This window comes from Oncorhynchus kisutch, unplaced genomic scaffold (genome assembly GCF_002021735.2).
Source record: "Oncorhynchus kisutch isolate 150728-3 unplaced genomic scaffold, Okis_V2 scaffold3610, whole genome shotgun sequence".
Lineage (NCBI taxonomy): Eukaryota > Metazoa > Chordata > Actinopteri > Salmoniformes > Salmonidae > Oncorhynchus > Oncorhynchus kisutch.
The window spans coordinates 364,120-425,000 of NW_022265555.1; the positions used below are offsets into that span (position 1 = coordinate 364,120).

Sequence of the window (60,881 nt, forward strand, 5' to 3'; positions counted from 1 at the left end):
CCTCCACACTTAATGCTAAGCCAAAAATCCCTACTTTCAATGGTTCCTAAGAGCAAAGCAAGAAACAGGCCTTGGCCCAAATTGCGTTCCTGCTTCAGTGGGGTAAATGTGTGTGTGATCATCAGTAGCAAATGATGTACTATCCCCTGTCCAAAAGCATGATTTATGACCTATGACTTAATGTGTACTTCACTGATTCAACTGCACCCAACTCCTTTCTCACTCACCCTGAAACCACAAATGGATCTGCCAAAAGACAAAGGTCCACTTTCTCACTCCTACTTAAACCAGGATCTTCTTTACCATGACCAACGATGCCAAGCTCAGGTTCCAAGCTTTTCACCACACCTTCCATCTCACTTAACTCGCCCTCATTCACTTCCATTTCCCCTCCAAAACTCATTCAAATCCAACCTCTGCTTTCCTCATTCTCTTCAACATCTTCTTCCTCTCTTTCCACCTCAATTCCTCCTCAGAAATCCAAGTGTCTGTGTCCCTGTCCTAATATTCCTGTTCTTGTTCCATGATTCCTCCTACGACCTCCTGCATACATGTCTCTCACGCCTTCTTTCCTCTCCGATCAATTCATTCGGTTGGCTAACAACAAATCTAGTCCCAGATATTCTAATCTGACACCTTATTTGTCCAATCATGTGTCAGTCTGTATTTTAGATGTTCTTTTAGAGATAAGGCTTAGACCTTGTAATGTTATGTGTGTGTAAATGACCTTCATCACTCTTTACTCAGGCACAAGTGTGATACCCTCATGGATATGGATAGCATTGGTGAGTAAGTTCTATGTTAGAGCTCAGAGGGTCACGTTCAGTAAAGGGCTCTATTCTGTTTAATCTCTTGTTGTGCATTGTGCCCTAGCCCTAGTCATGTATTACCATATCTACATATATGTTCTAGTTCTGTGGTCCATGCTCTATGTTCTAATGTTCTAGTGTTCTATTTCTATATTATGTGTTCTTCCTCATTATTCTGTGTGTTACCTGTGTTCCAAACCTCATTTTGTGTGTCTTCTTTCCAGAGGGGTTGAATGAAGTGCGTCCTGCTGTGTATCGCACTGCAATGAAGCTCCGCTCCTTACAGAAACTCTGCCATAGTGAGTGTGTGTGTGTGTGTGTGTTTAAATGAAATGCTTCTTAGGTGTGTGTAATCTGTTACAGTGTATGTTTGTAATGCTCTGAATGTGTGTTACAGTGCATGTTGTGACACTGCGGGAGCTCATCCCAGCCCTGTGCTCTCTGGGTGGAGCCCGGGACACTGGGGCGGGGCTTAGTGAACAGGAAGTGAGACAGTGCATAAACAGGATGTTCCAAAGCGTGTCACAGGAAGTACCTGGGCAGGTGTCGGCAGAGGCGCCAGAACAGACTTGCAGACTGCTGTACAGACTGTTTGACCGGTGAGGACACACAACTGTTCAAACACACACTACTGTTCAAACACACACTTCGTCTGTAAACTAAAGGGTGTATGTCTTTCCCAGGGGACAGACTGGCGCTGTCTGTCGCAGGTCAGTTGAAGCCGCTCTCATCTCTCTCTCAGCAGACACACTCTCAGCCAAACATAAAGGTAAGTAACACACACACACACACACACACACACACACACACACACACACACACACACACACATGATATACACTCTGTGTTCATTCCCTGTGTGTGTTGCAGCTCTGGTTCGTCTGGCAGAGAGGTGCAGTGGGAGAGAGAGCGGCACGGTGAGCAGGAGTGGTCTCAGAGTCGTACTGCAAGACCTCAGCCAGGTTAGACACACACACACACACACACACACACACACACACACACACACACAGACACACACACACAGACACACACACACACACACACACACACACACACAGACACACACACACACACACACACACACACAGACACACACACACACACAGACACACACACACACACAGACACACACACAGACACACACACACACACACACACACACACACACACACACACACACACAGACATACACACACAGACACACACACAGACACACACACACACACACACAGACACACACACACACACACACACACACACACACACACACACCTGAGTACTACCTCACATGATTATCAAATCAAATTTTACTCGTCACATGCGGCGAATACAACAAACCTTACAGTGAAATGCTTTACTTACGAGCTCCTTACCAACAATGCAGTTTCCAAAAAATACAGATAAGAATGAGTAATTAAAGAGCAGCAGTAAAATAACAATAGCGAGACTATATACAGGGTGGTACCGATACAGAGTCAATGTGCCGGGGCACCCGTTAGTTGAGGTAGTATGTACATGTAGGTAGAGTTATTAAAGTGACTATGCATAGATGACAACAGAGAGTAGCAGTGGTGTAAAGAAGAGGGGGGGGGGGGGGTACTGCCAATATTCTGGGTAGCCATTTGACCAGATGTCTAGCCTATGTGTGTGTGTGTGTCTGTAGGTGCCAGCTGTAGTGCAGGAGAACCATGTGTTTGGCTCAGCTGAGACAGCCGTTCGTTCCTGCTTCAGTGGGGTAAGTGTGTGTGTGTATCTGTAGGTGCCGGCTGTAGTGCAAGAGAACCATGTGTTTGGCTCAGCTGAGACAGCTGTTCGTTCCTGCTTCAGTGGGGTAAGTGTGTGTGTGATCGTCAGTTGGTCATGGGGTTTGGAGGAGTTGGTTATGGGGTTGGGGTGTTGGTCATACAGTTAGGGGGGAGTTGGTTATGGCTATGGGTTTAAGTCCGTCAAGATCCCTAGATCTGTAACTAAATGAGTTAATAAATGACAGAAGACATTCTTTAGAGGTCACTACAGGTGTTAGTAGAACAAGGTCAATGTCAAGAGAACAAGGTTAGGAGAACAGGGACAGGAGAACAGGGTCAGGAGAACAGGGTTAGGATTAGGAGAACAGGGTTAGGGCTAGGAGAACATGGTCGGGAGAACAGGGACAGGAGAACAGGGTTAGGGTTAGGGTTAGGAGAACAGGGACAGGAGAACAGTGTCCAGAGAATAGGATTAAGAGAACAGGGTTAGGGCTAGGATAACATGGTCAGGAGAACAGGGTTAGGGCTAGGATAACATGGTCAGGAGAACAGGGTTAGGGCTAGGATAACATGGTCAGGAGAACAGGGTTAATAGAACAGGGTTAGGGTTAGGAGAACATGGTCAGGAGAACAGGGTTAAGAGAACAGGGTTAGGGTTAGGAGAACAGGGACAGGAGAACATGGTTAGGGTCAGGAGAACAGGGACAGAAGAACATGGTTAGGGTCAGGAGAACATGGTCAGGAGAACAGGGTTAAGAGAACAGGGTTAGGGTTAGGAGAACATGGTCAGGAGAACAGGGTTAAGAGAACAGGGTTAGGGTTAGGAGAACAGGGACAGGAGAACATGGTTAGGGTCAGGAGAACAGGGACAGAAGAACATGGTTAGGGTCAGGAGAACAGGGTCAGGAGAACAGGGTTAGGAAAACAGGGTCAGGAGAATAGGGTTGGGGTCAGGAGAACAGGGTTAGGGTCAGGAGAACAGGGTTAGGAGAACAGGTGTAGGAAAACAGGGTCAGGAGAACAGGGTTAGGAGAACAGGTGTAGGAAAACAGGGTCAGGAAAACAGGGTTAGGGTCAGGAGATTTGGGTTAGGGTCAGGAGAATAGGGTTAGGAAACAGGGTCAGGAGAACAGGGTTAGGGTCGGGAGAACAGGGTTAGGGTCAGGAGAACAAGGTTAGGGTCAGGAGAACGGGGTTAGGAAAACAGGGTCGGGAGAATAGGGTTAGGGTCAGGAGAACAGGGGTAGGAAAACAGGGTCAGGAGACAGGGTCAGGAGAACAGGGTTAGGGTCAGGAGAACAGGGTTAGGGTCAGGAGAACAGGTTTAGGTTCAAGAGAAGAGGGTTAGGAAAACAGGGTCGGGAGAATAGGGTTAGGGTCAGGAGAACATGGTCAGGAGAACAGGGGTAGGAAAACAGGGTCAGGAGAACAGGGTTAGGGTCAGGAGAACAAGGTTAGGGTCAGGAGAACATGGTTAGGAAACAGGGTCAGGAGAACAGGGTTATGGTCAGGGGAACAGGGTTAGGAAAACAGGGTCGGGAGAATAGGGTTAGGGTCAGGAGAACAGGGTCAGCAGAACAGGGGTAGGAAAACAGGGTAAGGGTCAGGAGAACAGGATAAGGGTCAGGAGAACAAGGTTATGGTTAGGAAACAGGGTCAGGAGAACAGGGTAAGGGTCAGGAGAACAAGGTTAGGGTCAGGAGAACATGGTTAGGGTCAGGAGAACATGGTTAGGAAACAGGGTCAGGAGAACAGGTTTAGGGTCAGGAGAACAGGGTAAGGGTCAGGAGAACAAGGTTAGGGTCAGGAGAATAGGGTTAGGGTCAGGAGAACAGGATAAGGGTCAGGAGAACAAGGTTAGGGTCAGGAGAACATGGTTAGGAAACAGGGTCAGGAGAACAGGTTTAGGGTCAGGAGAACAGGGTAAGGGTCAGGAGAACAAGGTTAGGGTCAGGAAAACAGGGTTAGGGTCAGGGGAATAGGGTTAGGGTCAGGAGAATAGGGTTAGGGTCAGGAGAACAGGGTTAGGGTCAGGAGAACAGGGGCAGGAGAACAGGTTTAGGGTCAGGAGAATAGGGTTAGGGTCAGGAGAACAGGGTTAGGGTCAGGAGAACAGGGTTAGGGTCAGGAGAACAGGGTTAGGGTCAGGAGAACAGGGTTGGGAGAATAGGTTGAGGGTCAGGAGAACAGGGTTAGAGTCAGGAAAACAGGGTTAGGGTCAGGAGAATAGGGTCAGGAGACAGGGTCAGGAGAACAGGGTTAGGGTCAGGAGAACAGGGTTAGGGTCAGGAGAACAGGTTTAGGGTCAAGAGAAGAGGGTTAGGAAAACAGGGTCGGGAGAATAGGGTTAGGGTCAGGAGAACATGGTCAGGAGAACAGCGGTAGGAAAACAGGGTCAGGAGAACAGGGTTAGGATCAGGAGAACAAGGTTAGGGTCAGGAGAACATGGTTAGGAAACAGGGTCAGGAGAACAGGGTTATGGTCAGGGGAACAGGGTTAGGAAAACAGGGTCGGGAGAATAGGGTTAGGGTCAGGAGAACAGGGTCAGCAGAACAGGGGTAGGAAAACAGGGTAAGGGTCAGGAGAACAGGATAAGGGTCAGGAGAACAAGGTTAGGGTCAGGAGAACATGGTTAGGAAACAGGGTCAGGAGAACAGGGTTAGGGTCGGGAGAACAGGGTTAGGGTCAGGAGAACAAGGTTAGGGTCAGGAGAACGGGGTTAGGAAAACAGGGTCGGGAGAATAGGGTTAGGGTCAGGAGAACAGGGGTAGGAAAACAGGGTCAGGAGACAGGGTCAGGAGAACAGGGTTAGGGTCAGGAGAACAGGGTTAGGGTCAGGAGAACAGGTTTAGGTTCAAGAGAAGAGGGTTAGGAAAACAGGGTCGGGAGAATAGGGTTAGGGTCAGGAGAATAGGGTTAGGGTCAGGAGAACAGGATAAGGGTCAGGAGAACAAGGTTAGGGTCAGGAGAACATGGTTAGGAAACAGGGTCAGGAGAACAGGTTTAGGGTCAGGAGAACAGGGTAAGGGTCAGGAGAACAAGGTTAGGGTCAGGAAAACAGGGTTAGGGTCAGGGGAATAGGGTTAGGGTCAGGAGAATAGGGTTAGGGTCAGGAGAACAGGGTTAGGGTCAGGAGAACAGGGGCAGGAGAACAGGTTTAGGGTCAGGAGAATAGGGTTAGGGTCAGGAGAACAGGGTTAGGGTCAGGAGAACAGGGTTAGGGTCAGGAGAACAGGGTTAGGGTCAGGAGAACAGGGTTGGGAGAATAGGTTGAGGGTCAGGAGAACAGGGTTAGAGTCAGGAAAACAGGGTTAGGGTCAGGAGAATAGGGTCAGGAGACAGGGTCAGGAGAACAGGGTTAGGGTCAGGAGAACAGGGTTAGGGTCAGGAGAACAGGTTTAGGGTCAAGAGAAGAGGGTTAGGAAAACAGGGTCGGGAGAATAGGGTTAGGGTCAGGAGAACATGGTCAGGAGAACAGCGGTAGGAAAACAGGGTCAGGAGAACAGGGTTAGGATCAGGAGAACAAGGTTAGGGTCAGGAGAACATGGTTAGGAAACAGGGTCAGGAGAACAGGGTTATGGTCAGGGGAACAGGGTTAGGAAAACAGGGTCGGGAGAATAGGGTTAGGGTCAGGAGAACAGGGTCAGCAGAACAGGGGTAGGAAAACAGGGTAAGGGTCAGGAGAACAGGATAAGGGTCAGGAGAACAAGGTTAGGGTCAGGAGAACATGGTTAGGAAACAGGGTCAGGAGAACAGGTTTAGGGTCAGGAGAACAGGGTAAGGGTCAGGAGAACAAGGTTAGGGTCAGGAAAACAGGGTTAGGGTCAGGAGAATAGGGTTAGGGTCAGGAGAACAGGATAAGGGTCAGAAGAACAAGGTTAGGGTCAGGAGAACATGGTTAGGAAACAGGGTCAGGAGAACAGGTTTAGGGTCAGGAGAACAGGGTAAGGGTCAGGAGAACAAGGTTAGGGTCAGGAAAACAGGGTTAGGGTCAGGGGAATAGGGTTAGGGTCAGGAGAATAGGGTTAGGGTCAGGAGAATAGGGTTAGGAAACAGGGTCAGGAGAACAGGGTTAGGGTCGGGAGAACAGGGTTAGGGTCAGGAGAACAAGGTTAGGGTCAGGAGAACGGGGTTAGGAAAACAGGGTCGGGAGAATAGGGTTAGGGTCAGGAGAACAGGGGTAGGAAAACAGGGTCAGGAGACAGGGTCAGGAGAACAGGGTTAGGTTCAGGAGAACAGGGTTAGGGTCAGGAGAACAGGTTTAGGGTCAAGAGAAGAGGGTTAGGAAAACAGGGTCGGGAGAATAGGGTTAGGGTCAGGAGAACATGGTCAGGAGAACAGGGGTAGGAAAACAGGGTCAGGAGAACAGGGTTAGGGTCAGGAGAACAAGGTTAGGGTCAGGAGAACATGGTTAGGAAACAGGGTCAGGAGAACAGGGTTATGGTCAGGGGAACAGGGTTAGGAAAACAGGGTCGGGAGAATAGGGTTAGGGTCAGGAGAACAGGGTCAGCAGAACAGGGGTAGGAAAACAGGGTAAGGGTCAGGAGAACAGGATAAGGGTCAGGAGAACAAGGTTAGGGTCAGGAGAACATGGTTAGGAAACAGGGTCAGGAGAACAGGGTAAGGGTCAGGAGAACAAGGTTAGGGTCAGGAAAACAGGGTTAGGGTCAGGAGAATAGGGTTAGGGTCAGGAGAACAGGATAAGGGTCAGGAGAACAAGGTTAGGGTCAGGAGAACATGGTTAGGAAACAGGGTCAGGAGAACAGGTTTAGGGTCAGGAGAACAGGGTAAGGGTCAGGAGAACAAGGTTAGGGTCAGGAAAACAGGGTTAGGGTCAGGGGAATAGGGTTAGGGTCAGGAGAATAGGGTTAGGGTCAGGAGAACAGGGTTAGGGTCAGGAGAACAGGGGCAGGAGAACAGGTTTAGGGTCAGGAGAATAGGGTTAGGGTCAGGAGAACAGGGTTAGGGTCAGGAGAACAGGGTTAGGGTCAGGAGAACAGGGTTAGGGTCAGGAGAACAGGGTTGGGAGAATAGGTTGAGGGTCAGGAGAACAGGGTTAGAGTCAGGAAAACAGGGTTAGGGTCAGGAGAATAGGGTCAGGAGACAGGGTCAGGAGAACAGGGTTAGGGTCAGGAGAACAGGTTTAGGGTCAAGAGAAGAGGGTTAGGAAAACAGGGTCGGGAGAATAGGGTTAGGGTCAGGAGAACATGGTCAGGAGAACAGCGGTAGGAAAACAGGGTCAGGAGAACATGGTTAGGAAACAGGGTCAGGAGAACAGGGTAAGGGTCAGGAGAACAAGGTTAGGGTCAGGAAAACAGGGTTAGGGTCAGGAGAATAGGGTTAGGGTCAGGAGAACAGGATAAGGGTCAGGAGAACAAGGTTAGGGTCAGGAGAACAAGGTTAGGGTCAGGAGAACATGGTTAGGAAACAGGGTCAGGAGAACAGGTTTAGGGTCAGGAGAACAGGGTAAGGGTCAGGAGAACAAGGTTAGGGTCAGGAAAACAGGGTTAGGGTCAGGGGAATAGGGTTAGGGTCAGGAGAATAGGGTTAGGGTCAGGAGAACAGGGTTAGGGTCAGGACAACAGGGGCAGGAGAACAGGTTTAGGGTCAGGAGAATAGGGTTAGGGTCAGGAGAACAGGGTTAGGGTCAGGAGAACAGGGTTAGGGTCAGGAGAACAGGGTTAGGGTCAGGAGAACAGGGTTGGGAGAATAGGTTGAGGGTCAGGAGAACAGGGTTAGAGTCAGGAAAACAGGGTTAGGGTCAGGAGAATAGGGTCAGGAGACAGGGTCAGGAGAACAGGGTTAGGGTCAGGAGAACAGGGTTAGGGTCAGGAGAACAGGTTTAGGGTCAAGAGAAGAGGGTTAGGAAAACAGGGTCGGGAGAATAGGGTTAGGGTCAGGAGAACATGGTCAGGAGAACAGCGGTAGGAAAACAGGGTCAGGAGAACAGGGTTAGGATCAGGAGAACAAGGTTAGGGTCAGGAGAACATGGTTAGGAAACAGGGTCAGGAGAACAGGGTTATGGTCAGGGGAACAGGGTTAGGAAAACAGGGTCGGGAGAATAGGGTTAGGGTCAGGAGAACAGGGTCAGCAGAACAGGGGTAGGAAAACAGGGTAAGGGTCAGGAGAACAGGATAAGGGTCAGGAGAACAAGGTTAGGGTCAGGAGAACACGGTTAGGAAACAGGGTCAGGAGAACAGGTTTAGGGTCAGGAGAACAGGGTAAGGGTCAGGAGAACAAGGTTAGGGTCAGGAAAACAGGGTTAGGGTCAGGAGAATAGGGTTAGGGTCAGGAGAACAGGATAAGGGTCAGAAGAACAAGGTTAGGGTCAGGAGAACATGGTTAGGAAACAGGGTCAGGAGAACAGGTTTAGGGTCAGGAGAACAGGGTAAGGGTCAGGAGAACAAGGTTAGGGTCAGGAAAACAGGGTTAGGGTCAGGGGAATAGGGTTAGGGTCAGGAGAATAGGGTTAGGGTCAGGAGAACAGGGTTAGGGTCAGGAGAACAGGGGCAGGAGAACAGGTTTAGGGTCAGGAGAATAGGGTTAGGGTCAGGAGAACAAGGTTAGAGTCAGGAAAACAGGGTTAGGGTCAGGAGAATAGGGTTAGGAAACAGGGTCAGGAGAACAGGGTTAGGGTCAGGAGAACAGGGTTAGGGTCAGGAGAATAGGGTTAGGGTCAGGAGAACAGGGTTAGGGTCAGGAGAACAGGGTTGGAAGAATAGATTGAGGGTCAGGAGACCAGGGTCAGGAGAACAGGGGTAGGAAAACAGGGTCAGGAGAACAGGGTAAGGGTCAGGAGAACAGGGTTAGGGTCAGGAGAATAGGGTTAGGGTCAGGAGAACAGGGTTAGGGTCAGGAGAATAGGGTTAGGGTCAGGAGAACAAGGTTAGAGTCAGGAAAACAGGGTTAAGGTCAGGAGAACAGGGTTAGGGTCAGGAGAATAGGGTTAGGGTCAGGAGAACAGGGTTAGGGTCAGGAGAATAGGGTTAGGGTCAGGAGAACAGGGTCAGGAGAACAGGGTTAGGGTCAGGAGAACAGGGTTAGGGTCAGGAGAACAGGGTCAGGAGAACAGGGTTAGGAGAACAGGGTTAGGGTCAGGAGAACAGGGTTAGGGTCAGGAGAACAGGGTTAGGAGAACAGGGTTAGGGTCAGGAGAACAGGGTTAGGAGAACAGGGTTAGGGTCAGGAGAACAGGGTTAGGGTCAGGAGAACAGGGTTAGGGTCAGGAGAACAGGGTTAGGAGAACAGGGTTAGCGTCAGGAGAACAGGGTTAGGGTCAGGAGAACAGGGTTAGGGTCAGGAGAACAGGGTTAGGGTCAGGAGAACAGGGTTAGGAGAATACATTCTTCTTTTCATTTTCCATTATTTTTGATAGTACTCATTTACTCATTTACTGTAATTACTGTAATCACATGTAGATGATGGGCGTTTATGTAAATAATCAGCAGTTAGATAGATACTGAAAGTGTTTGTGTGTGTGTGTAGGTGCTGAGTGCGTGTGTTTGTGAGGAGCATGTCCTCTCATGGCTGCAGTGTGAGCCCTGTCTGTTGCTGTGGCTCCCCACCCTGTACCGCCTGTCAGTCAGCGAGAATGTCACACACTCCGTACGCTGCCACACCTGCAAGGCCTACCCCATCACTGGACTTAGGTGGGTGTCTGTGCCCCATATGTTGCTGCATGATGTGTGTGTGTGTCTGTGTAATGTGTGCGTGTCTGAGACTCTCTCTCTCTGTGTTGTAGGTATCGCTGTATGAAGTGTGTGTGTGTCTGTGTGTCTGAGACTCTCTCTCTGTGTTGTAGGTATCGCTGTATGAAGTGTGTGTGTGTGTCTGAAAATCTCTCTCTGTGTTGTAGGTATCGCTGTATGAAGTGTGTCTGTGTGTCTGAGACTCTCTCTCTGTGTTGTAGGTATCGCTGTATGAAGTGTGTGTGTGTGTCTGAGACTCTCTCTCTGTGTTGTAGGTATCGCTGTATGAAGTGTGTGTGTGTGTGTCTGAGATTCTCTCTCTCTGTGTTGTAGGTATCGCTGTATGAAGTGTGTGTGTGTCTCAGACTCTCTCTCTGTGTTGTAGGTATCGCTGTATGAAGTGTGTGTGTGTCTCAGACTCTCTCTGTGTTGTAGGTATCGCTGTATGAAGTGTGTGTGTCTGAGACTCTCTCTCTGTGTTGTAGGTATCGCTGTATGAAGTGTGTGTGTCTGAGACTCTCTCTCTGTGTTGTAGGTATCGCTGTATGAAGTGTGTGAACCTTCATCTGTGCCAAACCTGCTTCCTGACAGAGAGACACACAAAAAAACACAAGAGCTCCCACCCAGTGCTGGAGCACTGCACTCAGGTATAGGTACACACACACACACACACACACACACACACACACACACACACACACACACACACTGGTGATTGACTGTTGTGTTTCGTCTCCAGCCATCCTGGAAAGAATCCCTAGCCTCATTAGCATACAGCGCCCGCCAAGCCTTATTACCACGGCGATACACACACAGGGAGGCAGAGAGGAGGTGCCTAATCAGGGCGGAGTCACGAGGGGAGCCGCAGACCAGGTAGACCAATCAGAGATGGACCTGTGTGTATACCAAAAGGGAAGAACTTTTGTTTTAGTTTTAAAAGAGTAATACATGTTTCCATTGTATTTTCTGTGTTTACAGCTTCACCACCCCTGACCCTTCACCTCAGTCTGCCGCTGAGGACAGAGCCCCTCCCACTAATCCTCCCCAACTGCTGGCCACACCCCCAGCTGTTCGGCCCAGGAAGGCATCTAAAGCCCTGCAAACTGAGGAAGAGCAGGAGGAAGCACAGCCACAGGTGACCTTTCACCTCTACCCTTCTCACCTCACCTCTCAGCCCAGTGGATTTTTAGTACGGTTCAGACTTATGCTAAATGAATCTTCAGAAGATTATTGATGCTCTCCACTAGATCCTCTATTGATTCATGTCTGTTGTTTCTGTCCCCAGAGGAGAGACTCTGTCCTCATTAAGGACATCAAGGACCTGCAGAGGGACAAATGGTGAGCCTCAATCACTGTAGCACTCTAACCTCCTAACCTAGCGCCTAACCTATAGTCTGGGTGATGCTCATTACACGTGTGTGTCAGGCTGCTGGAGAGGGAGCTGCAGGTGTGGAGGGTAACGGTTCAGTCGGAGCAGGGCTCGCTGGAGTACCGCTGCTCTGAGATGGAGGCCAACATGGAGACTCTGAGACAACACAACCTCAGACTGCAGGACATGATGTCACAGGTAGACACACACACACAGACTGCAGGACATGATGTCACAGGTAGACACACACACACAGACTGCAGGACATGATGTCACAGGTAGACACACACACACACACAGACTGCAGGACATGATCTCACAGGTAGACACACACACACACACAAACTCAGGTTGCAGGATATGCTCACAGGTAGACACACACACACACTTCAGACTACAGGCCTGACTCGCTGTGCTAAAATGTCCCTCTTCCTTTCAACAGGCTCTTAGCATGTCAGGGACACATGCTGACATCATGCCTCATGCTAATGTCATCCCACATGCTAAATACAGGCCAGAGAGAGACATAGCCTGTCCTGTAGAGTCCCAGAGCTCTGCATCTTCCTCTGGATCCAGAGAAAGAGAAGAGGAGGAGGAGAGGGAGGAGAGGGAAGAGGAGGATGAATGTTGTACAGCAAAGATGCAGAGGAATGAGATGAAGACAGAAGAACAGAGAGGTGATGATGAAGAGGAGCAGACTGAGACTGACTCAGTCACAGAGACTCATACTCCCACAATTACCTCTAACCCACAGCCCTGTGATGGGCAGGTCACTGGGCCAATGAAAGACCAGAGTGTCTCTGAAGAGGAGTATTCTGGGATGTGTAGTTTAGCGGAGGAGGAGCGACTGTGTGAGCTGGTGCAACGACTAATAAGTGAGCTGTCGCTACACACTTACACACATACAGGTGAGTTTAGGGATGAGCTCTCTCTAGTTCTACACACTACTACACTTATGTGTGTGTAGTTGTGTGTGTGTATTAAGGTATGAGTATGTTTCTCCAGACTGCAGACGGGAGTTGGAGTTGTTGGAGGCTGCAGAGGAAGTGGGGGACTCGGTGTGTAATCTTGTCTATGCAGTGAACACACACTCCGTCCCAAACGAACACACTTCATGCCCCATCCTCCTACACAACCACAGGCCAGAATATGTATCCAGAAGGCTTCTCTAGACTTTGTCGCCTGATGATGTGAGTTATTGTGTACTTTCCTGATATTTGTATGTAGCACAGTTGTACTGAAATGATTCTGCTCTTTCATTAGAGAAACCTATGACAAAATGTTTTAATTCATGTACATTATTTATTAAATAAACAAGCTTTTGACAAAATCCTTATAAACGTAAAAAAATATCCTGATTGTAAAAAATAAAACTGAGAGCACAACAACCACCACGTCAAAACAGACAGCTTGACAAACATCCTGCTAACTATTCTGCTGCTGGTTTCTGTGCAAAACATGACCGTATGAGAGAAGGATGGGAAGCAGAGGAGAGAGGAAGAGGCAATCTCTCCTCCACTTCTCTACATTCTCTCTCTCACCCCGTCTCTTCAGAGAGCCAGGGTACATCTCAATAGATGCTCCTCGTCTCCTCTCCTTCATCTGCACTGAGAGCAGGACAGGAGAAAGCAATGTGGAAACAGTCAACGTTTCAGGTAGAATTGTAATGAAGTGGAGCAGAAAAAGCTCTAATCATGTGAAGTAGTAACATTTGTATTTGCTACATTATGAACATTCACCCTGCTAAACACGCCCATTTTATTTCATGTCAGTGTATCTGGAGGAAAGGAGACAAGGAAAGGAAGCCCCTGTAGACTGTTGAGATGCATCCCGTCATCTCCTCACGCTCCTCCTCAGTGTTCGGGTGGGCAGTGGAGCAGGGGTGTGTCGGGGGGATGACCGGCGGCTTGGTGTTCTGATGGCCTGTTTCAGAGGGGTCGAAGTGACCCCCCTGGCTGGGCTTTTGGGCCTTGGGAGTTTCTTACTCTCTGCGACCCGTCTTGAGGACCCTTTCCTGGACCGGACTGTGGGAGAGAGGTCCTGGGGTGGTGGGGGTTTAGGTGGAGGGCTGATTTGAGGTGGTCGCCCCCTTTTGGAGCTGCGTCTTGCTGGTTGCCGTTCTCCCCTACCCCCTCTTGTCCAAGGCCTGTACGGAGGAGAGTGGTCTTTCTCAGGAGTTAGAGGTCGGTCCGTCTTTAACTTCCGTTCTCCTCCTCTCCGCCTCCGCTGCCGGGTCACTTCTGGGTTAGAGTTTGTGTCGGGAGAGAGCGTGCTCAGTAGAAATCGGCTGCTATTGGACAGAGAGGAGCGGCTGAAGGGCGTAGTCACAGATGACCCTGCCTCCGATGAACCCTGACCTTCAGCTCCAAATGACCCCCCTGCCTCTAAGAGTGACCCCGACGCCACACTGTCCCCGCTACGACCCCTCCTCCTACCCCCCGACCCGTCTCTCCCTCCCTCTCCCCCCTGTCTCTCTGTATTGATGTCTGGACTCAGGCTCCTGAACAGTTGTCTGACCACGTGGGACTGGGGGGGTCTGGGGAGGCCAGAGGAGGAGGGGGTGAGATTCAAGCCCTTGGGGGGGGTCTTCAGAATGCGGTGTGTGGCAGGGTCATAGTACCTCAGAGGAACCCTTTTGTATTTGACCTTGGCCCCCACGTCGCCTTCACACCCGTCACATGACCTTTTCCTGCCGCGGTTGCCCCTGGCGATAGGTCTGAGGCGGGGCTTGGGGTCAAAGGGAGGAGTTTCGGGGGAGGAGAGGACATAGATCAGGGTGGTTTTGGGCTGCAGGGGGGTCATGATGCGGGAGTAGGAGACAGGCAGGCGGAGAGAGCACAGCCTTGTCTTCATCTCTGGGGTCTTCTCCTGGTCAACGCCGGGGTCCTGACAGGGCAGCGTTAGGATGTCCGGGGATGTGCCCGTCTGGTCCAGTGTTCTCTGTCGGATGGTGGGGATGATGGCTGCTGTAGTCTGTGTCCCGTGACTCACTTTGACCACCTGACACCTGGACGCCAGGCGATAACTCCTACTAACTTTCCTCCGCCTAAACACCTCCCTCCCCCTCCTGTGGCATTCTGGGTCGTCATCTTCATTGTCATGGTCACCAAGGGGAACCCACCCCCCGTCTTCCAACCCCTCCTTCTGGCCACGCTCCATATCTCTGCTGCTCCGCTTCCCATGCCTGTGAATGACATCAGAAATATCAACATGAGGAGAGAATAGTAGCCGTTTGGTGGATTTCAATGATGTAGAAATACTCCTGATGAGGCAGGTCAAAATCTGGTCTGTGCGTACCTGGCGAGGGATTCGCTTTTGAAGTAGCAGATGAACCTTCCTTGTCGGAACTCTCGGACCATGTTCTCCACCTTCTGCTCGTCCTCCAGCAGCACCTGGGTCCACGTCTTCCCCAGGAAGGACACAGGGATGTGGGGGAGTGCAGGGAGAATCTCCTCCACTGTTTGTTCCATTTCTCCCTCTGTCTCCCCCATCCCTGCCTCCCCCGCTGTCCTAGTCTCAGGTTTGAGGGCAGAATCCAGCTGGCTGGTGTACATCTGGTCCTCCATGTTCACCTGTACCTCCATGAGACAGGCCAGGGCTCTGCCCTCCCGCTCCCCTCCACCCTGCCTTAAGCCCACGACCACAGGGATGTCCTTCCTCCGCTCCTGCCCCCTCCCAATAGCCACCTGCACAGGGGTATCCCAGTCCTCATCCGATCCCACTCCCAGTGAGCCAGGGAGGCTAAGGTGGAAGCTGTCCGTATCCCCCCTTGCCTCTCCTCTCTCCCCCCCTGTCCATATGTTGTGGTTCCCCTGGTGGTGTTGTGTGGGACTGCGGCCGTAGCAGTGTCTCTGGATCACCTCCTCTATCGTGTCCCCCTCGGGGTCGGAGTGGTCACTGGAGAACGCCTGCTCCTTCTGGGTCTCCCTCCGCCTCCATGGGGGCACCCCCGCCCACGCGGCCCAGCCAGTGTTTACCGTCCGGGGCTTGGGGTCTGGGGTCCGGTCCCTCGGCCTATAGGGAGGCTGGTTCTCTGGTGTTTCCTGGGTTATCTGGTCCGTTGGGGTAGCACACAACTGTGGAGAAGCGGGGGAGCAGGGAGGATGGATGGAGGAAGAGGAGTTGCTCCCTCTCTCTCTCCGCCGGTTGGTCTTCCTGTGTGCTTTCCGGTGGAGCGGAGGAGGGGTTTGCTTCTGGCTACAAGGTCTCGTGGGGTGTGTTGGTAAGTGGTCCGGGGAAGGTGTGTGTGAGTGAGTCCCTTCCTCAGAACTTGGTCTTATATCCTGGTCTGGAGCAGTTGGGGTTAACCTCTCTGACCCCACATTTCCCCCTCTACCTTCTTCTGGTTGGCTGGTCCTTGTTTCCGAGGCAACATCCGCTTCCTGTACGTAAACGAGCTGACAGGAAGAGTCGTCAGAGCTGGGCATGTGCTCTCGGGTTCCGAACGACGCCCCGTCATCGTTGCTGGCGCAGAGATCCAATAGCTCCTCCCTGGGAACCAGCGGGCTGCTCAGAGATGGCAGGTCAGCGTGGGTGGGGCTTAAGACACACAGAAAGGTAAATCAGAGGAAGGAGACTCGGGCTGACAGAAATAATACTGACAGGGATAGATAGTTGAGGGTGATGTTAACGGATTGTGTGTGTGTGTGTTACCGAGGGTCGTTGTAGCGGTGCGGGTGATGCTGGATGACGTCAGATAAGAATCTCTCCATCAGGCTTCCAGAGGGGACGTAGGTGCGAGTGCTATGAACCACCTCCCTGTGTCTGGGGCTTAGGATGTGCTGCTCCACGTTGTTGTAGAGTATCTGGCAGCAGCTGCAGTAGCCCTGTCTGGGGGGAGGAACTCTGGACGGCCCGGGCTGCTCCTCCTCCCTCTCCCCCCTTGAGAAGACGCAGAACACGACATGTAACACAACACAACTGATGTGGACACAACCAAAACACGACAAATAAACCCTGTGGGTGTTTGTTGACTCACCTGCTAACAGTGTCCATCTCCTTCTGTGGATCTGTCTGACCCTGCTCTGCATCTGTCAGACAAACAGACAGAACATAACTTTGTGTATCAGAGATAAGGACGTTCACTCCAAAGCTAGCTTGAAATATCGCAAATGGTGCTATCGAATTGGATCATTTTCTATACGTTGTAAAGCAGGCGGGCGGTCACGTGTGTTAGAGGACCCTGGCTCAAACCCAGTCAGAGGCAAGTTCATAGAGGCAGCGCTATATGCAACGCTAGCACACTGACGCCGTTTACGCTCAGACAATGCAAACTTATATGCACGCTCACAAGCATTTCGCTACACCCACAATAACATCTGCTAAACATGGATATTTTACAAATAAAATGTAATTAGAGTTGGCTAGTAGTACTTTCTGTCCTCTTACCTTGAGCAGAGGGGGCAGACTGCTCGTCAGCAGGCATTTGGTGTTCTACATCTGAAAAGACACACAAAGAGGATACGAAAATATAAAAGTGTATCCTGTACATAAAAGTTGTGTGGCTTGTTATGAAACAAATCATATCCAAAACACCAGAAACCAACTCACTGGCTGGGGGAAGAGTCAGGGAAGGGGGAAGAGTCAGGGAAGCTTCAGTCTCAGGCTGGCCAATCACATTATGTCAGATCAGTCTCCCATCTCCAAGGGCAACCTGATTCTGGACCAACTACTGAAGTAGTGACACATGACAATTAAAAAATGCGGCATTTCAGAGGTTATTTGCTTTTCCAGCATTGCCATAAGGATACAACAAAAGTTATCTGGCTAGTTTACAATTCCAATGTTATTGCTTAGTCCTACTGAGATCTGTATCTTGCATGTATGCTCTTTATTCCACGGCGCGCGGGGTTCCATTGGAAATCTGCAGATCGCGCGAGTGAATCGGCTAGACAGCAAGCTCCGCCGTGATTGGTTGGAACGAGGACACGCTGGGCACAGAAAGCCAACTTGGCCTTCTGCTCTGTCCTCGATTAGCTTTCTCAAAAGAAATCACAATTTCGCTTCTACAGCAAGGAGCTAGCTGGATGACTGCAATCTGCAGCACTGCTGATATGCATAATTAATGAACACAACATAGCTTTGGGTATCTAGCAAGTAACGTAGTTTTAAAACAGTTGGGAAATAGCTGATGTCGTATGCTAGCTAGTAGTAGCAGCCTCACTGACGTTAGCTAGCCATGCTTGCACGGTGAGATTCCGGGACTAAAAACACGCTAGAGCAATATAATACAGCAGAGACCCGTTGTAAATTTTAACGAGTTTAGTTTCCATATCCACACAAACATTCCTTCCCGCCGTTCCACCTGTTTTGTTATTCCATTCGGCATCCGTATTTTGCTCTTCTCTTCCCGGAGAAGTGACGTTACCCGGCTTAGCGGACACGAACTCCTACCGGTACCAGAGATTTACGGAAGAGGAAGCAAGACACCCATCTCGCAAATATTTGCTGGGTCATATAACGTTAATCAATGAACTAAGCCGACCAGACAGATGTCGCATTGCTCTATAGGAGAAACCCCCTAAATTGCTAAGTATTTTGCAACACCCCGGAATTGTGGCCATTTTTCTTCAATGTAAACGGCTTTAGCTAGAGATCTTTATTCAGACATTGAACTATGCTGTGGCAATAAAGGGAAGTGACTCTGCTGAGTCTCGCGTACCTCGGGTCCCCAGGTTAACTTTGCGATAATTGTCTTCCAAGGGCCAATTGAATTTAAGGGTAATTCTTATTTTTGAAATTAATCTGAGCTATGCCCTTATTCTGTTGAAACATTTCAGAATGACAGCTTTAAAGCTGCCATGTAACTTTTTTGGAGACCCGACCAAATGCATAGAACTCGGTCGTCCAGGCATCCCTATGGGAAGAAATGACAAACGTGTTTGAATAGCCGAATATAAGGTCTGAGATCTTATACTTTTGTCAGATGGCAGTCAACTTCTCCTTTATGAAGACTGTGCTCATTACATAATGTTTACTGATGATACCTAGAACAAGACATATGCCTGTGTTTACTTGGGTGTTTCACCCAAAACCAGAAACTCTCAATGGAAGATTTCCACCAACCATTTCTATGCATCCTCTAAGTTGTAACATTACCATAAACAGCTGGAAATACAATGCGTTTTACTACATTTCAGAACATGCAATTAATCTCTACACAACCCATTTTAGAAACCAGGAAATGGCAGTGATATCAGCACATTTAGGACCCTCAGAGAATGCAATTCACCAGCCGAGTTTAGCCAAAATACCCAAGTCTTTACTCAAAAGCTACACAAACCAGGCAGAACCACTTGTCAGAATGTAAAAAAACTAACATTTTCCATCTGAAGTGCTTTTTATTACAACTCCAAAGTGCTCAGTGTCTTTGTTGGTAAGTGTTTTAGATCTTGTTGAAGGCAGCCACATCCATAGACTGGACGTAGTCCTCAAAGGCTGTAATCTGTTCCTCCAGCTGGTCTGTTCCCACCTTGTCGTCCTCTACCACACACCCGATCTGCAGCTTCTTGATGCCATAGCCCACTGGTACCAGCTTGGCTGAAGGGGGAGAAGGGAACAGATGTCAACACAAGTTTTGGTGGAGACATTCAAACAAGAGCAGAGCCCATGACAGATTGAGCAAGAGCTACAGAAGTGTTTGAGACCAAGCATCCCTGCCTTCCGTGGAGTGCAGACAGACCGGGACAGTAAGAAACATTTGTGTGCAGGGGGCAGCACTGAACCAGCTGCATTGTAACTTAACCTGCATCAGTCAATAGTAGCACTGGTAACTGTTGCACTGTCCTCAGGTTGTTCCCAGTGAATGGCTGGAATGAAACCATAGCAGGTCCATTCCAGCCTTTACCATGCGCTGTCATCCTTTCACCAGCCACCACTGTAGTGCACTCTTCCTGCACTTACACTGTCCCCAAAGCAGGCCGTCCATTGAGATGCTGCGAACACACTCCTCCAGCTTGGCCATGTCCGTCTCATCATCCCACGGTTTCACATCAAGCAGGATCGATGACTTGGCGATGAGTGTGGGCTCTGTGGTGGTGAGATGTGCACAGAAAGGACAGACATACTGACTGTGAGTGTCAACCCCTCAAAACAACCAAGCAAACAATGACCTTATATTGTCTGGCAGTACTCAGATTATAAAAAGGTGTCCATCACGAATCAGCCGAAAGATGGTGTTAGAATCATCATAGAATAGCCAGCTTTGTGCATGTGGGCAATGTTCCGTCCTTCACAGCGTCGCAGGACATGCACATGTTGTGACTTTTCTAGTCTACATTACACAAGGCGTGCAATGTTAGCTGTGCATGACGTACTCTTTGACTTCTTGGCGGCATAAGCTGCGATTCTCTCCTCCTTCAGCCTTTCTGCCTCTGCGTCCTCCTGCAGGAGTGAGAGAGCAAAGGTTAGTGGGGTCAGCTATGCTTGAGATGGATTTCCAACAGCCAACCATGTTCAATTCTACAAATACATTGCCTGTCTGCCCCCCCCCCCTTCATTTTTTTTGTATGTCAGCTCACTGAAGACTCCATATAAGACAGTCATTGCCGTAGAACATTTGGGGCCAACATGGATAGCTCTGCGTCTGACATCTCAGATAATTTGAAACAGCTCACCCGCTGAGGATTAATAAAGTTGAATTGAATTCAAAACAGGAAGCAGTCACCTCGTCGTCAGAGCCAAACAGGTCCATGTCATCATCGTCATCCTTTGAGTCTGTAGCTGTGTTGTCCGCCACCCCGGAAGGACCATACTGGCCCAGGGGCTTCTTTACACCTGGCAAACTGCAGTGAGGGGAGGGAGATGAGAAGGGGAAGACAGAAGTAAAGGACAACGGGCAGGGAAGAACAGTGAGTAGAGAAAGGGTAAAGAGGGCGAGGAGGTCAGAAAGGGCAAGTTAAACAGATGTCCCAATTCGTGTATACACCAATCTTATTTTCGTCCATGATCCAGACTCATCAGTACTAAAAGTTTGTGCATCAGACAATCAGGCGAAAGATGGTGTGAAATCATCATGCAAATCCTAGATCAGTAGCAACGGGTAACAAGTAATTAACTGGCAATTATAGTGCACAACTCACCTGCCCTTCTGGTTCTGGAATGACTTGATGTGGTTGTACCAGCGAAGAGCATGGCACTGGACTGTTGAGGGGGCTGAGGGGATTGCATCGAACACAGCCACGTCGGCCTGGGAGGGCACCCACCTGCACAGGGAGGAAAGTTAAACATAGAATGTGGACAATTGGATCCTAGATCTGTGCCTACAGCACATTGCAGATATAAAAGTGTAGCGGAGACTCCCGTGATTTCATTTCATACTTGATAACCATCACGCAAGTCGCAGAATACTACCTGAGCATTCTGGACCTTCCAAGTAAACCAAATACGCCCCCCCCCGGTTCAGTACCCGTATTTCACTCAAGGTGTAGTTGAGTTACCTAGCCATTTTAGTTAAATATTCGACTTCCCCTCCAATCTAGCACCTTCATGTGCAGCCGTCCACGTCCTTCAAACTAAGTTAGCAGGTAACCTCACGGAAGAGCATGTAACACCATTACCTACTATGGGTGTCCACAAAAGCTAGCCTCTGGTTTGGCGTCTACTTTAGGACGACACGAGTACAATAACTGATTTCAGAATCATATCCGTAAAATAATTTGCACGAAGTTCAGACCGCTAAGGTTAGGGAGAAGGTCGCTAACATAGCGAACTTGCCAACTGCGACGCCATTGTCGCGGTTGGCTGGCTAGCTTGGTCGATACATACAACAAAAATGGGTACAAATGCCTACCAACCCCTCGATGTAGCTCTTGTCGGCTAAAAAGTCGTTGAGGACCTTGAGGCCGCCAGGGGTTTTCAGGTCGCCAAAGCCCATTGTTCAAGATGCGTCTGAGACGAGACAATACGTGCAGTGCAGGAAGAGCGAAGGAACGAGGAAGGAACACGAGGAGGATTTTATACCAGTGACGGCGACCCGTGCGACTCCACCTCCCTGTTCTCTAATTTGAATGTTATTTTCTTCCATTCTAAAAACAATGTTACTTTCACCAAACTGCAGCTATACAATTAGAGATTCTATTATTATTTTGATCGTTTCACGTTTATACAGAAGTCTCACAAAATGCAGCATATAATCAGCATTCATCACTCTCGTAACAATAATGTTATAATACGATGCAAATAAAAAATCTGGCTTGCTAATGTATTTCAATATATATATATATATATATTAAACATCAAAGTGGCTATTTAAACAGTAAAAGCACACAAATCACGAACATTTAGGAAAGCATTTCAACCGGAAGTACTAACGTTTTACGGGGTGAAAGGGCATATTATAACTCAACAACGTTAAATATCTTTATGGTTATAATAGTTTTGAACATATGAATATGTTTTATTATTATGTAAATACATGTAACTTAATTTTAAATTAAGAAGTATGGGCAAAATTAGCTATTTCTTCCTTTAATATATCGTGGTGAATCGTTCATTTTCGTTGTTGTGACGGAGATTCCCAGTAGGATTGCTAGCTAGTACATACATAAATCGCTGTTCTGGTCAAGAAGGCCAAATAGCGACAAGGTAAGAATAAAATACCAATACTTCATTCCTATGTGACCATGCCGATTGTATAGTTTACAATCTTTGGATTTAGTAACAGCCAGCCGCTGAAAAATCAGTGCGATGTCCGGTGTCCTTGACTTGTAGTTAGCTAACATTGAACGCTTTAACTTGCTAACCTAGAAAGCATTCAACACCAACTCGAGTGGGGAGAAAACGTCAACAGCTGTACCAGGGCTAACTTCAGAGATAGGGGAGACCGTTAGATGTAACTTAACTGACGTGGACATGGATTCACTCTTATGTTGACTGTGTGTGTGACAACTTCTAGCAAGGCTGTCCGATTTTGTTGTAACATCTTGAGTTTACATCTCGTTACGCATTTGCCACTTGCCATAGATCACCGGTAGTGGTGCACATATATGATCATAATTAATCAAACTAATGTAATTTGTTATGACATATGCAACCCATACAGTGAATTACTCTTAGATAAGATAGCTACAAGTATTAGCTATAGCCACAGTAGCCAGTTAGAGATGTTTGACTTCTGCGCTCTCTCTTTCTAGCGTCATGTTGCGTTTGCCATCCGTTAGCCGCGCGCTAGCAGGGGCAGCCAAGGGCAGCCTGGCCCCCTCCAACAATGGTAAAGATCGTGTGTGCACCCTCAAGCTACTTGGATACATTCATGTGTTTTGAAGAGAACACTCACAATTTCTCTCTAGGGTTTCTGGTTGCTTTGAAGTGTAATCTCTATCTGTGTTTGCAGTGCGTACCTCAGCGAGAGCTGCCAGTAACATGGTGGAGGTGTTTGTTGATGGGAAACCAGTGGAGGTGCTGCCTGGAACCACCGTGCTGCAGGTAACCTTTGACCTCACCCTGACCCCAATCACCCTGTAGGGTTAAATTCTAGGCCTGGTGACTAATTGGGGTTGTGTGTTTTATCGTGACTGACTCATTGTATCCGTGTGTGTTTAGGCCTGTGAGAAGATGGGGGTGCAGATTCCTCGGTTCTGCTACCATGAGCGCCTGTCCGTGGCTGGGAACTGCAGAATGTGTCTGGTGGAGATTGAGAAAGCCCCAAAGCTGGCGGCCGCGTGCGCCATGCCAGTGATGAAAGGCTGGAACATCCTAACCAACTCAGAGAAGACCCGCAAGGCCAGAGAGGGAGTGATGGAGTTCCTGCTGGCTAACCACCCTCTGGACTGCCCCATCTGTGACCAGGGAGGAGAGTGTGACCTTCAGGTAAAAACACACTCTGGATGTGTAAATGGACACACACACACTGACTGTTGTGTTTTTGGGTTTGGTTTGTGTCTCAGGACCAGTCCATGCAGTTTGGTTCAGACCGCAGTCGTTTCTCTGAGGACAAGCGGGCTGTGGAGGATAAGAACATTGGACCACTCATCAAAACAATCATGACCCGCTGCATCCAGTGCACACGCTGCATCCGGTGAGTACTATGCTCAGTATGTCCTTCTCAGCCACCATACTCCTCACTCTCTCTCTCACTCCCTTCGCTTGGTTAAAAAAAATCTCTATATATATACACTACCATTCAATGGAATATCTACATAGGCGTAGAGGCCCATTATCAGCAACCATCACTCCTGTGTTCCAATGGCATGTTGTGTTAGCTAATCCAAGTTTATCATTTTAAAGGCTAATTGATCATTAGAAAACCCTTTTTCAATTACGTTTGCACAGCTGAAAACTGTTGTGCTGATTAAGGAAGCAATAAAACTGGCCATCTTTAGACTAGTTGAGTATCTGGAGCATCATCATTTGTGGGTTTGATTACAGGCCAGTTTCTAGCATGGAATAGCCTTAATTTCTCAGAACAAGAATAGACTGCCGAGTTTAAGAAATTCCTTGTTTCTGGCCATTTTGAGCCTGTAATCGAACCCACAAATGCTGATGCTCCAGATACTCAACTAGTCTAAAGATATAATTGCATAATTGCAAAAGCATTTTCTAATGATCAATTAGCCATTTAAAATGATAAACTTGGGATTAGCTAACAGAATGTGCCATTAGAACACAGGAGTGATGGTTGCTGATAATGGGCGTCTGTACGCCTATGTAGATATTCCATTAAAAAAAATCTGCCGTTTCCAGCTACAATAGTAATTTACAAGATTAACAACGTCTGATCAATTTGATGTTATTTTAATGGACCATTTTAATTTTTCCAAATCAAGGACATTTCTAAGTGACCCCTTTAGAACAGTAGTGTATATTTAACTTTTATTTAACTAAGGAACTCAATTAAGAAACAAATCTTATTTACAATGACGGCCTATCCCGGCCAAACCAGGACGATGCTGGGCCTATTGTGCGCCGCCCTATGGGACTCCCAATCACAGCCGGGTGTGATACAGCCTGGATTTGAACCAGGGACTGTAGTGATGCCTCTTGCACTGAGATGCAGTGTCTTAGACCGCTGTGCCACACGGGAGCCCTAGTATGTCCTTCTCAGCCACCGTACTCCTATCTCCACTCTGTATACATTCTAATGCTAGGCCTTTGTGCCCAAATGCCAGTTTTGCCTGTGAGATTGCAGGCCATGGGGTGGTATTGACCAGTTGATTTGATTGTTTTTTTTCTCCCTGTGCCAGTTTTGCCAGTGAGATTGCAGGTGTAGAGGACCTGGGTACCACAGGCAGAGGGAACAACATGCAGGTGGGAACGTACGTGGAGAAGATGTTCATGTCCGAGATGTCAGGAAACGTCATCGACATCTGTCCTGTAGGAGCCCTCACTTCCAAACCATACGCCTTCACCTCACGACCCTGGGAGACCAGGTAAGTGTGTGTTTGTAAAAAAGGACGATGGAACTACACTCTAGATCTAGTATATAGACATGATAGAGGTGGAGGCAGTACCATTGTTGGGTGTGTAACCTTGCTGTGTGTTTGCAGGAAGACTGAGTCTATAGATGTGTTGGATGCAGTAGGCAGTAACATCATTGTGAGTACGCGTGGTGGAGAGGTGATGAGGGTTCTGCCCCGCCTGAACGAAGACATCAACGAGGAGTGGATCTCAGACAAGACCAGGTGAGACATAGAACTTGCCCACACCTGGCCCTAACCACACCCCTTACCTGTCTATCACCCTGCAAACAGCTGGGACTTCAATCAGAATATATAATGTGTGTGTGTGTGTGTAGGTTTGCGTATGACGGTCTGAAGCGCCAGAGGCTGACCCAGCCTATGGTGAAGGACGCGTCAGGACAGCTGGTCCCCACATCCTGGGAAGACGTACTCACACGTGTGGCCGGAGCAGTAAGTCTCTGTGTAGTGTCTGTCGCTGATGTCACTCAACAGACATGTTGGACACTGTAGGCAATGACATTGTTTTCTGTCAGTCTGAAGATCTGAAGTGGTGTCTAATCTTTATGTCTGTATAAAGAGTTAGTATATACAGTGCATTCCAAAAGTATTCAGACCCCTTGACTTTTCCCACATTTTGTTGCGTTACAGCCTTATTCTAAAGGTGATTAAATCGTTTTTCCCCCCTCAATCTACACACAATACCCCATAATGACAAAGCAAAAACCGTTTTTTTAAGAAATGTTTGCAAATGTATTAAAAATTAACATATCACATTTACATAAGTATTCAGACCCTTTACTCAGTACATTGTTGAAGCACCTATTGGAAGCGATTACAGCCTTGAGTCTTCTTGGGTGTGACGCTACAAGCTTGGCGCACCTGTATTTGGGGAGTTTTTCCCCTTCTCTGCAGATCCTCTCAAGCTCTGTCAGGTTGGAAGGGGAGCGTCACTGCACAGCTATTTTCAGGTCTCTTCAGAGATGTTTGATCTGGTTCAATTCCGGGCTCTGGCTGGGCCACTCAATGACATTGAGACTTGTCCCGAAGCCACTCCTGCGTTGTCTTGGCTGTGTGCTTAGGGTTGTTGTCCTGTTGGGAGGTGAACCTTCGCCCCAGTCTGAGAACCTGCTCCAGAGTGCTCAGGACTTCATCAAAGATCTCTCAGTACTTTGCTCCGTTCATCTCCATCCAGGCCAAAGTGTTCAATCGTGGTTTCATCAGACCTGAGAATCCTGTTTCTCATGGTCTTAGAGTCATTTAGGTGCCTTTTGACAAACTCCAAGCAGGTTGTCATGTGCCATTTACTGAGGAGTGGCTTCCGTCTGGCCACTCTACCATAAATACCTGATTGGCGGAGTGCTGCAGAGATGGTTGTACTTCTGGATGTTTCTCCCATCTCCACAGAGGAACTCTGGAGCTCTGTCAGAGTGACCATCGGGTTCTTTGCCACCTCCCTGACTAAGGCCCTTCTCCCCCGATTGCTCAGTTTGGCCGGGCGGCCAGATCTAGGATGAGTCTTAGTGGTTCTAAACTTCCTCCATTTAATAATGACGAAGGCCACTGTGCTCTTGGGGAACTTCAATGCTGCAGAATTTTTGGGGTACCCTTCCCCAGATCTGTGCCTCGACACAATCCTGTCTCAGAGCTCTTTGGACAATTCCTTCAACCACATGGCTTGATTTTTGCTCTGACATGCACTGTCAACTGTGGGACCTTATATAGACAGGTGTGTGCCTTTCCAAATCATGTCCAATCATTTGAATTGACCACAGGTGGACTCCAAGTTGTACAAACATCTTAAGGATGATCAATGGAAACAGGATGCACCTGTGCTCAATTTAGAGTCTCATAGCAAAGGTTCTGAATACTTATGTAAATATTGTATTTCTGTTTTGGAAAATACATTTGATAACATTTCTATAAACCTGTTTTCACTTTGTCATTGTGGGGTATTGTGATGTCAAAATGGGCATTGTGTGTAGCTTGAGGAAATACATTAATTTAATACATTTTAAAATGAGTCTGTAACGTAACAAAATGAAGGGGTCTGAATACTTTCCTGAATGCACTGTATGTATGTTTAGGTATCGTGTGTGTGTATAGTTGCAGGGAGCCCAGGGCAGTGACGTGGCAGCCATAGCTGGAGGCATGGTGGATGCAGAGGCTCTGGTGTCTCTGAAGGACCTGCTCAACAGACTGAACAGTGACAACCTCTGTACCGAGGAGGTCTTCCCTGATGCTGGGGCTGGGTGAGTCGGGGTGGGGGTCTTCCCTGATACTGGGGCTGGGTGAGACAGGGTGGAGGTCTTCCCTGATGCTGGGTGAGTCAGGGTGGGGGTCTTCCCTGATGCTAGGGCTGGGTGAGTCAGGGTGGGAGTCTTTCCTGATGCTGTGGCTGTGTGAGTCAGGGTGGGAGTCTTCCTTGATGCTGTGGCTGGGTGAGTCAGGGTTGGAGGTCTTCCTTGATGCTGGGGCTGGGTGAGTCAGGGTGGAGGTCTTCCCTGATGCTGGGACTGGGTGAGTCAGGGTGGGAGTCTTCCCTGCCACTGGGGCTGGTTAAATCAGGGAGGGGGAGGTAGGAAAGGGTGGGGGAGCATGCTGAGTCAGTGGGGAGGGAGGGGAAGAATAAGGGTGTGGGAGTAAGGGGTGAGTAGTGGGGAAGGAGTTAGTGGGAGTGAGTGTTGTGTCATGGTTAGATTATGGTTGGTTATGGTATAGTAATAATAGTTTGTATTATGGTAAGTAATAGGTTGTATTATGGTTAGTAAAAGGTTGGCTCATGGTTAGTAAAAGGTTGTATTGTGGTTTGTGTAGCTCTGACCTGCGTTCCAACTACCTGCTGAACTCTGGGATCAGTGGCATTGAGGAAGCTGACCTGCTGTTACTTATAGGAACCAACCCTCGTTACGAGGCCCCACTCTTCAATGCACGCGTCCGCAAGAGGTACACACACACACACACACACACACACACACACACACACACACACACACACACACACACACACACACACACACACCTACACACACACACACACCTACACACCTACACACACACACACACCTACACACACACACACACCTAAACACACACACACACACCTAAACACACACACACACACACACACACCTAAACACACACACACACCTAAACACACACACACACCTAAACTCACACACACACACGCACACGCACAAACACATCTACACTCACTCACACACACACACACACACCAACCCTCGCTACGAGACCCCACTCTTCAATGCACGCGTCCGCAAGAGGTACACACACACACCTAAACTCACTCACACACACATCTAAACATGGGCCACACACACACACACACACCTAAACATGGGCTACACACACACACACACACACCTAAACATGGGCTACACACACACACACACACACACACCTAAACATGGGCTACACACACACACACACACACACACCTAAACATGGGCTACACACACACACACACCTAAACATGGGCTACACACACACACACACACCTAAACATGGGCTACACACACACACACACACCTAAACATGGGCTACACACACACACACACACCTAAACATGGGCTACACACACACACACACACCTAAACATGGGCTACACACACACACACACACCTAAACATGGGCTACACACACACACACACACACACCTAAACATGGGCTACACACACACACACACACACCTAAACATGGGCCACACACACCTAAACATGGGCTACACACACACACCTAAACATGGGCTACACACACACACCTAAACATGGGCTACACACACACACACACACACACACACCTAAACATGGGCTACACACACACACACACACACCTAAACATGGGCTACACACACACACACACACACACCTAAACATGGGCTACACACACACACACACACACACCTAAACATGGGCTACACACACACACACACACCTAAACATGGGCTACACACACACACACACACCTAAACATGGGCTACACACACACACACACACCTAAACATGGGCTACACACACACACACCTAAACATGGGCTACACACACACACACACACACACCTAAACATGGGCTACACACACACACACACACACCTAAACATGGGCCACACACACCTAAACATGGGCTACACACACACACCTAAACATGGGCTACACACACACACACACACACACACACCTAAACATGGGCTACACACACACACACACACACCTAAACATGGGCTACACACACACACACCTAAACATGGGCGACACACACACACACACACACACACACACACACACCTACACACACACACACCTACACACCTACACACACACACACACCTACACACACACACACACCTACACACACACACACACCTAAACACACACACACACACCTAAACACACACACACACACACACACACCTAAACACACACACACACCTAAACACACACACACACCTAAACTCACACACACACACACCTAAACTCACACACACACACACACACACACCTAAACTCACACACACACACGCACACGCACAAACACATCTACACTCACTCACACACACACACACACACCAACCCTCGCTACGAGACCCCACTCTTCAATGCACGCGTCCGCAAGAGGTACACACACACACCTAAACTCACTCACACACACATCTAAACATGGGCCACACACACACACACACACCTAAACATGGGCTACACACACACACACACACACACCTAAACATGGGCTACACACACACACACACACACACACCTAAACATGGGCTACACACACACACACACACACACACCTAAACATGGGCTACACACACACACACACCTAAACATGGGCTACACACACACACACACACCTAAACATGGGCTACACACACACACACACCTAAACATGGGCTACACACACACACACACACCTAAACATGGGCTACACACACACACACACACCTAAACATGGGCTACACACACACACACACACCTAAACATGGGCTACACACACACACACACACACACCTAAACATGGGCTACACACACACACACACACACCTAAACATGGGCCACACACACCTAACATGGGCTACACACACACACCTAAACATGGGCTACACACACACACCTAAACATGGGCTACACACACACACACACACACACACACACCTAAACATGGGCTACACACACACACACACACACCTAAACATGGGCTACACACACACACACACACACACCTAAACATGGGCTACACACACACACACACACCTAAACATGGGCTACACACACACACACCTAACATGGGCTACACACACACACACACACCTAAACATGGCTACACACACACACACACACACCTAAACATGGGCTACACACACACACACCTAAACATGGGCTACACACACACACACACACACACCTAAACATGGGCTACACACACACACACACACACCTAAACATGGGCCACACACACCTAAACATGGGCTACACACACACACCTAAACATGGGCTACACACACACACACACACACACACACCTAAACATGGGCTACACACACACACACACACACCTAAACATGGGCTACACACACACACACCTAAACATGGGCGACACACACACACACACACACACACACACACACACACACACCTAAACATGGGCTACACACACACACTCACACACACACACACACACACACACACACACACACATACATATATCTAAACTCACTCACTCACTCACACACATATACATATATCTAAACTCACTCACTCACTCACACACATATCTAAACTCACTCACACACACACCAATCCTTGCTGTGAGGTCCCGCTTTCTTCAACAGATGTATCTAAAAGTGCTACCTGCACAAATACACACACACATTAATTGATGTCTGCAGCTCACACACACACACACACACACACACACACACACACACACACACACACACACACACACACACCAACTTGCAGTAGGAAGCCTCCCTCATCATCTCCCCCTCCCCTCTCAGCTGGTTGCATAATGAGTTGAAGGTGTCTGTGGTGGGGAGCAGTGTGGATCTGAGTTACACTTACGACCACCTGGGAGAGTCCACTCAGGTGCTGCAGGACATCGCTAACGGAACACACCCCTTCTGCCAGGTAACCACGGCCTTCCATAATGGTGTGTACTACTGGACGTGATCCAGCTCTGTGGTTATGCACTGCCCTAACCTTTCCCCGGTCCCTCTCTCTCTCCCCGCCAGGTGCTCGCGCAGGCCAAGCAGCCGGTAGTGGTGGTGGGCAGTGCCTCTCTTCAGAGGGACGATGGAGGAGCCATCTTGAGCTCTGTGCAAACCATCGCCCAGAATGCCCGGGCCAGCAGCGGAGTGGAGGAGGGCTGGAAGGTCCTCAACGTGCTGCACAGGTTAGCATGCTAAAGCTATCACTGGGCTAACTTCTAGTCGCATTTAGCATCCAGCTATTATTAGCATTTAGTAAATGGCTAATATTAGCATTTAGCATCTAGCTTTTACTAGCATTTAGCATACAGCTAACAACTTAGTCTATCCCTACTAGCATCCAATCATCAAATAAAGGTGAAATAAAAAATATATATATTCTTGTGTGTGTGTCTACTAGCGTCCAATCATATTTTTGTCTATCTGCAGGGTAGCCAGTCAGGTGGCAGCCCTGGACCTGGGCTACAAGGCGGGGGTGGAGTCTATCCGTAAAGCCCCACCCAAGGTTCTGTTCCTGCTAGGAGCTGACAGAGAATGCATCACCAGACAAGACCTGCCTAAAGACTGCATGATCATTTACCAGGGTACACACCTATCTATCTGTACACACACACACACACACACAGGACAGCATGTTCATTTATCAGGGTAGAACACCCAGTGCACTTCCCATGATACACACAATTGTCATGCTATATACAGCATATGTATGGTAAATGTGTATCGTTGCCAGGTCACCATGGAGATGTGGGTGCCACCATGGCTGATGTCATCCTGCCCGGTGCGGCGTACACTGAGAAGAATGGAACATATGTCAACACAGAGGGGAGGAGTCAACAGACACGCGTGGCCGTCACTGCGCCCGGCATGGCCAGGGAGGACTGGAAGATCATCAGAGCCATCTCCGAGGTACACACACACACACACACACACACACATATATATACCGTATACATTTCTTGAAGACTGTGTGTGTGTGTGTGTGTGTGTGTGTGTATATGTAACTGTGGTTGTATATGTAACTGTGGTTGTATATGTAACTGTGGGTGTATATGTAACTGTGGGTGTATATGTAACTGTGGGTGTATATGTAACTGTGGGTGTATATGTAACTGTGGGTGTATATGTAACTGTGGGTGTATATGTAACTGTGGGTGTATATGTAACTGTGGGTGTGGGTGTATATGTAACTGTGGGTGTGGGTGTATATGTAACTGTGGGTGTATATGTAACTGTGGGTGTATATGTAACTGTGGGTGTGGGTGTATATGTAACTGTGGGTGTATATGTAACTGTGGGTGTGGTTGTATATGTAACTGTGTGTGTGGGTGTATATGTAACTGTGGGTGTATGTAACTGTGGGTGTATATGTAACTGTGTGTGTGGGTGTATATGTAACTGTGGGTGTGGGTGTATATGTAACTGTGGGTGTATATGTAACTGTGGGTGTATATGTAACTGTGGGTGTATATGTAACTGTGGGTGTATATGTAACTGTGGGTGTGGTTGTATATGTAACTGTGTGTGTGGGTGTATATGTAACTGTGGGTGTATATGTAACTGTGGGTGTATATGTAACTGTGGTTGTATATGTAACTGTGTGTGTGGGTGTATATGTAACTGTGGGTGTGGGTGTATATGTAACTGTGGGTGTGGTTGTATATGTAACTGTGGGTGTATATGTAACTGGGTGTATATGTAACTGTGGGTGTGGGTGTATATGTAACTGTGGTTGTATATGTAACTGTGGGTGTATATGTAACTGTGGGTGTATATGTAACTGTGGGTGTATATGTAACTGTGGGTGTATATGTAACTGTGGGTGTATATGTAACTGTGGGTGTATATGTAACTGTGGGTGTATATGTAACTGTGGGTGTATATGTAACTGTGGGTGTATATGTAACTGTGGGTGTGGGTGTATATGTAACTGTGGGTGTATATGTAACTGTGGGTGTGGTTGTATATGTAACTGTGGGTGTATATGTAACTGTGGGTGTATATGTAACTGTGGGTGTATATGTAACTGTGGGTGTATATGTAACTGTGTGTGTTGCAGCTGGCGGGGCTGACTCTGCCCTATGACTCTGTGGATGAGGTGAGGGGTCGGCTGGCCGAGGTTTCTCCTAACCTGGTCCGCTACAACGACGTTGAGGAAGCCAACTACTTTAAACAGGCCAACCAGCTCTCACAGGTAACCCTTAACCTTTTACCCCTAACCTCAAACTCTCACAGGTCAGAACATAACCTTGAACATTCCACCCCTTAACTGACTTTTCTTTACGATCAGCTGTTATGAAATCATAAATGGAGACTGTGGTCTTTGACACTGAAATTGAGAGCAACCTCAACTGTCCTTTATTTCTCTGTCTCTCTGTCTGTCTCTCTCAGGCTGTGAATCAGACTCTTCTAGCAGATCCTCTGGTCTCTCCTCAGCTGACCGCTAAAGACTTCTATATGACAGGTATGTATAATGTATCATAGCACAGCTGTGAATGTGTTGTCAGACTGATGAGAGGGTGGAATGCACATGGATAACTGGTGGGATCCTCTCGTCACGTGTGTGTGTGTGTGTGTGTGTAACATTCTCTATCTCTCCCATAGATCCCATTAGCAGAGCGTCTCAGACCATGGCCAAGTGTGTGAAGGCCGTCACAGAGGGAGCTGACGCCGTCGATGAACCATCCATCTGCTGAACTCATACGCACACACTCAGACAGCCAAAACACACACAGTGATGTTGCTCTCCTTTATTTAAGTAGTTTTTTGCTGATTGCTGTAAAGATGTTCGAGGGAAGAGGCTTTGTTAAAGAAAGCTGAAAATGAAACTGTACTCTGATTATGAAATAAATCCTATCCTGTAGCACTCTGTCCTTGTGTTATTACCCTCATGAGGTCATCTCCAACACCACTGTTTGTCCTTTGTTCCACACACATTATAACAGTTTTCTGTCTTGTTTCTACTTTGTGGAGTTGAAGCGTTGTAGCCAACACAGAGTGACGTCAGCAGAGATGTTCTGTTCTAAACCTGTCAGACATCAATTTCATTCAGACTCCTGTCTTGAACTTCCCTAAGACGTATTTCAGGGTGTGGAGAGCTAATGGCAGGACAGGTCAGATGTTCTTCTGTAGTGCGAGGTGTGTGGGGAACGGTATCGTAGGTGCCTGCTGTTATGTCCTCTCCCCAGGGGTGGTAATAGATGGGGCTGGCGAGAGGAGTCTGTTCACGTGGTGCAGATTGCGATTTGTGTGCTGGGGCTCGCTGTGCTATTCAGTGTGTTCTGCCTGGGCTATGACCTCCTCACAAGGACCGAGAGCGTGGTCACCTTACTGACCTCCAAAGATGCCATGGTGGAGGTGTACTACAGTAGTGCTGGACCCAACAGAGTGGAGAGAGTAGGAGACAGAGATAAGCTGTGAAGGAGAGAGTAGGAGACCGAAGCTGTGGAGGAGAGAGAAGAAAGAGATAAGCTGTGGAGGAAAGAGTAGGAGACAGAGAAGCTGTGGAGGAGAGAGTAGGAGACGGAGATAAGCTGTGGAGGAAAGAGGATACAGAGATAAGCTGTGGAGGAAATAGAATACAGAGAGATATGTTGTGGAGGAGACAGAGATAAGCTGTGGAGGAGAGAGAGGGAGACAGAGAGGCTGTGGAGGAAAGAGGATACAGAGAGATATGTTGTGGAGGAGAGAGAAGGAGACAGAGATAAGCTGTGGAGGAGAGAGGAGACAAACTGTGGAGGAGAGAGGAGACAGAGATAAACTGTGGAGGAGAGAGAAGGAGACAGAGAGAAGTTGTGGAGGAGAGAGTGGGAGATGGAGAAGCTGTGGAGGAGATAGTAGGAGACAAAGAGATAATTTGTGTAGGACTGCGTGGGAGACATAGAGAAGCTGTGGAGGAGATAGTAGGAGACAGAGAAGCTGTGGAGGAGAGCATGGGGTGTCTGGATGGGGACTGACTGAGATTCAGAGATGTGCTAGAAGAGCTCTGGACCCAAAAGAGTGGGAGAGAGAGTGGAGCATCTTTGGTCATGGACTGACTGAGCTCAAACTGCCTATACTACCAATGTAGATTAAAACTATATTCTGGGATGTATGGACTGTTGCATTTGCACTATGGACTATTTCTGGACGGTACTATATCCATTACACTTGTCGTGTCTTTGGCTATGCCGGATTAAGTGATATGACATGCTATTCTATAAAATAATTTATCCGTAATTAATATCACCTGATTGAGCTAATCATGTAAATGTAATTAACTAGAGAGTCGGGCACCACAAAATAACATTTATAGAGCTGTTATCTTCCGAATCAACTCTTAAAGACCTAGTAATATTTTACATCAATAGCAGTCAATATTAATCGCCATCTTAATTCAGTCTCATCTGAAAGCTATAAATTCTTGGTTATCTGCACGAACCCTGGCTCACAAGTTGAATCAGCAATACAACATTGGGTTTAATTATTTATTTACTAAATACCTAACTAATCACACAGAATTACACAAACACATAATTAAATCATAACTTGATTACAAATGACGTCATAAAGGAAAATGTCCCTAGCGGTCGGAACAGATATGACAGCTTGTTACACAAAAAAAAGGGCCTGGGTTTGAGTGAAAGAGCGGGAAGACTGAGGAACAAAGGGCGAAGCTGTGCTATTGTAAATACAGTATCTTATACATTCTAAATTACTGCCCGAAAAGGAAAATGCAATAAATATTTACTCTGAGCTGCGCTTCGGTAGGTCGGTGGTAGATGGAAGGCCGTGTTGCCCAACCGAGTCCTTTGTCCTTTGAAGAATGTCTCTGCTGGTAAATTGAATACGTTGTAGTAACGTCGTTGTGTGGTAGATGGGATACTCTGTCTGTTCCTTCCTAACCCTCGTTTGCAGCGGCTGTTGCTAACTCAACGGCTAGGTTGAGGTATCACTTCTGTAGTGATTAAGAGTAGTGAATAAGAGTTCAAAGTTCATACCATTCACAACCAAAGCTCACGCTGATGTTGGCTTCGTTCTGTAGTTATTATCTGAACCATTCTAACATTGGACCGTCGTTCTCACATCCTCAGAACAGGAGGTTATATTGTCGTCAAGGCTTTATATAGGAAGGGAGAAGAGGGCGTGTTTGAAAAGTTTTATAGCCCATGTCCCTTCACAGAGGCAGGCCACTGATTGAGCAGGGCCCTAACCTTATGAAAACCCAAATCTCACATTTTAGAAGCTAAAATCACATTTCATCCCATCATGAATAATTTCACATTCAAACATTTAAATTGAACAACAATTCCATGTGAATCCGATAACTCTGATGTGTAGACTTTCCACTGTAGAGTTTATGTCATCTTATCATTGATGAGAATGTCTCAGATGACAACCGAACTGACATCATATTCATTAAGTACCACCGCATATGTTCCTTTGGTCGGATTACCAGAATATAGTTCATTTCCCCACCTTCTGATGTTCCCAGAATCTCTATGTTAACCAAGGGTTTTGCAAATGTAACATCAGTAGGGTATAGAGAGAGGAAAAAGTGGGGAAGAGGTATTTATGACTGTCATAAACCTACCCCCAGGCCAACGTCATGACACACTGTATTACTGTCTGCCTGTATTGTATTGTACTGTTGGTTGTGTTTATTATTAGTGTATGTTAATCCTGCCAGCAACAACAGCCCCTCTGGGATGAATAAAGTTAACTGAATTGAATCACAGCACCTTCGTTCATTTCCTAACTTATGTGTGTATCCAGGAGTTGTTCCCCATGTGTGTCCAGGAGTTGTTCCCTATGTGTGTGTCCAGGAGTTGTTCCCTATGTGTGTGTCCAGGAGTTGTTCCCTATGTGTGTGTCCAGGAGTTGTTCCCTATGTGTGTGTCCAGGAGTTGTTCCCTATGTGTGTATCCAGGAGTTGTTCCCTATGTGTGTGTCCAGGAGTTGTTCCCTATGTGTGTATCCAGGAGTTGTTCCCTATGTGTCGTGAAAAGGGCATGACAAAACCTTTTCCCCCTCAGGAGACTGATAAGATTTGGCATGGGTCCTCAGATCCTCAAAAGGTTCTACAGCTGCACCATCGAGAGCATTCTGACTGGTTGCATCAATGCCTGGTATGGCAGTTGCTCGGCCTCCGACAACAAGGCACTACAGAGAGTAGTGCGAGTGGCCCAGTACATCACTGGGGCCAAGCTTCCTGCCATCCAGGACCTCTATACCAGGCGGTGTCAGTGGAAGGCCCTAAAAATTGTCAAAGACTCCAGCCACCCAAGTCATAGACTGTTATCTCTGCTACTGCACTGCAAGTGGTACCGGAGCACCAAGTCTAGGTCCAAGAGGCTTCTAAACAGCTTCTACCCACCAAGCCATAAGACTCCTGAACATCTAATCAAATGGCTACCCAGACTCTTTGCATTGACCCCCCTCTACCTCTTTTTAACCGTTGCTACTCTCTGTTGTTATCATCTATGCATAGTCACTTTAATAACTCTACCTACATGTACATATTACCTCAAATATCTGGTACTTCACCGTATATAGTCTTGCTATTGTTATTTTACTGCTGCTCTTCAATTACTTGTTTATTTTATTTATTATTCTTATCTATATTTTTTTAAACTGCATTGTTGGTTAGGGGCATTGTTGGTAAGTAAGCATTTCACTGTAATGTTATATTATACCTGTTATATTCTGCGCATGTGCCTTATACAATTTGATTTTGATGTGTGTGTCCAGGAGTTTATCCCTATGTGTGTATCCAGGAGTTGTTCCCTATGTGTGTCCAGGAGTTGTTCCCTATGTGTGTCCAGGAGTTGTTCCCTATGTGTGTCCAGGAGTTTATCCCTATGTGTGTCCAGGAGTTGTTCCCTATGTGTGTCCAGGAGTTGTTCCCTATGTGTGTGTCCAGGAGTTGTTCCCTATGTGTGTGTCCAGGAGTTGTTCCCTATGTGTGTGTCCAGGAGTTGTTCCCTATGTGTGTGTCCAGGAGTTGTTCCCTATGTGTGTGTCCAGGAGTTGTTCCCTATGTGTGTGTCCAGGAGTTGTTCCCTATGTTTGTGTCCAGGAGTTGTTCCCTATGTGTGTGTCCATGAGTTGTTGGCGTATTGTGAGGAGGATAAAGGTGAGATCGAGGAAGGAATGGACATCCTGCTGAGGGCCTGTGTGTGTGTGTGTGTGTGTGTGTGTGTGTGTGTGTGTGTGTGTGTGTGTGTGTGTGTGTGTGTAAGAGACATTTCAGATAGGAGAAAAGATACAGAAGGCAGGTGAGAGCTTCTTTACTGTTCAGTAGTACAGACATCAGTGTGGGAAGGAGAAAAGATACAGAAGGCAAGTGAGAGCTTCTTTACTGTTCAGTAGTACAGACATCAGTGTGGGAAGGAGAAAAGATACAGAAGGCAGGTGACAGCTTCTTTACTGTTCAGTAGTACAGACATCAGTGTGGGAAGGAGAGACAGTGAAAGCATCATTCAGTGGTTCAGTGAGAATAACAGTCAAATGCACAGATACACTGCATGGAACATACCTCTACAGGTTATATATTAGACTTACAATAAACTATAGATTTAGAATGTGTGAGCCTCATTTAATATTTTAAATGTTCTCTTTATAGCACTAATTTGGCCCAAAAACCTCTTTAGGCTAGATATCACAATATACAGTACATTAAAAAAGGTATCCTGACTTTGTAGAAACCTGGGACTCAACACTTCATCAGCCTGGGACTTGGCCAAGAAGAGGACAGCATGGAGAACCAAATGACAAGGAGCTAGTGAGTGAGAGGCTGACTTTAGTACTGGACACATTGTCTCATAGTATCACATCATGTTCTACTGCTTCTCTTGATATGTACACATACACATGGGAAAGATTGTGGGTAAAGTCAGGTAGAACAAGGGGTTTTGGGTCAGGTGAGATGGTTGTGGGTCAGAGCAGGGGGTTATGGGTAAGGTCAGGTAGAACAGGGGGTTGTGAGTAAGGTCAGGTAGAACAGGGGGTTGTGGGTAAGGTCAGGTAGAACAGGGGTTTGTGGGTAAGGTCAGGTAGAACAGGGGTTTGTGGGTAAGGTCAGGTAGAACATGGGTTTGTGGGTAAGGTCAGGTAGAACAGGGGGTTGTGGGTAAGATCAGGTAGAACAGGGGGTTGTGGGTAAGATCAGGTAGAACAGGGGGTTGTGGGTAAGGTCAGGTAGAACAGGGGGTTGTGGGTAAGGTCAGGTAGAACAGGGGTTTGTGGGTAAGGTCAGGTAGAACAGGGGGTTGTGGGTAAGGTCAGGTAGAACAGGGGGTTGTGGGTAAGGTCAGGTAAGGCTCCAGATGATGGTGATCGCCGCTACAATGCCATTTAGGACCGCCACACTGTAGCTCATGTGGAAGGAGTGACCTGTCACCTGCCTGAGACACACACACACACACACATACACAATTAGAAATCAAAGGTGGCAACACATATCAACAGCTTGGGACTGTAAGGTTCTATCTGGAAAAAGATGATTCTGAGATAATTGGCTTTAAAGTTCTGAACCCTCATTGGTTTAAAAGATGTCAGCAATTTTGAACTGAGGTATTTAGACTACTGTATAGGTAGAGAACATTGAACAGAACAAGGCTGTTTCAATAACTACATGTTGACTAAAATACAGATAGAACCTTATAGTCCCAAGCTCTCTATATGTCATCATTCTCTTTACACACGTGTGTGTCCTGCTATCTGGGCTTGGGAGACAACAGGGAGCGATGGAACAAGAGGATTTAGGAAAAGGACGAGAGAATTAGGCTAAGGCCAGTGGAAGAGTTAGGGAATGTAGGTTAGTCAGTAGAGGCTTCTGAGGGGAGGACGGCTCATAATAATGGCTGGAATGGAGTCAGTGGAATGGTATCAACTACATGGTAACCACATGTTTGATATGCCTGATATCATTCCAGCCATTATTATGAGCCGTGTGTGCGTGTGCGCGCGTGTTACCTGAGGTGGCCAGGGGACAGGGGCGTTGGGAGGAACGTGCTGGGCTCAAAAGAGTCAAAGTAGGTGATGGTCCATGTGAAGCTACAGCAGCAGAACCCTGCTAGCACCGACATGACCAGAACACTCCAGAACCCTACAGAGAGGGGGAGGAGAGAGAGACAGAGGGAGAGAGAGAAGGGGGGGTAAAGGGGCGAGAGAGAGGTGGGGCGGAGGGGAGGGGGAGAGGAACATGTTTTGTTAATTTTCTATTCTGGAGGCTTTGTGTGTATGAACTTTTGTGAACAGACCTGTACTTGCCTAGGAGTCTAACCTCTGAGCCATCCTCTCCAATCACTCTCTCATTCTGCATCTCTGAAACACAAACACACAACAAACAGTATACAGAAGTGACAAGATGACATATTTACATAACAATTAACAGAAAGCAATATCATTCAGCTACTGTCCAAGAGGGTCTTCATCCGCGCATTCGCGACTAGAATTCTGTAACTCTTGACAGACGATGTACCTTTCAAGATGAGGTAAACAAAGGCGCAGAATACTGCAACGACCGACATCACCATTGCACAGCAGAGCATGGAGAAAATCCTTGCGGTCCACAGTCTTCGGTTGTCCCAAAAACTCTGGTCCGGTTTGACCGGACGCTGCCGGTGTTGTATGTCCATCTTGGTAAAAGTCAAGTAATACAATTCAAAAACGTTGAACTAGTTGTCAAAGCAAGCACACGCTAGATATCAACGTAGCGATGTTAGTTTCCTCTCCCAAACTGCCTTCCTTCAATTAGTGACACGCACGTTGTTAAAATAGAATTAGGATATATTTTAATAGTATCACTGCCCTATGTAAATAATGTCATGTAAAGTTATTTCAACAAGTCCCTTTTTCGTAACTTTCTAAACTTCTGACAATGCTTTCAAAACATAGCTCCTTCCTCTTCCGTATCCGAAAACTAAACCCGCCCTACAAACGTAAATCCAACCGAATAGCATAACTTTTCCTGACGCAAACAACGAACATCTTGTCTGTTGGTTTGAACACATCTATCATCTTCTTTTCTCACCAGTGTTCAGTAGGGCACACCTTATCTATACTTGACCTAGAGTGATGTTCAGCAGAGCACAGTGTAGCTAAACAATTTGCAACATCATTATCAAACAATGTATCACACATTGAAAGAAAGTGTACCAAAACACGCTTCAGCCCAGTTTGATCAAAATGGACTCAGGTGCTCGACTGAGGGACATTCCTTCACCAAGACACTTCAACGGGTGATTATCCACTCAAATAAAGAGAAAGGATTATACTGTATATATCCCATACATTAGGCCAAATATATCTGTAGCACAACTGTCCAGACCAGATTTTTTTTAAATTACGTGCACCTACCTGGTCAGACATGAAAACGTTTGAGAACACCTGTTGCCTATTTTATCAACAGTAAACCAGTTATCTTAACTCTGTCTATATGTTGTTGTTGTTTTTAATGACGTGCAACTCTGTCTGTTTCCTTGAATCCTCCCATCTCTGCAATAATACAAATCTTATACAATGTATTAATCTGACAAATACGACAGTGACCAATCTCTCAGGATTTGGCTTGGACTAGAGATAGTTAGAGAACGCAACATTGTATGTGTCCCATTATAGTGTTGCCTATGCTAAAACAGGCTTTTGGGAACTAGTCCTCTATTCATCTCTATGTTTGACTTTTACTATGTGTTTCTGGCCTCTTGTGGCAGCCTCAATCAGTGATGACTTTTCACTTAATGTAATACACAAACACTGTCCTCTGATATTGATGGAGGATATACACAAACACTGTCCTCTGATATTGATGGAGGATATACACAAACACTGTCCTCTGATATTGATGGAGGATATACACAAACACTGTCCTCTGATATTGATGGAGGATATACACAAACACTGTCCTCTGATATTGATGGAGGATATACACAAACACTGCCCTCTGATATTGATGGAGGATATACACAAACACTGTCCTCTGATATTGATGGAGGATATACACAAACACTGTCCTCTGATATTGATGGAGGATATACACAAACACTGTCCTCTGATATTGATGGAGGATATACACAAACACTGTCCTCTGATATTGATGGAGGATATACACAAACAAACACTGTCCTCTGATATTGATGCAATAACAGAGTTTTTCTTTGGAACCATCTTTATTAGAACAAAGTTCTAAAGGGGAAAGAGGGTGAGTCTATCCCAAACGCACTTTACGACTGTTGACGAAGTCCGACACCTTCACCATCCCATCACGCGCCTTCCTGAGAGACAGACAGACAGTCAGAGATACACACATTTTGTGTGAAGTCAATTTTATTTCTCACACCTGTGTCTCCTGGTACTTGACAGCTTTTGTTTTCACTGTGTAGCTGCTGTGTAGTTGTGTAGTTGTTGTGTAGTTGTGTCTCTGTGTAGTTGTTGTGTCTCTGTTAAGTTGTTGTGTAGTTGTTTTGCAGCTGTGTAGTTTTTTTGTTGCTGTGTTGTTGTGTAGTTGTATAGCTGTGTAGCTGTGTTGTTTTTCGTGTAGTTGTGTAACTGTTACAACTCACGCCTGAGCCTCCAAGTAGGTAATGGTTCGGTCTATCTGGGCCTGGGACACCTCTTTGTCCACCGCTGCCAGGTAGAGGTAAAGGAAGCGGAAGGTCTCGAAGGGGACGCAGGCGTCTGGGGGCTTACACGAGCTGTCTGAGTTCAGGATGTACAGCGCGTGGGTCATGGCGTTCTTGATCGTCTGCCAGAGAGAAGTCAGAGGTCACCAAGATAACGGGCCCAAAGGTAATTTGATAATGTCTGTATGTTATTAAGTGTGTGTGTGTGTGCACCGTGCATGCATGAGTGTGTGCTTGCATGCGTGCACCATATCATATGTACCCCTCCCAGATAGCTGCAGCCCAGGGCGAAGAATTTTATCCAGTCGAGTTGGTCTCCGAAGCAGCCCACTGTCATGATGTGTCTGAGAAGGTCGTCAGCCAATCCTAACGACCGCCACAGCTTGCTCACATCCTTCTTACTGACTGTGCCATTCTTATGTAGCTGGGAAGGGGAAGGGGGGAGAGAAGGGGGTAGGGAGACGGGGACAGAGAGAGAGAGGGTTCACGTTTATGTGTGTATGTGTGTGTGTGTGTGTGCACACGGGTGAGTCATGCATGTGTGTGTCTAGCTGTGGTGTGTTTGTGTGTGTGGCCCGGTACCTTTTCGTGCATTGTGGTGAGTACCTCAGGTGTGAGGTCCATGGTGTTGGGGTTTACCACTTTGTCTGGTGTCCTGTTCACAGGTAACGTCTTCCCCTGGACCAGAGCACTGAAGTACCTGTAGCAGACATGTATACCAGCACAATACTGGGTTTAATACAGCAGGAATCCTGGTCTTGGAGGACTGTAGTGAATGTATGCAGGCATATATTCCACACAGTTCAGCTACAACTGACCTTAGATCAGTGGACTTCGTCCCCTATGGGCCCTGGTCAAAAGTAGTGCACTATGTAATGAATAGGGTTCCATTTGGGAAGCAGACGAGGTCAAGGGCCAACTTTCATCCTTCTCCTCTCAGAAGCTACAATACTAAACTGACCTTGGATCAGTGGCTAGGCATAACTTCAAGCTACTCACAGTGTGGCCCATTCCAGCAGGTCTTCAGGTTGTGTCAGGATGGCGTCCTTGGTGAACTGCTTCAGAATGCCGGGGAGCTCTGGAGGGATGACCACTGTTTTACCTGTGTGAGACATTCTAAACCCAGAATGGGAACCAGTGGCAACAAAAACACCTGTATGGTGAAAAGAAAATGGTATTTTAACCTCATTCTTGCAATATCTGCCTGACTCTAAAATAAAAATGTTATAGGCCCAATGCAGTCATTTTTAAGTCAATATGAAATAAATTATTGTTAACAATGAAGTACCGTACTGTAAAAGATTTATATTAAAATCAGCCGAAGGGCTTTTATTTATTTTAAATATTTTCTACATGTAGAATAATAGTGAAAACATAAAAACTATGAAATAACACATATGGAATCGTATAGTAACCAAAAAACTGTTAAACAAATCAAAATATATTTTATATTTGAGAATCTTCAAATAGCCACCCTTTGCCTTGACAGCTTTGCACATTCATGGCATTCTCTCAACCAGTTTCACCTGGAATTCTTTTCCAACAGTCTTGAAGGAGTTCACACATATGCTGAGCACTTGTTGGCTGCTTTTCCTTCACTCAGCGGTCCGACTCATCCCAAACCATCTCAATTAGTTTGAGGTCGAGGGTTTGTGGAGGCCAGGTCATCTGATGCAGCACTCCATCACTCTCCTTCTTGGTAAAATAGCCCTTACACAGCCAGGAGGTGTGTTGGGTCATTGTCCTGTTGATAAACAAATGATAGTCCCACTAAGCCCAAACCAGATGGGATGGCGTATCGCTGCAGAATGCTGTGGTAGCCATGCTGGTTAAGTGTGTCACCACCAAAGCACCCTCACACTATAACACCTCCTGCTCCATGCTTTACGGTGGGAAATACACATGCAGAGATCATCCGTTCACCCACACAGCGTCTCACAAAGACACGGCGGTTGGAACCAAAAATCTTCAATTTGTACACCAGACCAAGGGACAAATTTCCACCAGTCTAATGTTCATTGCTCGTGTTTCTTGGCCCAAGCAGGTCTCTTATTATTGGTGTCCTTTACTAGTGGTTTCTTTGCAGCAGTCTCCTGTGAACAGTTGAGGTTGAGATGTGTCTGTTCCTTGAACACTGTGAAGCATTTATTAGGACAGCAATTTCTGAGGCTGGTAACTCTAATAAACTCTGCAGCAGAGGTAACTCTGGGTCTTCCATTCCTGTGGCGGTCCTCGTGAAAGCCAGTTTCATCATAGCGCTTGATGGTTTTTGCGACTGGACTTGAAAAAACTTTCAAAGTTCTTTACATTTTCTGTATTGTCTGACCTACATGTCTTAAACAATGATGGACTATAGTTTCTCTTTGCTTATTTGAACTGTTCTTGCCATAATATGGACTTGGTCTTTTACCAAAAAGGGCAATCTTCTGTAATCCACCCATACCATGTCACAACACAACTGGTTGGCTCAAATGCATTAAGAAGGAAAGAAATTCCACAAATCAACTTTAAGAAGGCACACCTGTTAATTGAAATGCATTCCAGGTGACGACCTCATGAAGCTGGTTGAGAGAATGCCAAGAGTGTGCAAAGCTGTAATCAGGGAAAAGGCTATTTGAAGAATCTCAAATATAAAATATATTTTGATTTGTTAAATACTTTTTTGGTTACTACATGATTCCATATGTGTTATTTCATAGTTTTGATGTCTTCACTATTATTCTACAACGTAGAAAATGTTAAGAATAAAGAATAACCCTTGAATGAGGAGGTGTTCTAAAAGTTTTGACTGGTAGTGTAGCTTTTTACCCAAAAACTATTTTAAACGCAAGAATTTAGCTAGGAATGTCTGAGTGGAGAGGGTAACGCTGAATAGTGATGTTTGGAACTCCCGCATGATGATGTCAACATGGAAAACCGAAACTCCCGCCTATGCAAACCACCTGATTAGAAGGTCCTATGTAGACTGTATATTCAATAAGCAACTATCAGGAAATAACACCGATACAAAAAAGCTCACTTTTACAGTGTTAGTTTCATCAGCTGTTGTACATTATTATATAAAATACAGGAAAACTGAATTTGGACTGCACTGGGCCTTTTAAATGGCAGGCCTATAGCCCACTAATAACTGTGGATTCATTTATGAAAACGATGTAAATCAATTAAATAATTAACCTGTAAAAGACGGTGCAGTTCTCTGCGCTTGATCAGACGATGTAAACGCTGTGAAAGCGGGAAGGACAGTAGCAGGTGATGCGCCGGTTATTTTGTATCAGTTTGTGATTCCCGCGTAACAGACGGCAATTGTGACGTCACAGTGTGTGAGTCCTGGGTGTGTGAAATGAAAAATAACTAATGTCCGCACGGGGGCGACATTTCCTCATGTTTTATCATTTGCAGCTCTCGACAGACATTTATGGGACATTTTCGCAGTAGAATAGTAGTTGATCTATACGAGACGATAGTTTACCTTGAGTCATTCTACCTATAATCGAATAGTAGGGCTATATAACTTTCCTAAGATAAATTAGTTAAATTAAAAGTGATATCCGATATGCCAACATTCCCTTTAACCTTTTATATTTTATATTTGACAGACATGAATCATCATGTACATCCATATTATAAAGCAGTGATAGATTTCATTAAAAAGGCAAAATGTAGAAGGGAAGGGAGAGATAGATGGGGCACGTGTGCGCCTGCTTGCTTGCATTTGTGTGAGTCACAGGAGGTTGGTGGCACCTTAGATGGGGAGGAAGGGCTTGTGGTAATGGCTGAAGCTGAGTCAGTGGCGATTTTAGCATGTAAATCATGGTGGGGCAAAATCCCCAAACCAATTTTAGATGCATACCAGCAAAGCCACTGCACAACACTAAACAATATATTAATTGCACAATAACGGTGACAAACAGAGCCCACAAACTGTTAGGGCCTACATAAAGCTGTCCCGACACGGAGCTTTGTTTTCAGCACCATGGAGTGAATCCTTACCACCGCTACACCTGGCTATCAGTGGAGCCTTGTCTGGCTGCGAAATAGTTCATTCAGCCCCATTTACTCCCTTTTATCAAACATAGCTGATATGGCTGACATGCTTAATCAAATGTGGTTTCTACTGACAACAGAGATGTAAAAACTATGGCATAAGGGAACGACAAACGGATAAGAGGCAATCCCTAATTTCGATTAAGACATTAATGAGCGAGCGAGGACGGACGTAGTCAATATCACTATTTGTCCAACACTTTTGAAATGTACAGCGCCAGAATTCAGAACATAGGCTGTTCTTACAGTATTCTCCCTGTACACCAAGTCAGAACCAAAGGATAAATAAATGGGGCATTTAAGCAGCAAATGAAAGCTCTTGCAATATTCAATAATTACATTTCTCTAAAACAGGCTATAGGCTACATGTGCAACACCAAGTCAGAACAGTAGGCAAAGTTATGAGGGGGAAAGGGACAAAATCATTAGGGTGAGACACATGGGCTACTAACAGCTTACGACACAACACACACTTAGTATTACTTTCTTAGCTACATTATACATATCTCCCTGGCATATTACGTAATTTATGCAGCAGCATACAGGACATTTTTTGACACACCTTGTTGTGCTGTGCTCACTTGAACAGGAAGGTGGTGCGGCGGTCCCTCTTGAGGGTAAATTTTGTCAGCAAAGTCTGGAATTCTCTGGATTTATGGTGCTTTCAAGACAACTTGGAACTCTGAAAAAAAAGGTTGAATCATGACGACGTCAGTGATCTTCATGTCGGAGCTGTCACACCCTGATCTGTTTCACCTGTCTTGTGCTTCCCCTCCAGGTGTCGCACATCTTCCCCATTATCCCCTGTGCATTTATACCTGTGTTCTCTGTTTGTCCGTTGCCAGTTTGTCCCATCAAGCCTACCAGTGGTTTTCCCCTACTCCTGTTTTTCTCTCTTGTCCCTGTTTTCTAGTTTTCCCAGTTTTGAACATTCTACCGGCCCTGAGCCTGCTTGCCGTTCTGTACCTTTCGGGCTCTGCTCTGAATTACTGACCTCTGCCTGCCCTGAGCCTGCCTGCCATTCTGTACCTTGTGACACTGCTCTGAATTACTGACCTCTGCCTGCCCTGAGCCTGCCTGCCATTCTGTACCTTGTGACACTGCTCTGGATTACTGACCTCTGTCTGCCCTGAGCCTGCCTGCCATTCTGTACCTTGTGACACTGCTCTGGTTTACTGACCTCTGTCTCACCCTGAGCCTGCCTGCCATTCTGTACCTTGTGACACTGCTCTGGATTACTGACCTCTGTCTGCCCTGAGCCTGCCTGCCATTCTGTACCTTGTGACACTGCTCTGGATTACTGACCTCTGTCTGCCCTGAGCCTGCCTGCCATTCTGTACCTTGTGACACTGCTCTGGATTACTGACCTCTGTCTGCCCTGAGCCTGCCTGCCATTCTGTACCTTGTGACACTGCTCTGGATTACTGACCTCTGTCTGCCCTGAGCCTGCCTGCCATTCTGTACCTTGTGACACTGCTCTGGATTACTGACCTCTGTCTGCCCTGAGCCTGCCTGCCATTCTGTACCTTGTGACTCTGCTCTGGATTACTGACCTCTGTCTGCCCTGAGCCTGCCTGCCATTCTGTACCTTGTGACTCTGCTCTGAATTACTGACCTCTGTCTGCCCTGAGCCTGCCTGCCATTCTGTACCTTGTGACTCTGCTCTGGATTACTGACCTCTGTCTGCCCTGAGCCTGCCTGCCATTCTGTACCTTGTGACACTGCTCTGGATTACTGACCTCTGTCTGCCCTGAGCCTGCCTGCCATTCTGTACCTTGTGACACTGCTCTGGATTACTGACCTCTGTCTGCCCTGAGCCTGCCTGCCATTCTGTACCTTGTGACACTGCTCTGGATTACTGACCTCTGTCTGCCCTGAGCCTGCCTGCCGTTCTGTACCTTGTGACACTGCTCTGGATTACTGACCTCTGTCTGCCCTGACCTCTGTCTGCCCTGACCTCTGTCTGCCCTGAGCCTGCCTGCCGTTCTGTACCTTGTGACACTGCTCTGGATTACTGACCTCTGTCTGCCCTGAGCCTGCCTGCCATTCTGTACCTTGTGACACTGCTCTGTCTGCCCGGACCTCTGTCTGCCCTGAGCCTGCCTGCCATTCTGTACCTTGTGACACTGCTCTGGATTACTGACCTCTGTCTGCCCTGAGCCTGCCTGCCATTCTGTACCTTGTGACACTGCTCTGTCTGCCCTGACCTCTGTCTGCCCTGACCTCTGTCTGCCCTGACCTCTGTCTGCCCTGAGCCTGCCTGCCATTCTGTACCTTGTGACATTGCTCTGGATTACTGACCTCTGCCTGCCCTGAGCCTGCCTGCCATTCTGTACCTTGTGACACTGCTCTGGATTACTGACCTCTGCCTGCCCTGAGCCTGCCTGCCATTCTGTACCTTGTGACACTGCTCTGGATTACTGACCTCTGCCTGCCCTGAGCCTGCCTGCCATTCTGTACCTTGTGACACTGCTCTGGATTACTGACCTCTGTCTGCCCTGAGCCTGCCTGCCATTCTATACCTTGTGACACTGCTCTGGATTACTGACCTCTGTCTGCCCTGACCTCTGTCTGCCCTGACCTCTGTCTGCCCTGAGCCTGCCTGCCGTTCTGTACCTTGTGACACTGCTCTGGATTACTGACCTCTGTCTGCCCTGAGCCTGCCTGCCATTCTGTACCTTGTGACACTGCTCTGTCTGCCCTGACCTCTGTCTGCCCTGAGCCTGCCTGCCATTCTGTACCTTGTGACACTGCTCTGGATTACTGACCTCTGTCTGCCCTGAGCCTGCCTGCCATTCTGTACCTTGTGACACTGCTCTGTCTGCCCTGACCTCTGCCTGCCCTGAGCCTGCCTGCCATTCTGTACCTTGTGACACTGCTCTGGATTACTGACCTCTGCCTGCCCTGAGCCTGCCTGCCATTCTGTACCTTGTGACACTGCTCTGGATTACTGACCTCTGCCTGCCCTGAGCCTGCCTGCCATTCTGTGCCTTGTGACACTGCTCTGGATTACTGACCTCTGTCTGCCCTGAGCCTGCCTGCCATTCTATACCTTGTGACACTGCTCTGGATTACTGACCTCTGTCTGCCCTGACCTCTGTCTGCCCTGACCTCTGTCTGCCCTGAGCCTGCCTGCCGTTCTGTACCTTGTGACACTGCTCTGGATTACTGACCTCTGTCTGCCCTGAGCCTGCCTGCCATTCTGTACCTTGTGACACTGCTCTGTCTGCCCTGACCTCTGTCTGCCCTGAGCCTGCCTGCCATTCTGTACCTTGTGACACTGCTCTGGATTACTGACCTCTGTCTGCCCTGAGCCTGCCTGCCATTCTGTACCTTGTGACACTGCTCTGTCTGCCCTGACCTCTGTCTGCCCTGACCTCTGTCTGCCCTGACCTCTGCCTGCCCTGAGCCTGCCTGCCATTCTGTACCTTGTGACACTGCTCTGGATTACTGACCTCTGCCTGCCCTGAGCCTGCCTGCCATTCTGTACCTTGTGACACTGCTCTGGATTACTGACCTCTGCCTGCCCTGAGCCTGCCTGCCATTCTGTGCCTTGTGACACTGCTCTGGATTACTGACCTCTGTCTGCCCTGAGCCTGCCTGCCATTCTATACCTTGTGACACTGCTCTGGATTACTGACCTCTGTCTGCCCTGACCTCTGTCTGCCCTGACCTCTGTCTGCCCTGAGCCTGCCTGCCGTTCTGTACCTTGTGACACTGCTCTGGATTACTGACCTCTGTCTGCCCTGAGCCTGCCTGCCATTCTGTACCTTGTGACACTGCTCTGTCTGCCCTGACCTCTGTCTGCCCTGAGCCTGCCTGCCATTCTGTACCTTGTGACACTGCTCTGGATTACTGACCTCTGTCTGCCCTGAGCCTGCCTGCCATTCTGTACCTTGTGACACTGCTCTGTCTGCCCTGACCTCTGTCTGCCCTGACCTCTGTCTGCCCTGACCTCTGTCTGCCCTGAGCCTTGACTTGTCGTTTGCCTGACCCATTTTTGTAATAAAGTTTTGTTACTTCGAACTGTCTGCATCTCGGTCTGATCTAGAAAGAGGCCGGAGTTCCCGACTTGGAATTCCGAGTTGGATGACTGTTCAAAACGTATTTTCCCAGTTGGAGCTCGTTTTTTCCAAGTTCTCAGTTGTCTTGAACTCACTGAAGTCTGAGATTTCCCAGTTCCTAGTTTCCAGTTGTTTTGAAGCAGCAGAAGTCATGCTGGATTGACAGCATGGCCAATGTATTCAACCTTTTCTGGCCCAAGGCATGAGAATGTTTATCCATTTCAGCTTGGAAAAGAGACCCTTAAACCCAAACCACACTCTCACTCCCACTGAATAGCAGGCTAGTGATTGCTTTGCAACACTTACAGTTAGCCACTGATTTGTTCCCAACCACTCATTGTTGAATTGGCTGATGAGCACCGATACATTTTATCTATCATTTCTCTTCATATGACAAGGATGGAAAAGTATTTGCCAGTAGATTGTCGACGTGATTCATTATGATGACTGCTTGTCCAGCTTGCTAGCTAAGATTTTGAAAGTATGTTGACATGATCAGTCCAATCAAATCTACGATAGATATAACGTGATTTGATGTCATTTTATCTGTGGCCGGTAACCTTGAGCCTTCTTGGATGGGCACTTCTAATGTAAATCTATGGCAGCACCCAAGGGGCTTGAATTTTCGAGCTCTCCCCATAGATTTTGCAGTGACGTTGTCCCCATGAGTGATAGAACACTGAGCCAATCACGGCGCTACTACAGAACATTACCAACCCCTACACTCCATATTTCGTTGGCTGCCCCTCCCACCACAACAGAAAGCACTGAGCTAGACTGAAACACCTGCATTTGGAGCTGCTTTACTCGAGATAGTAAAAAAGAGACCATGTTTGTATACGGCTCTATAAAGTCAATGATTTAAACAGGTGGGGCTCTTCCCCACCTGCCCTGAAGGACCTGTTGCCACTGAGTGGTATGTTATCAAATACATCAAACACGTAGTTTCCAAGGTTTCCAGGTGTTTGATGCCATTCCATTAGCTCCATTCCAGCCATTATTATAAGCCGTCCCCCTCTCTGCAGCCTCCAATGGTGTGTGTGTGTGTGTGTGTGGAGATGAGAGGGAGGTTTGGTCTGTTGTTGGGAGGCGATAACAGTAGGTTACACAACCACAGCGGGCGACACATTGATGCTGAGGGTGTCACGGTTAATTGAGTGATGTCACCGGGAACGGTGTTTTTTCTAGATAGGCGGTTACTGCTCTGATAAATAAGAGGAGGCGGGCTGGTGATGCAATAACCAAAGGGTAGCTTCTCTAGGCTATGCGATCAGCATCAAATATAGGCAGCTTGACCCCATTAAGATAGCCCCCTCTTCTCTAATCTGGGAAGAACAAAGCAAACCATGATGTTGCCATCGTCCTTGGTGTGTGAAGACTGGTGGATGAATGACGGCATAGATCGAGCGCATTGATTTTATAGTGCCTGCCAGTGAATAAGGGAAAGTCCCTCCTACAGTCAGGGCACAGCGATGATGTTCTTCTTGAATCACTTCAGGCAACGTATGTAGTCTATACTACGGGCCTGCCTCGCCTCCGGTTGCACGCGCCGTGCATGGACAGGCTCGGGACTGTCGGTGCTCATGCAGTCAGCTGAGCCCGAGCCATCTGCACCGGGTGCGTTTCGGTATAACGCTATTGTTAGATTGGTCGGTAGGTCGGTTGTAGTTGGCTAGTAATGGAGCATGCTGCACGAGCTTTCGCCTCGGTATTCGGTAGGCCTACTAGTCAACTACTGAACAAAAGCGCGCAAGGCGATACAGTGGGATATGATGTGATGTGATGCCGCGCAGGATCACGGCGACAGTAGCGGTGGAACGGGAATGCGCGCGACTACGGACGAGAATCGCTGCTAGGATACAGAAGAGAACATGGGGACGGGGCCGCGCGATGACTGACTGACTTTCTCCCCGTAACGACCATCTCTGCATACCGAGGGGTTCAAAAAAGGAAAGAAAAAAAGAACCGACCAGCCTCTCGTTGAAGGCGTGGAGGATCTATCGGAGAGGATGAATCCCGGGGACCCTGCCCAAACCGGACCCGGTGAAGCCGGTCAGGACGGGTTGGCTAAAGCAGGTGGGCAGGCTGGGTGTTAACGGCATCCCGTGCCGAGATCGATAATGAAAAGGGTGAAAAGGCTAAACCGGAGGGATTGGTCACAGCTGCCTGGCCCCGGGTATGGGTAGATGTAGCCTATCGTTACCGTGCAGGAATGTGCCTGTCCGTTACCGTGAGAAATAGCATTGGCAGAGCTGTATATTCAGCCCATTATAGAATTAGACTATTTCACCGCAGCGTGCATGGTCAGGGAGGACGAAGCATATACGTTGAGTTTTTGGTCAGTTTGTGTGATTGAGGATCCATCATGATCACTTACTTTGGCGATGTAATCATGTTTCCCATGCCAATAAAACCTATTTAATTGAATTGAGAGAGACAGAGAGAGAGAGAGGGAGGACAGTAGCAGCATTGCCTATATATGTTCTATGTAGCTTGCAGCATTTGATCCGCGGTGTTATAAAACGATATCAATACAGACACACCCACATAATCTATGTGAACGTTTATTTGACCGTATTCTGTCTCTGATCTTTATACAATCCACAAACGGCCGAGCACAGGCCCGAGGCTTTTCGCCGTGATGTTAAATCGTCAGCACTTCCATTCATTCTCCCTGTGTGTGTAGTAAGCATGTACAGCTGCTATAGGCCACTGTATCGGAGAAAACATGTTACGGCAGCTGTGTGTGGACTAAGACACTAGCTACCGTTACACACACACACACACACACACACATGATGATTATGCATGACTATCAGACATGAAATAAGGTGTGTGTTTGTGTGTGCGCTCTCTCTAGTGAGCATGGATGGCAGAGGTCCCAACTGGTCCACAGGGCTGCATCTAGTCTAAACAGGGATCCTCTCCTAGTTTCCTCTCCTTTATCTACACTGATCTGAAGACACTGGACAACACACTGTGGTGGATGCCTCATCCCCTTGATTGGCCAAAAGGAGAGGACTACAGCCTAGTGAGGAATATAAGGGCTATGTCTCAATACTCTTAAATTGTTTCCTCTTCATGCCTCTTTTCGTCCATGATATCTTCTCCTTCATCAGAACTGACCTGAAAAACACAGGATGGGTGAAAGCAACATTGTTTCACGTCAGATGGAGGAAAAGAGATATTGAGAGGAAAAGGACTTAAGACTATTGAGATGCATCCCAGTAGGCTGTCTCATCCCAAGAGCTAGTAAGACATGGAGAGAAGGGAGGGAGAGGTTGTCACAGCGGACCTGTGATCTGCTTCCCGGCTGCTACTCGCAATGATCAGTGAAGGGTTCCTCTTAATTTCTCTTCATTCCTCCTCTTCCTCTCAACGCTTCTCCCCCTCTCCCTCCCCTCCTCTCTCCCCCTCTCTCTCTCCTCCTCTCCTCCTCTCCCTCCACTCCTCTCTCCCCCTCTCCCTCCCCTCCTCTCTCCCCCTCTCCCTCCCCTCCTCTCTCCCCCTCTTCCTCCCCTCCTCTCTCCTCCTCTCCCTCCCCTCCTCTCTCCTCCTCTCCCTCCCCTCCTCTCTCCTCCTCTCCTCTCCCTCCCTTCCTCTCTCCTCCTCTCCCTCCCCTCCTCTCTCCTCCTCTTCCTCCCCTCCTCTCTCCTCCTCTCCCTCCCCTCCTCTCTCCTCCTCTCCCTCCCTTCCTCTCTCCTCCTCTCCCTCCCCTCCTCTCTCCTCCTCTTCCTCTCAACGCTTCTCCCCCTCTCCCTCCCCTCCTCTCTCCCCCTCTCTCTCTCCTCCTCTCCTCCTCTCCCTCCACTCCTCTCTCCCCCTCTCCCTCCCCTCCTCTCTCCCCCTCTCCCTCCCCTCCTCTCTCCCCCTCTTCCTCCCCTCCTCTCTCCTCCTCTCCCTCCCCTCCTCTCTCCTCCTCTCCCTCCCCTCCTCTCTCCTCCTCTCCTCTCCCTCCCTTCCTCTCTCCTCCTCTCCCTCCCCTCCTCTCTCCTCCTCTTCCTCCCCTCCTCTCTCCTCCTCTTCCTCCCCTCCTCTCTCCTCCTCTCCCTCCCCTCCTCTCTCCTCCCCTTTCCTCCTAAGGTTATCATTTGTCCCTGTGCTGTGGGAATATTCAAACACAGCGGTGTGTTAATGCCCTGTTTATGCTCAGGATTAGGTGTCTCTCCCACTGAGATGGATAAACCTGCCTCAGTACAGACAGACACACACACACACACACACACACACACACACACACACACACACACACACACACACACACACACACACACACACACACACACACACACACACACACACACACACACACACACACACACACACACACTACATCAATAGAGGGGCCTACTCACCTTGGATACCAAGACTGCATCCCAAATGGCACCCTATTCCCTTTTATAGTGCACTGCCTTTGACCAGGCCCTATAGCGCTCTCATCAAAAGTAGTGCACTATATAGGGAATAGGGTGCCATTTGGGATGCAGACCCAAAGGATTTCTTGGTGCACACTCCCCTTGCTCAGTCTTCTGTGCCTTTAGCATGCTAGTGTTATAATCATGCTGGTGATATGTAATTCATGGTGAATGAGTGCCATTATGGCCCATTCCTAGATGACTGACACACACACACACACACACTCTTCTGGGAAGGCGTTCCACTGTGTTAGAACACAATATTGAGGTCGGGCACTGATGTTGGGCGATAAGGCCTGGCTCGCAGTCGGCGTTCCAATTCATCCCTAAGGTGTTCGATGGAGGCAAGTTTTTCCACACCGATCTCGACAAACCATTTCTGTATGGACCTCGCTTTATGCCCGGGGGGCTTTGTCATTCTGGAACAGAAACGGGCCGTCCCCAATCTGTTGCCACAAAGTTGGAAGCACAGAATTGTCTAGAATATAAATGTATGCTGTAGCGTTAAGATTTCCCTTCACTGGAACTAAGTGGCCTATCCTGAACTGTGAAAAACAGCCCCAGAACATTATTCCTCCTCAACCAAACTTTACAGTTGGCACTATGCAGGTCGGGGCAGGTCGTGTTTTCCTGGCATTGCTTTCTACTTTTAACCCAAAAACATGAGGCATGTTGCTTTTCCTGACCTATCTACGAGAGGGAGGGGCTACAGGTTAGCAAAGAGTTAAGTTTTATTAGAAATGAAGAACAAGTGTGTAAGACCAGATACACAAACAGACAGGAGAGAGTACTAGGGGCCATGAAGAGAAGTGTCCAGATTCCGTACAGCAGAGCAAAACCCCCCAAAACAAACCAAAGAAATACTTGGCATTGTCATGGTGATCTTTGGCTGGTGTGCGGCTGCTCGGCCATGAAACCCATTCATGAAGTTCCCGACTAACAGTTATTGTGCTGACGTTGCTTCCAGAGGCAGTTTGGAACTCGGTAGTGTTGCAACTGAGGACAGATGATTTTTACACACTTCAGCACTCGGTGGTCCCGTTCTCTGAGCTTGTGTGGCCTACCACTTTGCGGCTGAGCCGTTGTTGATCCTAGACGTTTCCACTACACAATAACAGCACTTACAATTGACCGGGGCAGGTGGTATACTATCACGGTGCCACGTTGAAAGTCACTGAGCTGTTCAGGAAGGTCATTCTACTGCCAATGTTTGTCTATGGAGATTGCATGGCGGTGTGCTAAATTTTATACACCTTACAGCAACGGGTGTGGCTGAAATAGCCAAATCCACTAATTTGAAGGTGTGTCCACATACGTTTGTATATACAGTGTATATAGAGCATTCAGAGCCTCTCTGTCTGGGGGTACACCATGGTGGTGATGAATGCACTGCAGTGTTGTCTATAAACTGCTTAGGAATAGTGTGTGTGTGTGTCTGTGTCTGTGTGTCTGTGTGTGTTTTATTCTCAATCTCGTAGTGTAGTTGTAATCTGTGTTGCGGTGGTGCGCTGTCTGTGGCCTGGCCTGCTCTTTCGTGTGACCAGCCTGGTCTGTTTAGCCGTGTGTGTGTCAGATTCTCTTGTGATACACAGAGTAGTAGTAATCCGCCTTCGGCTGCACACCGTCTGGCTGTCTGTCTGCGTGCGGTGTGTGTGTGGTTGTACAAGCAATGCTCTTTTAGTCTTGCAGGGTAAACATCTGGCAGCACGGTTACAGAGCCAGCGTGACTAGGCGTTAGCACCTGCCGTTTTCAGAGGGGAATAGAAAACATAGAAATACAAAGATAAAGATATGAAACAGTCTTGTTAATCTTCCACTTTACCTGAAGATGTTAAATCCTGCCCTGTCTGCCTGTTATATGGAACGTATTGGTGTGTGTGATGTTTCCAGTCACCGGCTGGCAGCCGCAGGGAGTTATTAGTCTTGGTGTGTGTGCTTGCATGTGTACGTGTGTATGTATGTGTGTGTGCGTGTGTACATGTGTGTGTGTGTTTGGATGTGTGTGATAAACAGCGCGTCGGTTGGTTTGGTACAATTCTTTTATTTCTACTTCCTGCCACTCCCTGGAGTTCTGTGTTACAGGAAGTCTGGAGTGCCACGCTTCCTGTCACATTGGTTTCCTCTTCCTGTCGTTCACTCCTTCATGTTCATTTCTTTGTGCTTCCTCTTTCCATCATTTTCATGGGTGAATTCACAATCGATAAGGAGAAGCCAAAACGTCTGTAACACACATGTACGCACAAAAGCACGCACACACACACATAAACAACTACACACACATACATACACACACACATACACACACATACATACACACAAACAACTACACACACATACATACACACACACATACACACACACACATTTACAAACACATTTACACACACACGTGAGGGTTTGCTTGCAGAGCAGAATAACAGTATACAGTGAGAGAATAACCTCTTAGTGACGTGGAAAGGTCAGCTAGACCCCTTGAGCTACATACTCTAACCTCCCTCCCTCCCTCCAACGTTGCCCTTCATCCCTTTCTCTCTGTCATCCATTGCTACCCCTACCCTTTCCAAATACTGTACACACACACACAGCCTGAGGAAAGGCAGGTGAGAAGGTTTGTCCCTTCACTCTACTTCCTCTGGTACTGTATGGGAGACTGCAGAGCCACACACACACGCACACACTCACGCACACATGCGCGCGCACACACACAGACGCACACAGACACACACAGACACACACAGACACACACGCACACGCACACAAGTGCTCCAGCTTACACTAACACAGACACATGTCCCCTCTGCAAACATCCCCCCTACCTCTGTCCCTGCCCTATGCCCCAGTGCCCCAACTGTTCCAGTCAGGATTATACCCACATCAGATTACACTAACAGGCCTAAACACCAGATGGGTTTTGTCTGCTGTCTACATGCTGTCACAGCAACCTATACACACCACATACACACAATCACAACACACACACATTTATTTACAGTCATTTAATGTGATAGTGTCATTACAGCCTGCTGCTCAAACCCTAGTTCTTTCTCTCCCTCCGTTTCCAGGGGAGATTGTTGTTGATGTGGCTGTTCATTTGTGATCGAGGAACTAAGTAGTGTTTACAGGGATATTTGAAATGTAACTATCTGTTTATATCACCTTGTCTGCCCCCCTCATTCTCTTTTCTCTCTGTCTCCCCCTCTCCTCCCTCTCTCTGTTCTCTCCCTCACCCCCTCCTCCCTCTCTCTCTTCTCTCCCTCACCCCCTACTCCCTCTCTCTCTTCTCTCCCTCTCCTCCCTCTCTCTCTTCTCTCCCTCTCCCCCTCCTCCCTCTCTCTCTTCTCTCCCCCTCCTCCCTCTCTCTCTTCTCTAGGGGGTGCGCAGGGGGAGGGGGTGAGAGCGGTGGATGTGCTGACAGTTCTGAGGGAAAAAGTGGCCTTTGTTTCAGGTGAGTTGAGTACGGCCCTGTCCCATTTTGTTCCCTAGTCTCTTTTCCAAGCTCCCTCTATCCCCTTGCTCCATTTAGTTCCCTTGTTACGTTCCCTTGTCCCTTCACCTAACTCCTTACCCTTGTCCGACCAAGCCCCTCCCCTAGGCTGACACGGTATATGTCCTAGTTGAGTGTCTTGGTTCAAAACCTCTCTGGTAATGATGTGTTATGTTGCTTTTTGATGATGTCACTGTCCCAGGGGGCAGGGACAAGAGAGGCGGGCCCATCCTCACCTTCCCAGCGCGGACCAATCATGACCGAGTGAAACAGGAGGATCTAAGTAGACTGGTCACCTATCTGTCCACCATACCCAGGTAACACTCCTTCTATCACTTTATCTCTCTATCTGTCCACCATACCCAGGTAACACTCCTTCTATCACTTTATCTCTCTATCTGTCCACCATACCCAGGTAACACTTCTATCACTTTATCTCTCTATCTGTCCACCATACCCAGGTAACACTCCTTCTATCACTTTATCTCTCTATCTGTCCATCATACCCAGGTAACACTCATTCTATCACTTTATCTCTCTATCTGTCATCATACCCAGGTAACACTCCTTCTATCACTTTATCTCTCTATCTGTCCACCATACCCAGGTAACACTCCTTCTATCACTTTATCTCTCTATCTGTCCACCATACCCAGGTAACACTCCTTCTATCACTTTATCTCTCTATCTGTCCATCATACCCAGGTAACACTCCTTCTATCACTTTATCTCTCTATCTGTCCACCATACCCAGGTAACACTCCTTCTATCACTTTATCTCTCTATCTGTCCACCATACCCAGGTAACACTCATTCTATCACTTTATCTCTCTATCTGTCCACCATACCCAGGTAACACTCCTTCTATCACTTTATCTCTCTATCTGTCCACCATACCCAGGTAACACTCCTTCTATCACTTTATCTCTCTATCTGTCCACCATACCCAGGTAACACTCCTTCTATCACTTTATCTCTCTATCTGTCCACCATACCCAGGTAACACTCATTCTATCACTTTATCTCTCTATCTGTCCACCATACCCAGGTAACACTCCTTCTATCACTTTATCTCTCTATCTGTCCACCATACCCAGGTAACACTTCTATCACTTTATCTCTCTATCTGTCCACCATACCCAGGTAACACTCCTTCTATCACTTTATCTCTCTATCTGTCCACCATACCCAGGTAACACTCCTTCTATCACTTTATCTCTCTATCTGTCCATCCCTTTACTCCTACATCATACCCAGGTAACACTATCACTCAGTTATTCTATAGCTACCTCTCCATCTCTATAACTCATCCCTCTATCACACCATCAGTGTATTATCTCTATAGCGTCATCCCTGTATCACACTGTCAGTGTATTATCTCTATAGCATCATCCCTGTATCACACTGTCAGTGTATTATCTCTATAGCATCATCCCTGTATCACACTGTCAGTGTATTATCTCTATAGCATCATCCCTGTATCACACCGTCAGTGTATTATCTCTATAGCATCATCCCTGTATCCCACCGTCAGTTTATTAACTCTATAGCATCATCCCTGTATCACACTGTCAGTGTATTATCTCTATAGCATCATCCCTGTATCACACTGTCAGTGTATTATCTCTATAGCATCATCCCTGTATCACACTGTCAGTGTATTATCTCTATAGCATCATCCCTGTATCACACCGTCAGTGTATTATCTCTATAGCATCATCCCTGTATCCCACCGTCAGTGTATTATCTCTATAGCATCATCCCTGTATCACACTGTCAGTGTATTATCTCTATAGCATCATCCCTGTATCACACTGTCAGTGTATTATCTCTATAGCATCATCCCTGTATCACACCGTCAGTGTATTATCTCTATAGCATTATCCCTGTATCACACCGTCAGTGTATTATCTCTATAGCATCATCCCTGTATCACACCGTCAGTGTATTATCTCTATAGCATCATCCCTGTATCACACTGTCAGTGTATTATCTCTATAGCATCATCCCTGTATCACACCGTCAGTGTATTATC

The 60,881-nt window shown here is 47.6% G+C and overlaps 7 protein-coding genes across 9 annotated transcripts in view; 3 read left to right on the top strand and 4 right to left on the bottom strand.

The window, feature by feature from the left end:
* Positions 1-766: 766 nt before the first annotated feature.
* Positions 767-12,939, top strand: LOC109885300 (dystrotelin). The gene is made up of 14 exons (XM_031820721.1): positions 767-785; positions 1,034-1,108; positions 1,207-1,408; positions 1,493-1,578; positions 1,680-1,771; positions 2,476-2,547; positions 10,043-10,206; positions 10,781-10,892; positions 10,985-11,118; positions 11,224-11,380; positions 11,531-11,583; positions 11,671-11,812; positions 12,057-12,522; positions 12,620-12,939. Exons 1-14 carry the CDS (start codon positions 767-769, stop codon positions 12,784-12,786), a joined length of 1,941 nt encoding a protein of 646 aa, XP_031676581.1. The 3' UTR covers positions 12,787-12,939.
* Positions 12,897-18,739, bottom strand: LOC116352693 (uncharacterized). Of its 2 annotated transcripts, none has more exons than XM_031820737.1 (7): positions 17,919-18,739; positions 17,165-17,282; positions 17,003-17,053; positions 16,593-16,644; positions 16,268-16,495; positions 14,912-16,153; positions 12,897-14,798 (listed from the first exon to the last, which is right to left on the bottom strand). In XM_031820737.1, exons 3-7 carry the CDS (start codon positions 17,037-17,039, stop codon positions 13,448-13,450), a joined length of 2,910 nt encoding a protein of 969 aa, XP_031676597.1. In that variant the 5' UTR covers positions 17,040-17,053; positions 17,165-17,282; positions 17,919-18,739; the 3' UTR covers positions 12,897-13,447. The 2 variants fall into 2 exon arrangements, with proteins under 2 accessions (XP_031676597.1, XP_031676596.1); XM_031820736.1 differs by having other exon boundaries at positions 17,165-17,285.
* A 114-nt stretch (positions 18,740-18,853) lies between these two features.
* Positions 18,854-21,573, bottom strand: LOC109885299 (elongation factor 1-beta). The gene is made up of 6 exons (XM_020477146.2): positions 21,409-21,573; positions 20,695-20,817; positions 20,280-20,397; positions 19,930-19,996; positions 19,517-19,642; positions 18,854-19,153 (listed from the first exon to the last, which is right to left on the bottom strand). The coding sequence occupies exons 1-6, from the start codon at positions 21,486-21,488 to the stop codon at positions 18,999-19,001; spliced, it is 669 nt and encodes a 222-aa protein (XP_020332735.2). The 5' UTR covers positions 21,489-21,573; the 3' UTR covers positions 18,854-18,998.
* A 328-nt stretch (positions 21,574-21,901) lies between these two features.
* Positions 21,902-34,096, top strand: LOC116352731 (NADH-ubiquinone oxidoreductase 75 kDa subunit, mitochondrial-like). 2 transcript variants are annotated; one of them, XM_031820738.1, is made up of 17 exons: positions 21,902-22,198; positions 22,747-22,823; positions 22,947-23,038; positions 23,156-23,422; positions 23,500-23,630; positions 24,796-24,981; positions 25,099-25,233; positions 25,347-25,461; positions 27,115-27,260; positions 27,826-27,954; positions 31,024-31,153; positions 31,258-31,418; positions 31,663-31,817; positions 31,967-32,142; positions 33,293-33,427; positions 33,625-33,697; positions 33,838-34,096. In XM_031820738.1, the coding sequence occupies exons 2-17, from the start codon at positions 22,751-22,753 to the stop codon at positions 33,927-33,929; spliced, it is 2,196 nt and encodes a 731-aa protein (XP_031676598.1). In that variant the 5' UTR covers positions 21,902-22,198; positions 22,747-22,750; the 3' UTR covers positions 33,930-34,096. The 2 variants fall into 2 exon arrangements, with proteins under 2 accessions (XP_031676598.1, XP_031676599.1); XM_031820739.1 differs by lacking the exon at positions 21,902-22,198 and adding an exon at positions 22,427-22,445.
* Positions 34,097-38,485: 4,389 nt separating this feature from the next.
* Positions 38,486-41,208, bottom strand: LOC109885301 (ADP-ribosylation factor-like protein 6-interacting protein 6). The gene is made up of 4 exons (XM_031820731.1): positions 40,697-41,208; positions 40,486-40,539; positions 40,189-40,321; positions 38,486-39,617 (listed from the first exon to the last, which is right to left on the bottom strand). The coding sequence occupies exons 1-4, from the start codon at positions 40,851-40,853 to the stop codon at positions 39,524-39,526; spliced, it is 438 nt and encodes a 145-aa protein (XP_031676591.1). The 5' UTR covers positions 40,854-41,208; the 3' UTR covers positions 38,486-39,523.
* Positions 41,209-42,367: 1,159 nt separating this feature from the next.
* On the bottom strand, positions 42,368-46,121 carry LOC109885295 (ropporin-1). Its single transcript, XM_020477139.2, has 6 exons — positions 46,014-46,121; positions 43,836-43,989; positions 43,419-43,536; positions 43,099-43,260; positions 42,777-42,958; positions 42,368-42,488 (listed from the first exon to the last, which is right to left on the bottom strand). The coding sequence occupies exons 2-6, from the start codon at positions 43,949-43,951 to the stop codon at positions 42,422-42,424; spliced, it is 645 nt and encodes a 214-aa protein (XP_020332728.1). The 5' UTR covers positions 43,952-43,989; positions 46,014-46,121; the 3' UTR covers positions 42,368-42,421.
* A 6,081-nt stretch (positions 46,122-52,202) lies between these two features.
* The window catches only part of LOC109886966 (kalirin), a 30,195-nt gene continuing 21,516 nt past the window's right edge, over positions 52,203-60,881 (top strand). Inside the window, 3 exon segments of the mRNA XM_031820722.1 lie at positions 52,203-53,023; positions 58,733-58,807; positions 59,049-59,163. Coding sequence (XP_031676582.1) covers positions 52,957-53,023; positions 58,733-58,807; positions 59,049-59,163 — 257 coding nt within the window. The 5' untranslated portion in view covers positions 52,203-52,956.

Excerpts from the sequence above, each read along its gene's own strand:
- LOC116352731 (XM_031820738.1), top strand. The coding sequence starts at position 22,751 with ATGTTGCGTTTGCCATCCGTTAGCCGCGCGCTAGCAGGGGCAGCCAAG. Across the intron at positions 27,261-27,825 it reads TTCCCTGATGCTGGGGCTGG|CTCTGACCTGCGTTCCAACT; the intron begins GTGAGTCGGGGT and ends TGGTTTGTGTAG. Across the intron at positions 33,698-33,837 it reads TAAAGACTTCTATATGACAG|ATCCCATTAGCAGAGCGTCT; the intron begins GTATGTATAATG and ends TCTCTCCCATAG.
- LOC116352693 (XM_031820737.1), bottom strand. The coding sequence starts at position 17,039 with ATGCCTGCTGACGAGCAGTCTGCCCCCTCTGCTCAAG. Across the intron at positions 16,496-16,592 it reads GAGATGGACACTGTTAGCAG|GGGGGAGAGGGAGGAGGAGC; the intron begins GTGAGTCAACAA and ends CGTCTTCTCAAG. Across the intron at positions 16,154-16,267 it reads CACCGCTACAACGACCCTCG|CCCCACCCACGCTGACCTGC; the intron begins GTAACACACACA and ends GTGTGTCTTAAG.
- LOC109885301 (XM_031820731.1), bottom strand. The coding sequence starts at position 40,853 with ATGGACATACAACACCGGCAGCGTCCGGTCAAACCGGACCAGAGTTTT. Across the intron at positions 40,322-40,485 it reads CTCAGAGGTTAGACTCCTAG|GGTTCTGGAGTGTTCTGGTC; the intron begins GCAAGTACAGGT and ends CCCTCTCTGTAG. Across the intron at positions 39,618-40,188 it reads CTGTCCCCTGGCCACCTCAG|GCAGGTGACAGGTCACTCCT; the intron begins GTAACACGCGCG and ends TGTGTGTCTCAG.
- LOC109885299 (XM_020477146.2), bottom strand. The coding sequence starts at position 21,488 with ATGGGCTTTGGCGACCTGAAAACCCCTGGCGGCCTCAAGGTCCTCAAC. Across the intron at positions 20,818-21,408 it reads GACAAGAGCTACATCGAGGG|GTGGGTGCCCTCCCAGGCCG; the intron begins GTTGGTAGGCAT and ends CTCCCTGTGCAG. Across the intron at positions 19,643-19,929 it reads TGCCGCCAAGAAGTCAAAGA|AGCCCACACTCATCGCCAAG; the intron begins GTACGTCATGCA and ends TCACCACCACAG.
- LOC109885295 (XM_020477139.2), bottom strand. The coding sequence starts at position 43,951 with ATGTCTCACACAGGTAAAACAGTGGTCATCCCTCCAGAGCTCCCCGGC. Across the intron at positions 43,537-43,835 it reads CTGCTGGAATGGGCCACACT|GTACTTCAGTGCTCTGGTCC; the intron begins GTGAGTAGCTTG and ends TGTCTGCTACAG. Across the intron at positions 43,261-43,418 it reads TCACCACAATGCACGAAAAG|CTACATAAGAATGGCACAGT; the intron begins GTACCGGGCCAC and ends TCCCCTTCCCAG.
- LOC109885300 (XM_031820721.1), top strand. Across the intron at positions 1,109-1,206 it reads CTTACAGAAACTCTGCCATA|TGCATGTTGTGACACTGCGG; the intron begins GTGAGTGTGTGT and ends TGTGTGTTACAG. Across the intron at positions 12,523-12,619 it reads ACACACTTACACACATACAG|ACTGCAGACGGGAGTTGGAG; the intron begins GTGAGTTTAGGG and ends ATGTTTCTCCAG.